Below are 72,089 nucleotides of genomic sequence, written 5' to 3'. Positions count from 1 at the left end.
TGTGCGCGCCTGGCCAACGCGACCCATTGAGTTGTGCGGGAATACTGGTCACTAAAATGACCGGTATCTGGATTTTGATCCGTTTGATCATTTTTCAACGGTTTTTGCTCGTTATTAGACGTAATGGCGCGCAAATTATCAAAGTACTTTTAATTGCTTTGCATTTGTAGTATATTTTCTTCTTTGCTAGTTTTTTGCATCATTTTGCATGCACACCATGCTTTGTGCCTTCCCCAAGCATACGTTTTGAACGTTTTTCGTAAGCGTGCCTTAAGACATTCCGTGGTAGTGCTTTACGTAAAAGCACCCATAGACAGGTTTGTCATTTTACTGTACTGACGTTATAAGTGTCCAGGTTTTCTTCTTTTTCACGTCCGAAGCAAAAGGAAGGCGTTTTCATGCAGCGTAAAAATGCAAATGGCGTTGCGTACAGCGTAAAATTGTACGGCGTAGGTGTTGCGTAAAATTTCACCTCAGCCCAAGCTTTGCGAGATCTACCTCTCGGAACTAAAAGGTAGACTATTTACTGTAGGCGTTAGCTCACGAGTCGACAGGCGCGGCGAACCTTCAAGAACAGGCACTTCTAAAATTGAAGCAAATACGGTAGTTAGTGAGCTTACTACCTTGCCGGACAATTAGGGTGTCCGTCCACCCCCTGTATAAAGAGCGACAAGACAGTGTCGCACCCATGTAGTCACGTGCCCCCAATCCTGAGACACGTGTACTCATCTTGTGGACAAAACTGCTGAGAGAGTTGCTGACTTTCTTCTCTCTCACTGGATTTGGATATATGCCTCCAGTCCTGAGACATGTATTTCTATCTTTTGGAGATCCGGTTCGAATACCGGACCCAGCTCGAATGTCGGACCCTTTTCGGTTCGAATATCGAAAACCCCTTTTTATTCTTTTTACTTTGTTAAAGTCAGGCTAAAGTTTCAATGACATATCGAGGGACTTTAGACAACAATGACATGATTGAGAGGAAATCATCCTCTTTTATTCTATTTAAAACCAATCTCTTCTCATGACTTGACATCACCCAGAATACATTTACTTGTAAAAGTATTCTACAAATGCAAAGGATCAATCTAGATTCTTTGGCGCGTTAAGACTAGGGAAAACCTTCTCTAGCCTTAATAGCTACTTGTTTTAAACACTTAGCAAACCGAGGATTGTTTCAGCATCCTTAAACGTTACTGAAAGATTCTCTAACTTTAGAGAACTTTGCAGAATGAGTCTCGAATTATTCCTTGACTACTTTGATCATCATCTATCCTAGACTCGAACAAAGTGGGGGCTAACTGTAGACATCTACTTCTGGCCTCCTGTCGCGACAGGAAATACAATGACAATAAATAAAGCCATCTTCGCGTTTGATCAAAGTGAAGAATACTTATAGATAACTAGTTAAGCCACAAAACACAAAAGACTAGCCCGAATAAAAGAACAAGACCAATACAAGGTCCAATTAACTAAACCCGATCATAATTAGGCTTAAACCCGTGCTTAAAACCCAATAATGATAGATATAGGAGCGTCTAGGTTAAAATTTAAGCTGCCGGAGAAAATGTCGCGCACATCTCACAAAGTCGCGCTTAACTGTCGCGCGCAACTTATTCCGTTGCGCGCAGCACTCCGCGCAACTTCTTGAGATGCGCTCGCGAAAGATTCAGAATATCAAAATATTGGAAAATTGAATCTTACCATAGAGCTGCGTGCAAGACAAATAACTGCGCTCATCATCCACGCGCGACTTATTCACTTACACGTGACTGCCGCGCGCAACTTATCCAGTTGCGCGTGACACCTGCTGAGGCATAATGCTCTTAACCCTAAACCTAATCATTCTCTATAAATAAGACCCTAATCCGAGGTTTAAACACATGGAAAATAACCTAAAATGCCGGCAGAATACTTGTGAACTTGTGCTTCCTAACCCTCTTGTCCTAAACACTCACCCCTTTGATACCTTGTTACTACGGTGGAGGTACCCCAACAAGAAGGAATCCATAAGTGTTCTAAACGAAGATCTAGCAAAGAGAAGTGGTAAATTCCCGAGCACTTAGTTAAATCACGTTTATTTTCTTGTTTAAAAGAACCTTAATTAATTAATTAATGTTGTTTGATCACCTTTAAAATAATTAATTAATCAATTCCATATAGCATCTTTCGTTAAATAAAGATTAGAATTGAATAAAATAATTGTTGGTTGATCACTTAAGCCAAGGCGAATATTGTTTTTTTTTCTTGTTCTTTTCACAAATTTAATTAAATAAGAATAATGACCTTACGATGTAATTCCTACGTGAATTGATGTGTGTAAATAAAATCAACTAACATAGTTTTAGGTATCATGTTGCATATATTGTTTGGTGATGAAATTGTGCAAAGGAAGAGCTAGTAGAGGCCGCACTAGGGCTAGGATCGCGATTCCCCTCTAAAGGGAACGTTATCTTAGTACCCTCGCTCCCAAACTCATTTCTAGTTTATGTAGATCAATTTAGGCATGGGTAAACTTATGATTCATGCTAAATATCCCTTGAACTCTACTTGGGAGAAAGGCATGAACGAGGTTTATAGGTTTTCCTAAAACTCATTGGCGGCTCCTACTATTTCCTTACAAAAAAGCGTGTATGATAGAATCATTTCTAATTCAAGGCCCCCCAAACAGTCAGGAATTCAAATCCTAATACACCCTAACAAGTGTAAAGTCCTAGGCTTTTAAAGGGCCATGGGCATTTAAGGAGAGTACCCCTTACGATGGGATCACCCTCCTTACAGGGCTATAATTGGTTCGCTTGTCCCCAAACATGAGTTGTAGATGGTTCTCTTATCCCCGAACGTGGGATGTACATGGTTCGCTTAACCTTGAACGTAGGTTGTAGATAAAACCTGCAAAAATAAATTTTCCAAGGGACTCGTATAGACTATGATTAAGTTGACCAACTGACTTGACCAAGCTTGACTTGACAAGACATGACATGTGTATGACTTGTGATTGTGTGTATATGTGTATTGAGTGAGTGTGTGCACAAACACGAAAATGCAAAAGCAAAAATTTTCTGTCATGTTTGTCATGAGACGAGTAGAGGGTACAAACTTTCTCCCGAAAAGAAAGACATGAAAAATGAACTTTTATTTTCAAACTGTTGGGGTTTGGTGAGTCTGACTCACCGCGGAAACATCCCCGACCCAAGGAACCACTCGTAATTAATAAAACCATAAAGCATAAATAAATAAGCACAAGAAAAGGAAGAACAAATCATACCCTTGAAGCGAGCTTTGCCCTCTCAAAACGGGCTCTTACTTGAAAGCCTTGAGCACCGCAAATGTCGTGCCTCCAACGGTATCCACCCACAAAGGACGAACACGACTTTTTAGGTCCGCTACCTTGGAGTTAGCAAGGTCTGACCAAAACCCAAGTATTAATGGAGTTTAAGAGTATTTCCCAAAATATGGAATGCTCTTTCTAACTCCCACTCAAGCACTTTACTCCAAATCCCAAGGTTGGTATTTATAGAGGAAAGTATGAAAGGGAATTTCTATCCCATTAATGTGGGATCATGAAATTCCACAAATTAATTTAAAGCTAAATTAAATTAAAATTGCAAACTAATAATAAATCTACAAGTGGCATTACCATGTGAAATGGGTTGGTGAGGACCACATGGAGAGTAGGGGACCATACTTGCTTCCCACTCAATACTCTCCTTGTGCCACATGTCCTTACCCACTTGCTCCCATATTCCTCAAGCTTCCCCATAGTGACCGGCCCTATGGCCCAGCCACGAGCCCAGCCCCGCACCAAGATGCGGGCTGCTGCTGAGGGCGCAAGCCATGCACTTGGTGCGGGCTTGCTGCTGTACGTGGCTGCTAGTGCGTGCGCTGCTAGCACGCCTAGCTTGCGGCAGCTAGCTGCTGCACGCACCACGTGCACGCGGCTGCTAGCTGCTGCTATGCGTGGCTACTAGCACGGTGCGCTAGCAGGCACCTAGCCATCCATGCTAGGCTCGGCTTGGTGCGCTTGCTAGACACCTATGCTTGGACATTTTTTCCCCTAGCATTCGCATGCTCGGGGCATTCCGATGCTAGGGGTATTTTGGGAATATGTTTGATTTATTATTATTTTGCGCGTCTCGTCTTTTTATTATTTTTTACTCAACTTCCGACGATCGGTTTCGACGCTCCAAGCTCGAATTACTGACGTCTAAATTATTTAACACTCGGGCGACGAATTAATTTCTTCCGAATTAATTCGTCGAGTCGGTTCGTATATTTTGCTTGGGTGTGACCCAAAGGGTTCAGTCAAGATTAAGCTGTAATATTAATTATATTAATATTACTTATCGGAAGCGGCCTCCACCCAGGAATTCCGATCACTTGACCTTAATGAATGTATTAGATTTCTAATAATTCTGAACCCGCTATCAGAATAATACACTTTTTCGAAGGACACCATTCCTTTCATGAACTTCCCTCGATGAGAAAATTTTGAATTTTTTTTTTGAATTTCCCTAAAAGAATAAAAATATGAAAACAGGAAGAAATTCTGAATTTCCTCGTTGAGCAAGACAAAATGAATCGTATCTATTAAATTGCTTGTCTTGAAAATAATGTATGCATGATGCATGTTATTAGGCCAAGAGGCTAAGGACAATTACATCATGTGACATGATAGATGAATAAACTAAGGTCATGGAGCTAAGCATCATATATGGTGTAAAAAAAAGATCTTGAACGTCACTTAGGTCTGGAAGCTAAGCACGTATATAGATGAAGTAATTATTGCATAGTGAACGTTGCTTAGGTCAAGGAGCTAAGCACGATGTGCTTTGTATGATCACAGATTATTGATATATAAATATTGCTCAAGACATTATGCGATGCGTGAAATAATGAACACTTCTCAGGTCAGGAAGCTAAGCAAGTATACAACGTTTCTTCTAATGAATGTTATCTTGAAAGATGATGAAGCATGCGCGGTAAGGAAACAATATTTCATGATAAAAGGTTCCTAAGGGAAAGATAATATGGCTATGTATGTGTGAAAGAAGTGTGTGAAAGTGATACTAGGTGAGGCTGCAAAGGATATGGGGAGGGAAATAGATATGAGAAGAGCCGAGATGGTGACTCTTTAGGCTAGGTAGGCTAAATGATGTGGGTTCAAGCGCTCAAGTCTAGCTCTAGATGGATAGGGTCATAGGGATAAGCATTGGATATTCTTTGACTTGGTCATGCATATGAATGTGGCCGCACCTCAATGTGAGGTTGCCTACGTATTCGTTAGGAATCAGGCCGAACGTAGCTCTAACCAAACTTTGCACAAGTCTATGTACACCTCAAAGAAGTCTTTCAAGGGTTGTAATATGGTTAATATGATGGTTTAAAGAAGAAAAGGATACAAGGCTTAAGACCCAAGAGAATCCCCAAGATGTGTAATTGTGAATTTGAAAATTTTTAATTTTGCAAGTTTATTTTCAACTTTTTAATTTGCTTTGAATTTTTGTTTTTTATTCTTTTCAATCAATGTGAACAATCTCAGGTCATGCGTTCCATTACTCACTTAGCATTCATGTTTCTCAGGCATGGTACCAAGCACTCAATGAGAGACGCAATTTGAGACGTGTTCATATCAAAGACATTGGAACACTTGCCCTTAGACATTGTTTTATTGTTGCTTTTTTTTTTACTTGCTTTTGAATGTTACAAAAATTTCATACTTTCCCATCCCAGGGCTAGGTGAATGTGGTTTGAATAAATAAGGTCAATCGTTAGACGAGGCTCAAAGTGGTTGATGAAGAAATGGATATGTGATTGAATGGTTAATGGGGAATAAATAGGTTGCAAAGGTACCTCAAATCATTGGTATACCTTGTATTCGGTTCGGCAATTGATTTTTTTTTTTTTTTTTTTTTTTTTTTTTTTTTGCTATTAACATGATCGAATGTAAGAAAGAGATGCTCATTTGTGAAGAAGGTAAGAAATGTTACATATAGACACATGGATAAGGAGAACCTGTGCCAGGATTTTGAGGGGGGAGGGTTTGAAACAACAGAAGAAGAAGAAAACATGAAATCTTGGTGAGAAGCTTGCATCGTGCTTTATCTTTATGGATGTTTATGAGTTACTTCTTGTTGGTGAGGAAAGAAGTTTGTTGTTGTTGATGCTTTGATTGGAAGGAAAGAAGGAAGGAGTGACGTTCCCCTTATTCTTCCAACTATTGCCTAGTGATTTTAGACTCAAGTACTATGTAAGGATGAAATCACTTAATGCATTCACTTAATACTCGGATTTGAAAGGAAGAGTGTATGAAACAATTTTGAAAAATGATGGGAAATATTCATTCCTATTACGACGGAAAACAACGCATGTATGGTCCTAATACACAATCATAAACAATATGGTGCATGACTCGGAGACAAAGTGTGTGAAAATCCTCAACAAATGTGATTCGGTGAGTTTATTAAGACTCGTGGTATGATCGCATGGCTAGACATGAGGACGTTGTGAAAACAAAGGACCCAATGACCAAATAGCACGGAAGACTAAAAGACAAACTAACTTGATTAATTTTGTCCAATATTAATGTTTATGCTATTTACTAGGTGAAAAAGGTCCATTGGCAATCGTTAGTCTTAAACAAGATCAGCCACAATCAAAGACAAAGAACACATGTTAAGGTTAGGACAAAATTTGATCACAAGAAACTAGGAAGAGCACTAGAATTCTAGAAGAGATAGGACTCATGGGTATAAACAAAAATTAATCATATGGTATAAGAGTTGACACGGATTAAAGGACTTGGCTAAGACTATCTTGACACGAAAAAAAATTAAAAAAAAGAAAGTTGACTCTAAAAAGACATCTAAACTGGACAAGTTGTAGTATATCGGATCGGTTATAACTTTTGATCTAGGACTCTGATTGTGATGAAACCAACGCCAAATGAAAGATAAAACTCGGGGCTACAGATTTTTAGGTAGCACATCACATAACTCTTTCTAGAACTCCGGCTATGACCAAAACAAGCTGACTCTTGTGCAATATACGGGAATGAAAAACCTGGTGATAAAAAAACAGAGAAAAGCTATGACTTGACTCTAAAATAAAAGGTTTGATAAGAGAAAAATAAATAAATAAATAAAAAGTCAAAAATAATGCACATATAAGCACATTTTTACGCGTGATGCAATGAAGTTCGCAACCTAAAGTCAAGTTCTATGTTTGATTATGGTCAAACTTATTTGAGCGTCAAAGGATACCATGGTAAAGAGTTTGGACGCATTAGCAAGGCAGCCTCCCTTGAGGGTGTATGCTAACGGGCGGCTCCGCGAGTTTGTGATGATATTGAACTTGACTCCATGGTTTGGATTGATTTTAAAACTCGGATGAACCCTTATTGTCATGAACGTTTTCGGGTTAATAGAGCTTAAATCCCCCGGGCTAGTCACATACGTAGAACACGTACTATTGTGAAAAAATAGGTGACCTAATATTGCATATGCATATGTGGCAATGCTAATTAAATCGCAGGAATACAATTCAAGAATCTTTCAAGTCTCATCAACTCATCTCAATTAAATACCAATCACTCAAATCGATAAATAACCAAGAATCCTCCCCAGTGGAGTCGCCAAATTGTAGGCATCGTTTGAAGTGCGCCTACATTAAAAGCGTGTGTGAATATGCTTGGCACTCATAGGAAGTGGGAATTGACATATACGATTAGGGACAAGGAAAGTAGGGAGCAGCCAACAAGTTTTTAATGAACTTTTAAACCGTTAATGGATCATAAAAGGCAACCAAAAATGAGGGACAACAATTGACCCGTGAAGGTTACACCCCATTCATAATCCATGAGATTACTAACTCCATCTGGTTTAGAACCACAAAAGGAGGATCGGGGATGATGGTACGAAGTGAGTCATGGAGTCACATTCGCCCGTATTGGACTCTACTCGATTCTTATTGTGAAAAGTGATTGCTGCGATCTCAAAGGCATGAAAATAAAGATTCAATTTGCTCCAAACTATTATTAGACTAAATTGGTTAATTATTAATGCAACATATATTTCTAAAATATCGTGATCACTTGATTTAAATAACAAGATTCAAAGAGAACCTAATCGGTTGTCCAAATTATCTTATTAGGCATGATTTTCAATTACATATTCCCTTTAAACATGTAATATGGTGATCAATAAATATAATAATAGAATAAACATTAATATTGGAAGCCATTTAACAATAATATCGTTAGTCAAATCAAATATAAAATTAATCATGATACTAGCAACAAGAATAAAAATAAGAGTAATTAAGTGATAAATCACTCATATTCCGCGTTTTCATAAATTGCTACATCATGAATAAACTGTTAGTAACTTCAATAAAAATAAATCAAATTTAAACAATTAAATTAAATAAAAAGTAGAGTTGACTTGGTCCATACCCTCAGTCAGTTATACCTTTCACGCCTTGATTTAAGGACGGAACGTCGGGTCGAGTATGGACTCCTTGGAGTGTTTAAGGAAAGAATGGTATAATTAAGAATATAGAGTTAAGGCTTAGAATATGAGAGAGAGAGAGAGAGAGAGAGAGAGAGAGAGAGAGAGAGAGAGAGAGAGAGAGAAGAGAATGATTTTTGGTGTAATAGAGTGGAAGAGAGAATGATTTGGTGCCCCGAACTGTGGAAAGGAGGAGGGTATTTATAGGGAAAATGAGCTGAGGGAACACACGAAACCCTAAAAAGATAAAAACCCTAAAAAAACACTGCCGCGATGATATGTCCATTTTATATAGTATTTTACCCCCGTCCCTTGGTCATAATTGGTAGTGTTTTTGGCTCTTTAGAGCCATTATTATTACTATTTGGTGTTTTCTAGTGTTTTCGTAGTTATGGATTAATTTTGTAGGAATTTGCACCTTTGGAGCATTTTCCCGGGATTTTTATGGAGCAACTATGAGCATTGGAGGAGCACGACAAGTTTTCGTAGCCCATGGCCGGTTAGAATTTTCAAACTGGTGATTAAGGGCTCAACGTTGTGATACCGAGGCATTTGGACCAAGTATTCAAGACCCGAAAGATGAAATCCGGATTTGGCCGAAGGATCGGAGCCCAATCAAGAAGTCCAACATAGCCCAAGAGCTTCGTCTGGCCAAATATGGCTCCGCCCAAAGGGGTGCCCGGCCGGGCGAGGCGATAGAAGAGTGAAGTAGCCCTTTGCGCGAGCTCGCACCCTGTCAGGCGCGAGAAACGTACCTGATGGAAAAAGGCGGGCCTGATCGGGCGATGTGGCGCCCAACCGGGCGCGTGTTTTTTAGGAGCTTATTTCGGCGATTTTCTTAGTTTTAATCAGGATTAGTTAAGTGTTTGGTATAAATACGTTTTTAGAGTTATTAGTTGGGGATCTCTTCTCTTGTAATTTCTCTCTCTACTTAGTTATTTTCTCTGTCTTAATTTCTCTGTACAACTTCACTCTTGTTCTTAACTCAACTTTTTATTTTCGTTAATTTTGGTAACGACTTCTTCTCTATTAATTTCAGAAATTTTATTTCTTTAATCTATCATGACTTCTTTTATTGCTTTCATTAGTTTAGATTTAATTATGTGTGAGTAGTTTAATTCTAGGGTTTTGGGGAATCCATAATTAGTATGAAGGGATAATTTGTTATTGTTGACTATTGATATTGCATGGTAATTTCTTACTGAATTGTTTTAACTCTTTACAACCAGATTATCAATCGAGCAGATGTGATTTGATTGTAAAAGTATAGCGATGTTGAATTAATGAATCGAGAAGATTTTAATTTGATATTAAAGGCTATTTTCAATAGGAACTTAGATCTAGTAAATTTCGAGAGCCTGTTAGATCTATGTTGATTAATAAGTTGCGAGAGCATGTTAATCATGTTATTTGTGCAATGTTAATCATGTTATTTGTGCAATGTTAATTATTGGTTGTTATGTTTTATCCCGAAATATTAATTATTGGTGAACTTGTGACCCTAGGCCTTTTATTATTGATTTATCCATACTCTTAACCTCCTTAGTTTAGTTCCTTTTAATAACAACAATTTTGGTTACTTGATAATCTAGATTATATTAATTAATTAGGAATAGAAAGACTTTTTTCCCTGTGGATTCGACCTTACTTCCCTATCTACATTAGTTAGAGGACTTAGGGTAATACTTTTGATTAGGTGATACGACATTAGCCTGTCAAAATTTGTCGCCGTTGACAGGCTATAGTCGTATCACCTAATCAAAAGTAATTCCTAAATCCTCTAACTAATGTAGATAGGGAAGTAGGGTCGAATCCACAGATAAACGAGTCTTTCTATTCCTAATTAATTAAAATAATCTAGATTATAAAGTAACCAAAATACTATAATCGAAGGAAACTAAACTACGAAGATTAAGAATAAGGAGAAAACAATGAATTAAAAGGCCTAGGGCATGGGTTTACCAATAGATAATATTCCAGGGTAAAACATAATAATCAATTATCAAAGCATACATTAATCAGATCATAAAGGGCTTTCGCTACGTATTACAATCACACAATTAATTTACCGGTATTAAATCTTATCTCTCGAATCTCGACTTAACCATTTATAAATTAACCTGCCTATTGAAACTAAACCTAAACATCAATTCTCATCTTTCGAATCTCGAATCAATTTTGTCAAACTCATGCATAAAAGATCTGTGCAAATCTAGTCACAGAGCATTAAATCAATCGATAGGAAATTAATCTAGCATTGACAATTAACAACAATAAATTACCCCTTCATATTATCTATGGATCCCCACAAACCCTAGAAATAAAACTACTCACACATAATTAAATCTAAGAAAATCAAAGTAATAAAGAAAGACATGATCAAAGGAATAAAATAAATAACTAAGATTAAGAGAAGAGAAATTGTTACCAAAGAAATCTGGAATTAAGGATAAAGTTAAGAACAAAGTATATGAGAGAGAAACTAACCTAAAAGCTAAGTAGAGAGAGAAAATCTAAGAAATAATTAAGGAAGAGTAAAAATAAGATACTAAACTCGCTTAACGGAAAAGTATTTATACTCAACGAGAATCCTAAACTAAAACAAACTTTAATGTCGATAATTAACCCCTTATAATAACACGCGCCCGATCGGGCGAGGCACCACCCGATCGGGCGCGCCTTTTTCCTTCAGATGCACTTATCGCGCCCGGCCGGGCGCGAGTTCGGGCGCCATCCTTGCTTCCCTCGCCCGGCCGGGCGCGCCTCTGGGCGCCAGCCTCTTTGGCCGGGCGGCTCTCTTGGGCTACAATTTGGACTTCGATTGGGCTTCAATTCTTCGGGCCAATCTGGGTTTCCTCTTCAGGTCTTGAATACTTGGTACAAATGCCCCGGTATCACATATACCGATCCCTTAATCACCGATTCGATGGCTCTAACCGGCCCTGGGCTATAGAAATTGGTCGTGCTTCTCCAATGCTTGTAGTTGCTCCATAATATCTCGGGAAAATGCTCCAAAAGTGAAAATCCCTACAAAAGTCAACCAAATCTACGAAAACACTAGAAAACACCAATTAGTAATAAAAGTGGCTCTAAAGAGCCAAAAACACTACTAATTATGACCAAGGGAAGAGGGTAAAATACTATATAAATTGGATATATCAGTCGTTGCCGGGGAAACGGTTTTATTTTTATTTCTGATTGTTTTCTGTAGTCTAGGTTATTTCCTCTTGTCTCAGAGAATGTTAGTTCTTTGAGGCAAGTCTCATATTTTCTTTTTAGTTCTTTGTTTATGCCCAGGTTTTCCAGATCAGGTTATATCTCATTCGATCGTGAGATTGAACGATCTTTTCTTAGACAAAAGAATATTTATAAGCAAATCCTGGCGAGTTCTGAGGATAATAATAATCACAGAGACCCTCCAACTGATTCTAGAGATTCAAAAGTTCCTTCAGATTCAAAATCAGAGATGAAGGCACCTAAGAAGCTCAGCGATTATTTGCAGCCGGCGCTGAAAGATTTTCCACACCTTACTCCCACTCCGGCTCTTGATGGAGTGCAATTCGAGATTAAACCCCAATTTATCACGATGATCGAAAGGAAGCAATTCAGTGGAGCTAAGGGTGAAGACCCAAATCTTCATATTGCAGACTACTGTCAATATTGTAATACCATCAGGCAAGCTGGGGTCACTCAGGACCTAATTAGGAAGATTCTCTTTCCTTTTTCTTTGTGTGGAAAAGCTAAATTATTGTATAATGGATTAAATAGAGCTGCACTTGGTATAAATAACTGAGATACTCTTGTTTTAAATTTCTATAATAAATATTATCCTGCAGAGAGGATAACTTTGCTAAGAAGCGCAAATCAGAACTTTGCCTAAGAGCCAGATGAAACTTTATATGAGGCTTGGGAAAGATTCAAGGATCTGCAGAGGGAGTGTCCCCACCATAATTTAGCGCAGTGGCAGTTGATCCAAGCCTTTTATAATGGGATTGGAAACTCATCTAGAACAATATTAGATTTTGCAGCTAGTGGGAGGTTTATGAACCTTAATGTTGATGATGCAGGTCAAGTTATCGAATATATGGCAATCCACAATTCCCAATATGGGAATCCTAGAGGCTTTTCTAACAAAGGGAAACATAGTGTCGACTCTGTATCCTTTTTACAAGCTTAATTAACCTCTATTTGTCAAAAATTAGATAATCTTAGTAACTGCAAATATAGCTAGTGTTTCTACAATTAATAATAGTTCTAATGAGGCTTTCAGTGAAAATTGTGGAATTGTAGGTCATTGGGAACAAGATTGCAGGAGTTCCGTGGAGCAAGTCAATGCCTTTCAAGCTTATAGTTAGAATGACCCATACTCCAACACCTAAAATCCTGGGTTCTGGAATCATCCATTCCTTTCCTACCGGAGCACCAATGTTCAAAATCTGCCACCTCCACAACAATCATAAGCGCCACAACAAGCACAGCAGAAATATAATCATCCCAATTCTGGCCAGAAGAACCAACCACAACAACCCTCCTCATCTCAAACCCTGCTTTGGCAGAAATTAGAGTGATGCTGGCTAGTACGCAAAAGCACATGGAGAGTAAAGATGCTCAAATTGATTCGTTCATAGCACATAATAAAATAATAGATAATCAAATTGCGCAAATTTCCTCTACGCTACAAGCCGTCAACATGGAGCCCTACCAGCATAGCCAACAAGGCCTACAGATCAAGCTTTTGCAATTACTCTAAGGAGTGGTTCACACTATGATGGGCCCCCAATGCCCAGAGATGATGAACCTGTTTTAATGAATAATGTTAATCTTGATTCCATTAAACCTAACAATGTTGCTAATATCCTTACAGTGCTAAAGAGTAGTACTAATATTTCTGATAATACATTGCAGGGTACAACTCCAGGGAAGGTAGAAGCTCCAGATAAGAGCAGTAATGCTCCAAAGTCAGTTATCAAACTTCCATTCCCTAATCGTCATTTAAAAACAAATTTGGATAAGCAGTTTGGTAAGTTTCTGAGGATGGTTAAAGATTTTCATGTAACGGTTCCCTTTACAGAACTAATTACACAAATTCCTTTATATGCTAAATTCGTGAAGGAAATATTGACACTAGAAAAAGGTCTATTAATGAGGTAGAGATAGTTGCTTTTACTGCAGAATGTAGTGTTGTACTACAAAATAAATCTCCACCTAAACTGAAGGATCCGGGTAGTTTTTCTATCCCTTGTCATATTGGCAATCTAATGATTGATAATGCATTATGTGATTTGGGTGCTAGCGTAAGTGTCATGCCATTGCCTGTGTGTTCCAAGCTAAATATGGGTAAATTGAAAACTACTAATATTACACTACAAATGGTGGACCGTTCTTTTAAATACCCTTTAGGTGTTTTAGAGGATGTTCCTGTTAGAGTAGGTAAATTTTATATACCTGTTAACTTTGTTGTTCTTGATATGGATGAGGATTTGCAAACTCTTTTTATTTTTGGTAGACCATTCTTGAACACTGCAGGAGCAATTATAGATGTGAAATATGGCAAACTAACACTATCAGTAGGGGATAATAAAATTACTTTCGATTTGAATAATACCCGTAAAAGCCTCATGACAGAGGAGAAGTGTTTTAGTGTTAATGTGGATGATAATTGTTCTAATAAGCCCCAAGCTCTTGTAAACGATCCCTTAGAGGCGGTATCTTGTGTTGCATCTTCTACAGATGAAATAGACAAATGGAAAAAGGAATTTTATGCAATGAAAAAATCCCTTTTATTGTGTTGGTCTTGGCTTTGAAGATGAGAAGGTGAAAACAAACAAACAAGCTACGAAAACTAAGCCTATAGTGAGTGTTCCACCAGATTGAGTTGAAATTGCTCAATCTAGTGACTACTTGAGGCAACCATCGGTCAAAAAGGGGTCTCTTGTGAGTAGTACTAAAGAACCACCAGTTCACGCCAAGGAGGATTTTCCTGATAAGGTAAATTGGCGTCCCATAGGGCATATCAAGAAGCCGCGTCGTGGTCTAAACACCGCTCGACCGGGTGAGAAACCACCTGATTAGGCGGTAGGCCAAGGGTCCTAACTTCTCATCATGTGGTAAGAGGGTGTGCGGGACCTAGATAAACCAACACTTTGCGGGAGGTAACCTGTATCTTCTTGCTTTTTAGTCTAGCCTTCTTTGTTTTTCTTGTGAGAGGAGAGAAAAAGGATTTTAATGAGTTTATTGAGTTTTGTACAGGTTAGAAGGAAAAGAGTTAGTCAATTTTGGAGAAAAGAGAAGTAAATACTCGTATTATTAGTGTTGTAGCATGCCCGACCGGGCGCAAGAGTTTCATAGAAAAATAACCATATTTTGCCCTATCGGACGAGGCGCGCCCGACCGGGCGCGAGATTTGACGAGTACGGAACCTTTTTCTCGCCCAATAAGGCGAGGGACGCCCAACCGGGCGCGAAAGTTGAAGAAAAATTTGGGTTTATTTTGCTCGATCGGGCGAAGCTCCGCCCGACCGGGCTCGAGAGTGATGATTTTTGAACAGGTTGCATTGCCCAACCAGGCGAAAGGGTGCCCGACCAGGCGCGAGAAGAGGATATTATTTATCTTCAAATCGCCCGACCGGGCGCGAGCAGCCCACCCGTATGTTCCCATCTTCCTTCATCTTCTTCCTCCTTCTTTCTTTTCTCATTTTTTCCTCTTACCTCCATTGTTTCTCTCTCTAAAAACTTAATTTTCTCTACCTTCTCTCTAAGATTTCTCCTCTATTTCTCACCCAAATTCAAATATAAATACATATTCTTACTCCTCTCTTCATCCTTTTTAATTCTATACCAAAAATTTCCAATTCAAATAAAAAATTTTCATACCCATTTTTACCAAATGGCACCAAAGAGGGCAAGATCAATTATCGGGGGAAGTTCAAGCTTGAGCCAACAATATGAACTGGACTTGCAACTTCCACAGTGGCCAACTATCCGGATAAAAACTCAATTGCAAAAGGAGCGGCTCGAAAAGCTCTATGGACGCGAGGTAATCTGTTCATGGCGGTTACACCGCCCTACTCTCGAGTTTTTAGGTTTATTTGATTATGTTAGACGATTCATGAACGATATAGGAATGAGAAAATTATTTGATATGCACTATCCTACGTATCGTGAATTCACATGTGAATTTCTTTCCTCTTTAACTGTTGTAAATAGTAAAAATGGGCCAAATTTTATTTTTAGGTTGAACAATAGGAATATTAGTTTAAGTTATGCTTAATTCTGTAAATTATTTGATTTGGAATTTGAATTACCTCACCATTGGCATGGTGATTATAAAATGAATGACATTTACCGTGTTTTGCCTAGTTTTCCGGCCGCTAAAGCCCAACATGCTAGTGCTAGACCTATCCATCACCCCGTTCCTAAATTGTGGAAAAGGTTTTCAAGTGTTTTCTTTTTAGGTAGGAACGAACAACATAACGCCCAAACCAACGAACTTGCTGTAATTGGACATTATGTGTTTGGATTTGGTAATCTGAACATGGGTAGATATATTATCCATCACCTTGGTAGACATTCCATGGCTAGTACCTCTATTAGGTTAAGAGACCTAATTACTAGGATAGCCGTAAAGAAGGCCGGTTTTGTTAAGAGTAGGCCCCACGATCTCACTAATTGTGGGTCGGACACCTATATGAACCTTAGGTACCTTGAGGACTTGGGTTGGGAGAGATTGGATGGCCAACAAATCTCCCACTGGTGTTAGGTTAGCAGTCGAGCAACCCTTGCCTATCTTTTCGTTGCCTAACCCTGACTTGACTGCTTTTCCTCCTAGGCAAGAATCTTACACTTATGAAGTGCTAGTTGCCCATGCTCGGGGGCAAGCACAGCCAGTACCACGACCCCATCGTGAGCCCTTGATAGCACCATCACCACCGTTTATGCCTCACATGCCCCCACCTCCTCCTAGGACTGACTCTGAGCCAGTTTGGGACCTACAGAGTATAAGTCAGGCCTTAGGGCGTATAGAGCATTCATAGGGTGACCTTAGGAGGATGGTAGGCTCCCTCGGCCAGCAATAAGGGTACCTTGAGAGGAATCAGGGTAGAGCCTTGTACCCCATGTACGATGATTACGCTCATCGGGGTAATATTCTCGACGATGCTATTTACCCTGATTGGTTTCAGCCCCCACCCCTAGTATACAATAGAGATCCCACCGCCCGTGGTATTTATACTGACTATTCATCTTTCCACGGGTACTGCCAGGATATACCTTTTGGGGGACCGGTTGGGGAGGTTTCAGCCTAACTATTTTGGTGGTAGCGTTTTTGGTGCAGGTGGCAGTGGTGGAGGATTAGGCTCCATGGATGAGGATGATGAGGATTAGCCATGCTGGGCTAGTTCCCGAGCCAATGAGGACATTGTCTGATCTTAGCTTGGGGGATTTTTGGATTTGGTATCTTTCTTCTTCTCTTTCTTTTATTTTTGGTGTGTTTTAGTATAGGTTTATTGCTTTTTAGTTTAGTTATATTGCTTTGATAAAAATGAAAAATACAAAAAAAATTAAAAAATCAAAAATCCAAAAATACGTTCTAATGAATTGTAAATCATGCTTCCCTGTGCCCCTTGAAAATTGTTTTGATTCTTAGTATATGATGATGAGCATTGTGGATAGGTTATCCATGATTTGAAGTTTGATTGCTTGGATGCTTTAACATGCGTCGATTTTGCCCAACTACTTGTGAATATAGTGCTTGACTAGTTGATTTGGTAAGGAATATGCGTTAGTTCCTGGTATGTCAATGAATTCGAGTATTGGTTTGCAACTTTAAGTAATGTTTATATGACTCATTATTATGCACATTGTGTAGACGAAGGCATTTGTTCTTTTAGGTGACCTCCAGATGATTGTAGATACATTTGTTCCCTTCTTGCTACCTATGTTGTTGCCTTGACTATTTATTGTTTATAAGCCACGTTAAAAGCCTATTCTACCCCAGTGGTTACTAGTCCCAAGCTTGGCTTGGAGATATTAGTGAGTGAGGTGAGGGAGTTTGTAGTGTGCTTATTATTTGCACAATTTGAGTGGGTTTTGAGAAGTTATTTTGTTCTTTATCGTGGTCTATTTTTGATGAATTTGAGAGTTTAATTTTCTTGAAAAATAAAGTATGGTGTTAAGAAAAAAAAAATAGAGAAGTTCAAGAAGAAAAAAAAATAAGTAAACTTCAAAAGAAAAAAAAAACAAAAGGAAAAAATTGTTTCAATGTTCAAATGTTCTAGTTGGAGGTTGATCAAAAGAATTAAATCAAAAATTCAAAGTTTGGAAACTAAAGTTTGTTTAACGTGACACGTGTAATTCTAGAATATTCCTGGTGATTACTTTAGTATATAGTATTGATAATCCGAACTTTGGAAGGTCTTCTTTTTCTTCAGTCCTAAGGACCGGTTACCTGTTGAGAAGCTTATTTATTTTTTTTAAAGCTACGTGTCAGCACATGATTAGTCCAAAATTAAAAAAAAAAACTTTGAAAAAAAAAACACATAAACCCACCCCCCTTCCCCCTTAACCACCGCCCCCCCCCCCCAAACCACCCCCTCCACTAGCCTTCCCGGGTGGTTTGGGTGGGGGGCTGGTGGTTTTGAGGGAGGGAATTTTTTTTTTTTGGTTTTTGATTTTTAATTTATTTTATATTTTTTAATTTAATTTATTTTTGGACCAATGACAAGCTGACACATGTCATGGTGACCTCTTATTAAAGGTTATTGACTTTTGTTGACCGGTTTGAGATTGAAGAAAAAAAAGACCCCCAAAGTTCGGATTATTCCAGAATAATCCAAAGTTGGGATCATTGTACCAAAATTGATGAAAGTTGGGATTATTATTTTTTCTAATTTTTCCTAATAATAATAACAATAATAATAATAACAATAATGTAATTAATCATCGCAACATTCAAAATGCTAAACATGCATCTAACATATCATTCATATATAATTAAGCATAAACATAAACCGAAAACATAAGTATAAGATGCATTTGACAACTAGCATGACCCCTTGAGTCTTCAAGCCTTCAACGGCCTTCATTGTAACTTTATGGCTTCGTCTTCTTAGAAACGCCATCTTCAAGACATATCCATCATTTATGCAACTACTAGTAATTACGACTAGGACTAATCTAAGTATTAAGGTATAAAAATACGCAATGGTTCGCAGACCGTATTAAGATTTACAAAAATACATAACAGATCGCAGTCCATATTTTCTATCCTAATCGGGCCCCATTAGTTGTCATTTTAATTTCCTAAAACCTGTGATAGAATATTAATTTCATTCATCCATACATTATTTGTGAATGGCCCATGCATTTTACAACGAAAATAAGTAACAATTCAATATTTTGCGTAAACTAGTAACTAACTTAGGTGATTAATCATATTAACGCGCCTAATTAAAACTAGTCAAAGTTGTTAACTAATTATGTAATTAAACGCGATAAATTGCTCAAATAAATAATGAAACTCCCACTAAATTCTGCATCCAACTTAATTAATACGATTAATTAAGCCGATATACCCAAAATTTTACCAAATAAAATTTTGCAAATGCCGCTCAAAACCAAGGACAAGCCTCCATTTTAATTAATATAATTAGAAGACAATTCAAATAATTAAATCAGCAAAAATGCAAAATACAAAATCGAGAGAACTAAAGTGTGTCGGGTTGGCCATGGCTAGCAGCCCCAGCCCTCGTACGCACGCGTGTACTGGGCACTGCCTAACAGCTCCAGTCATGCGTGCCGAGGTGCTGTTGGGCGTTGCCTGGCAGCCTGCACACCATGGCGTGCCTAGGCTGCAACAACTATGCTGCTGCCTCACCATGGCACTATCTCGCATACACCCTTTCTTCACCAAGCTTCTCCAGCCACGCATAGTCATTGCACGAACACCGCATACCCCGAGGCACCACCCTGCAACCCTTGGCAGCCACATGTGGGCTGCACAAGAAGCCCATCTAGTCAAGGGGTTTGCGTGGGTTGTGTGCTTCGGTTTGCGTGTTCTTGCCTCAGGATTTTATCCCGATTTTGTGTGACGTATATAATTAATTCTAAATTAATTTTAGAATTAATATTGGGAAAAAATGAAAAATAAAACAAATCTAACTCAAATGAATTCAATTTTAAATGCATAACAAAAAATTAATTCAAGAACCAATGTTTAAATAATTTTGGTTCAACTTGATGCCACAAAATTGAAAAGGGGTAACCTCATAATTAATTTAACCAAGCATAAATTAATAATGAGTTTTGAGAAAATTAAAAGAGGTTGGAAATAAATAGTCATCCAATGAAAAATAATTCCAACCCTAACTTGTGTTCGTTTAAAAAAAAGTTACATCTTCCAATATGAAAACTAATTACATTTCAATCACAAGTTTGAAACTTTATGATTTTAATCAACTTAAACAAAAGATTAAATCAAGAAAGTTCAATAAACAATCATGAAATTTAGTAATATAAAGTTCCAACCAACTAAAATAATTAAAGGTTAGATCTTTAATACTTAAGGGCTTCAAAACACAAAATTTTCACACTTAAAGCAATTGATTTCCAATTTTGTGAAAAATTAGCCAACCACTTAAGCAACTACTATAACTTTATAATCATGCTCATATAAATGCAGTAGGTTAAATAAAATAACCATACATACAATGAACAATAAATATGCCATTAAAAAAAATCAAGGTTTAAAGATTTAAAAAATTTCGATAAAACGAAAAATGCCTTGAAAATAGCATTTCACAGCAGATTTGTCTTCTGGACATCCCTTAAGGATTCAAAACTGTTCCAGAATATTGATTCCAGCCAAAATTCACTAGTCTTGGGTCGAAATCTGGGTTTTGGAGCAAAACTTCGATTAAAATCGAGATTAAAATAATCAAAACGAGCTTCTAATCTAATTAGCAAGAATAATAAGAATTTTAAAGCAATTTAAATCACCTTGGAAGATAGTTATAATAATTAAAATGAGCGCGACTTCAATACCGCTATTGGGTTTCGTGGTTTCTGACACCACACGGAACTAAAACCCATCCACAAGACTCGCACACAAAAAAATTTAAGCAACTAAAACATGCTTATTAATTATAAACATAATAAATAACATAATTAATTAACAAGAAAAGGGAAAGACGAAATCACCCTCGACGCGTGTGTGGACACCAAAAAATGTCTCCCCAAAACCAAACCCTATGATGAACAACCTTTCACTGCCATTATTGGTCAGGTTGAGTATTTAATATTTGGATTTCTTAAATCCATGTTTCCATTCAATACATTTCATAAATCAATCCATTTCCTAGCTCATTTCCCTACACCATAACTTGTTTTCCACTATTTGTGTTCCACATCGCAAAACCGAGAGAAACTAATTTTGTTGCCTTATAATTTTGATCCAATTATTATTTGGTTATATAGGCCTTTTAATACGTTTTCCAAAAATATATCCTAAGCTCAATTCCGATTTAAATCGAAGAAGATATGAGCCAAACACTAAACTCGACCCAAAACCAACACCCTTCTACTAAAACGGCCATATCATAAAATCTACAAATGATTTTGACCTGATTCTAATTGGGTTGGAAAGTATACTTGATAATATTTCCAATAATATATATTATATGCTTTATTCTGAGTTATGATAATTTTAAAAATGTGTTAAAAACTGGAATTACCGCGCATTAAGCAAAACTGCTGTGTCATGGCGCTTGATGACGTGGCGCGGCGCCTGATACAGTGACACGGTATTCTTAACGTGTCACGATGCTTTCCCGTGTTTTTTCCGCATTCTTTTTCTCACGCTCTTATGAACTTGGACGCAAAAAATGTCCCGCGTCACTCCATATTTTGCCGTGTCACGGTGCAGCCGCGTCACTCCATATTTTTCCGTGTCATGGTGCATATGGAGTGACACGAGAATTTCTCGGGTTTTTTCTACGTAAAACCTAAATCGCGTTTTATCATTTTAGGGATGTTAATTCCCCGCGACACACTGTTTTTCCTCGTGTGCATAGTTTGCCGTGTTGCGGCATAGTTTTTCGTGTCAAGGCATGCTTTTCCGTGTCGCGACATGATTTACCGTGTCGCGTGACAGGATAATGTCGTATAACCTAATCAAAAGTATTACCTGAGTCCTCTAACTAATGTAGATAGGGAAGTAGGGTCGAATCCACAGAGAAACAAGCCATCTATTCCTAATTAATTAATATAATCTAGATTATCAAGTAACCAAAATTGTTGTTATTAAAGGAACTAAACTAAGGAAATTAAGAGTATGGAGAAATCAATAATAAAAGGCCTAGTGTCACATGTTCACCAATTGTTTCGGGGTTTTTTGATGTGTCCTGCGGGAGAGTTACGATTCCAAGAATGCCCTTCGACGCCTGTGCCTGCAAAATCACAAAGACTCCTGGGGGTAGGAGCTCCGCCTCCGACGATCAAGTTAGTAAAGATACGAGAGGTAGAATGCACGTAATGTGGAAGTTACTTCTCGCGTAATGGGAGAATTCCGCAATTAATATTTCTCGGGGTAAGTGTGTTTCTTTTTGAGGAGTATTCAATGTGATCAACAAATGTTCCAGCCCCCATTAATGAGGGTCCTTCCACTATTTATAGTGGGGAAGGGATGGTTCCCCTTTTAGGGTTTAGAGGACACGTGTCAGCAGAGGATTGGAGCCCTGTTGACCAATGGCTGGATGCCACGTGTCACTAGGCCATTGGGCCATGTGATTAGGGTATTTTTACCCCAAACATTTGCCCCTCACTGGTGCTGACGTGGCAGAGTTCCACGTGGGGCCGGTGAAAGGTTTTTTTTTTTTTTTTTTTTTTTTGAAGGATGGAAAAGTAGAAGGCGAAGAGTCACGACTTTTCACCTTCCGGGACAAATTCTATAAATAGGAGAAGATGTCCCCCGAGCTCTCATTTACAAACTTTGCCAAATTTCTGAAGATTTGAGAGCAGCCGGCAATTTGAGAGTTGAGAGCATTCGGAGTTGAGATTCGTTGAGAGCAATCGGTCTACAGACCGTCTGGGTCGTTGCAAGCTAGCCAAAGATTTTCGAGAGGGTAATCAGAGAAACCCAGCCGGATTTTGAACCGCCTGCGTCTTCGCAAGCATCCCAGAGAATTTCCAGATTTTCTTCTAGGTACCGTCTCTATTCTTTCTAGCTTTTTCATGTATTTCCGTTTGAGTCTTTTACTCGCATTTTTGTTCATTGGTCCCATAAGTAGATGGACCCCTTATACCCATACCCGGAACCTAGCTGTGAACTCAGCCGGTTTATTAGTACGGCTGAGTCTAGAACTGGGTCTGCCGCCTCTGTTCTTTGGGACAACCCTTTTTCAACACCCATATCGACCGACTCTGTGTCTGTGCAGGACACAATGGCCAGAATCCGGTCTACTGCCAGAGATCCCAACTACAGAAGTGGGAGCTTAGATGAGCAGCCGCCTGAGGTCCCAGCTTCAGGCGGTGAAATAGAGCATGGAGAGGTAGAGCAGAGAGGCTCACCCGGGGGCGCTCCTAGCACCCCGGGTGATAGCATTTTAAACGAAGAGAGTGCTCCCCTCCAGGAGACCAGAGAGCAGGTAGGCTCTGATAAGGAGGTCTCCAACTCCCCAGCCGGCTCTGATGCCGGTCACGTTCAAAGTAGCAGTAGCAGCTACTTAACCGAATATGAGGATAGCGAGGAGGCGGAGAGGCCTTCCTGGGATAATAGGAACGATCCTCTCATGATCGCCGTCTCCTCCAAGGACCGCGAGCTCATGCGGGCTGCGCTGCCAAATTTTATCAAACGGCGGCCGCTGGGGGGTGACTATACAATAAAGGTCCCGGCTGCTCTGGGAACAATATGGTGGGAGGATGGACAACCGAACGCGAACGCTTGGTTCGGGTGCTACAAGGCGGCCTTCGTGGCCGGAGTCCGCTTCCCTCTCCACGACACAATAAGAGCCATACTTAGGGGGTATGGCCTAGGTCTCTGGCAATTAACCCCCAACTCATGGGTAAATATTTTAGGGTATATCGCCGCCTGCGAGATGCAGGGCCTCAACCCCGGCTGGGAGGCGTTTGCCCACATGCATTACTTGAGTAGGAGCCCAGGCGGCTGGAGAGCCTGGTATACCTTGACCACCCAGCCCAAATACCTTATGACCTTGGACAAGCCATCAAAATGGTCGGACTGGAAGCACCGGTTCTACTTGGTTAAGGCCCCAACTACGGCAGAGAACAGAGAATTCCGGATCTACAACCGGAAACCAGAACTCTTGGGGACCAAGTGCTGCCTGCCCCCTGTCCCGGAGGATGATAGAGAGACCATCCTTGACTCCGGGTTTTTTGAGTTAGTTCCTGACACCCTCTCATCCGGAGAGATAGTAAGGGTACCTAGAAACTGGGTGCCCAAACATGAATTTTTTAGGGACGAATGCTTCTTGTCCGCTTGTGGTCTAAGCAGCATGTTTGAAAAACGTATGTATTCAGAACTCAGCCGGTTTCTTTCGAACCGGATGCTTTTATTTCCTTGCTTATTTATTATTCTAACCATGTGCTTTCCTCTGCAGAAGAAGCCAAGAGAATGCTGCCCACCGAGAAGACACCGGCTAGGTCGGCTACTGACATCCGGAAAGCCAATCTCGAGAAAAAACTTGCTGCCCAGGCGGCGAAGAAGGTATAACCGTCTGATCCTTCTCGTTTCTGTCGATCCTTTTATCCCATAACTTATATTTTTCTCGTTTACAGGACGGGAAGCAGATGCCCCGGTCCCTTCAAAAACAGGTCAGGCCTCCGCCGACCCAACAAGAGTCTGCATCCAAGGTGCAGAAGACAGCCGACTGGCAAACTACCGGCGGCAAATCAATAAGGGTCCCAGACGGGCCTGGATCTGCGGATGTGCTTTCTGCCATCCCATTGAGGACCGCACCCGGTCCCTCTGAAGGCCGTTCGGGCTGCCAAGGTAACTTCGACCTTAAACTGCTTGATCTGCCCATGCGGGTCAAGTCTTATTCACAGTCTCGATCGCAGCCGGGGGATTCTCCAATCAGCCGGGAATCTATAGGCAGAGCATATGCGAGTTTCTCACCGTCTGTTTCTGGTGCAGATAATTCTCCCCGCTGGCCGGACGGGGCACAATATGCCCGGGCCATGCTGAAAGTCGTCCCCAGGGACGAGAAGGAGGCGATCCCTGGGATCAACTCCTTTAATGCCGACCGGGTGCTGGTCGACCTGGCCGACGTATGCTCCAACAACCATGCGGTAATTTTCTTGACGTGAATTTTAAGTATGCAGTATTAACCGGCTGTATTTTTGCAGGCTATGCTGCGCGTAGAGGGGCTCAAACGAGCTTATACCCGCAAGTCTGAGGAGGTAAGGAGAAGCAAACGGGCTGTTGATGACGCCCATAATGTTGCTGACTACTCTTTGTACATGCATGGCTTAGAATCTAAATCTATACGCATGGAACAGGCGGAGAAGACCAAAGCCCTCCAACAGCAGATTGATCAGCTGAAAAACCAAGTTGACCAACTGCAGGCGTCCCTGGATGATGCCAATAAAAAGTTGGAGGAACAGACAGAGCCCCTCCAACGGCTGAGCAAGGCGGAGACTGAAAATGGCCGCCTTGCCAAAGAGAATGAGCGCCTGCGCAAAGAGGCGGCTGCTGCCAATGAGAACTTCAAGGTCACCTTGGAGTCGGAGCAGGAGAGGCTCATTGAAGAGAATGAGCATGACTGTGCAAACCGGATGCAACGGGCGTTTTCCCTCATCCACCCGGAGGCGGACTTCGGCGTCTGGGAACTCGCCTTCAAATATTCTGATCTTGCCATTCTGGCCGAGGAGGCGAATGAGCCGGGGCCCGGACCCTATGACGCTTGGGTTAGGGAGGAGATTGCGCGACGGCAGGCGGAGGCTGCTGAAGAGGAAGAAGTCGTTCCTGAAGCCGACGCAGCCGCTCACCCTGATCCAACCCAGAACCAACCGGAATAGGACCGGCTCACTGTTCGCCTAGAGTAGCAACTACTTCCCGGCCTGCGTGCCTAGCATTATCTTGTAATAGCGCCGGATGAGATGGGCTAGGCTGTAATAATTTTTATTTTGAATATAAACATTTTCACCGGCTGAGCCGGCTTTTGAATGCTTTTTATGTTTCCGCACTCCAATATTAGAATTCTTGTTATCTTTTATAAATATTTCTGCGAGGATAACCAAAAGAACCCCGCCGGTAACACTACCGCTTGGGTCTGCGCAAACAGCAAAGAAATTTGCAAAGGTTGCCAAGAAGACCCCACCGGTAACTCTGCCGTCTGGGTCTTCACAAACTAGGCGAAGAAATTTGCAAGGGTTGCCAAGAAGACCCCACCGGTAACACTGCCGTCTGGGTCTTCGCAAACTAGGCGAAGAAATTTGCAAGGGTTGCCAAGAAGACCCCACCGGTAACACTGCCGTCTGGGTCTTCGCAAACTAGGCGAAGAAATTGGCAAGGGTTGCCAAGAAGACCCCACCGGTAACACTGCCGTCTGGGTCTTCGCAAACTAGGCGAAGAAATTTGCAAGGGTTGCCAAGAAGACCCCACCGGTAACACTGCCGTCTGGGTCTTCGCAAACTAGGCGAAGAAATTGGCAAGGGTTGCCAAGAAGACCCCACCGGTAACACTGCCGTCTGGGTCTTCGCAAACTAGGCGAAGAAATTTGCAAGGGTTCCCAAGAAGACCCCACCGGTAACACTGCCGTCTGGGTAATTGCCCCTGGATAGTGGTCTGGGTCTTTGCAAGCCAGGCGACTATCCATATGATATAGCTCGAATATACACTAAGTGCCAACATTAGATTTGGGAGCCAGTCGGTTTATACTGAATTACCGGTCGGGACTTCGCAAAAGAATTACGCCAGATTAGGGTGTCCATTCACCGGTTGGGCTTTTGCAAGCATACCCCTGAATGAATTATGGCCTAGACCAAATGTTTAGGCCTGCTCTTAGAGAGTCAGGCGGCGGTACTGAGTACCGGCTGTCCTTCCAAAAAGTGAGCCGGCTGCAAGTTTGGGGTTGCTAGCCTGCCCCTTTTTTGGTGCGTAGGATCGTCAGGCGGTTTTGTCCGCCTGTGTGATCGCTTAGAACAATTTACCACCCAAATGGGAGATGTTCTCTTCGATGAATTCACCCGTAGGGGTGTCACCGGATGATTTTAGGCCTGCTCTTAGAGAGTGAGGCGGATTTGTCCAAAAAGTGAGCCGGCTGCAAGTTTGGGGTTGCTAGCCTGCCCTTTTTTGGTGCGAAGGATCGTCAGGCGGATTTTACCGCCTGTGTGATCGCTTAGAACAATTTACCACCCAAATGGGAGATGTTCTCTTTGATGAATTCACCCGTACGGGTGTCACCGGATGAAAAAATTAGTTACTGGTGCCGCTTGTGGTAGGCACAAGACATGGCGGCTGTATACAAAATTGAATGTAATTCTCATTAATCATTTGAAAATTTTTAAAAGATGTACAATGCTTAGAAGTAGTATTTTTTGAGGTTATCTACATTCCAAGTTCTAGGCAACTTTCTTCCGTCTGGAGTTTCCAGGCGGTAAGTGCCGTCTCGTACTTCTTCAAAGATCCGGTAGGGTCCCTCCCAATTTGGGGTTAATTTGCCTTGTTCATTGGCCCTACCGGTTTCCTCCATTTTGCGAAGCACAAAATCTCCTTCTTTCAAAGGTCTTTTACGAACCCGCTTGTTGTAGGCTCTAGTCATACGCAGACGGTAGATCTCATGACGCAAGGCAGCATTCCCCCTTCGCTCTGGAAGAGCGTCTAATGCCAACCGCATGGCTTCCCAGTTAGCCTCCTCATCATATAACATAATGCGTAGAGTAGGCTCATAATGTTCAATGGGAAGAACTGCTTCAGTGCCGTATGTCATGAGAAATGGGGTCTCACCGGTTGCCCCCTTTTCGGTTGTCCGGATAGCCCAAAGGACATGAGGTAATTCCTCTGCCCATAGTCCACCGGCTCTTTCTACTTTCTTCTTTATCCCGTCTGAGATCAACTTGTTAAAAGCCTCAACTTGACCGTTTGCCTGAGGACGGCCAACGGATGCAAAACAATGGGAAATTCCTTGGTCTCCCAACCAGGTTTTCAGGACAGGCGTTTCGAACTGCGGTCCGTTGTCGAAAACCATGGACATTGGAACCCCGAACCGGGTGATGACGTTTCTCCAGATGAAAGAAATCACGTCTTTCGTTTTAATCCCTTTTACCGCCTCTGCCTCAACCCATTTGGTGAAGTAGTCTACTGCTACAAGAATGTAGCGGCGGCCGCCTGATGCAGGCGTATAAGGTCCCAAAATGTTCATGCCCCATTTAGCAAACGGAACCGGACTATGGATTGCCGTGAGTTCTGTTGCCGGTTGATGTATCAACTTAGCGAATTTTTGGCACTTGTCGCATCTCTTTACTAGATCCATGGCATCCGCTTCAAGAGTGGGCCAGAAGTACCCTTGCCGTCTGGTTCTTCTGGCCAGGGACCTGCCGCCAATATGCGAGGCACAAAACCCCGCGTGCAGATCTTCCAAAACTTCTCTCCCCCTATCCGGGGTAACACATTTCAAAAACGGCTGCAGGTATCCCTTCCGGAGGAGTTCCCCTTGATGCATAACAAAACTTGAAGCACGCTTCTTGAGCGCTGATGCTTCTGAAGGGTCATCCGGCAAGGTACCATCCGTCAAAAAGGACCGGATGGGATCCATCCAGGTAGCAGTTCTGTCCAAGACTCCAATGGGATCATTCTGAATACTTCGTTTATCAATGACTTCCCAAAAGACCGTCCTAGGAGCATCACTGGAGGCTGATGATGCCAACTTTGAGAGGGCATCCGCCTGATTGTTTTCAGACCGGGGCACCTGTCGCAGATGAAATTCATCGAAGGACCCAGCCTTCTCTTTGACCGCCTGCAAATATTTGATCATAGCCGGATGGGTGGCTTCGTAGTCACCAAGGTATTGGCTAACGATCAGCTGTGAATGTGAGCAGGCGTCGACCTTTCTTGCACCGGCTGCCTTACACATGCGCAATCCGGCTAGCAGGGCTTCATACTCTGCCTCATTGTTGGAGGCTTGGAACTTAAACCGTAGTGCATATTCAAACTTATCCCCTTCCGGGGAATGACAGATAACACATGCACCACAGCCGTTCACCGTAGAGCTGCCGTCTACAAATAACTTCCAGACCTGATCAGGGTTTTCCGGGTGCACCGGCCTAGTCATCTCGACAATAAAGTCGGCAAACGCCTGACCTTTCACTGCCCGCCTGGGTTCAAAAGTTATCTCAAGGCCTTGTATTTCAACAGCACTACCGGATGACTCTATAGCAGTCATCGTACGCTTGAGCGACTGATCTGTGTATACCACAACCGGATGTGCCAAAAAATAAGGCTTCAACCGCTTGACTGCTACGAACAAGGCCAACTTAAATTTTTCGATCATGGGGTACCGGAGCTCAGCATTTTTTAAGACATGGCTGATGAAGTACACCGGCAGCTGAATGCCGTCTCTCTCAGCGAGGAGAACGGCACTAAGGGCGTGATCAGAGACGGCTAGGTACATGTACAGAACCTCCCGGGGTAGGGGGCTCACTAGCCTTGGCAAAGAATGCAAGTGCTGCTTAAGCCTCTGGAATGCCGCCTCTGCTTCTTCACCCCATTCAAACCTTGACCTCTTCCTGATTGCCTGGAAGAAATAGAGGCACTTGTCACCTGACCGGCTGAGGAACCTCCCCAATGCCGCCAGACAACCGGTCAACTTCTGGACTTCTTTTACAGTGCGGGGAGACTTCATGTCAATTACCGCCTGTATTTTTTCCGGATTAGCTTCGATGCCTCTTTGGTCAATAAAGAATCCGAGAAACTTCCCAGACTCAACACCAAATACGCATTTCTTTGGGTTAAGCATGACCCGGTGCCGCCTGAGTGTGGTGAAGGTTTCTCGCAGATCTGCTAGGTGATCCGTCTGTAGCTTGGATTTGACTATCATGTCATCGATATACGCCTCTACATTCCTGCCAATCTGGTTGATAAAAACGGTGTTTATCATGCGCTGGAATGTAGCCGGTGCATTCTTCAACCCAAACGGCATCACCGTATAGCAGAATAACCCCTGATCAGTGACAAAAGCCGTCTTCTCCTGATCTTTCTTCCAGAGAGGTATTTGATGGAAGCCGGAATAAGCATCCATAAAGCTCATTAGCGCATGGCCGGCTGTTGAGTCGACTAGGCTGTCAATCTTTGGAAGCGGGTAGCTATCTTTTGGGCATGCTTTGTTCAGATCTGTGTAATCCACACACATCCGCCAAGTACCGTTCGGCTTCTTTACTAGAACGACATTTGCCACCCAATCCGGGTAGTAGCATTGCCTAATGAATCCAGCATCCAACAGCTTTTTGACCTCAGCCGCTGCCGCTTGAGATCTTTCTCCACCATGATCCCTCTTTTTCTGCCTAACCGGCTGCTTTTTGGGATCTACGGCTAGCTTGTGGACAGCAAGATCCGGGCTGACGCCTGGCATCTCTTCCACTTCAAAGGCAAAGATGTCTTTGAATTCCTTCAGCAGCTGGAGCAAGCCTTCTCCCAACCGTTCGAAGGCTACCGTCCCGACCTTGACTGTTCTTTCAGGACGGCTGTCATCTAGGATGACATCAAGGCAGTCACCAGCCGGCTGAGGTCGTTGGTCATCTGACCTTTCCCCGGCTAGTGATTGCTATTTCTCCTTTTTGACGGGTGCCAGTTGGTCCGCCTTTCTTTTCATACCGGCTGCCCTTGGAGCCGGGACTGCTGGATCGCAGTTATCAATATTTATGGGCTCGCCCTGGCCGGCTGCACCCACAGTTGTCTTGACGTCAGAGAGATAGCACTCTCTTGTCGTCTTCTGGTCCCCGCTTAGGGCACCGACTGTACCATCATCCTTTTGAAATTTGACCAACATGAGGGACGGGATGATGACAGCCTTAGATGCGTTGAGGGTAGGACGGCCAAATATCATGTTGTAGGCGGACAGCTCCTCCACAACTAAAAACTTGACTATCATGTGGCGTCCTTGCCCCTTTTCACCCAGCCGGATCGGAAGATCTATGCTTCCGACCGGATGCACTACTCCACCCCCAAAACCGACTAGTGGGTGAGGAGCCTGGTGCATGTTACCGGATGTGTACTTGAGCTTGGTCAAGCACTGATAACTGATTAGGTCAGACGAGCTCCCGGTGTCTATTAGGATCCGGCCAACCTTCTGGTTGGCAACCTTGCATTCGATGACGATGGGGTCATCATGAGGCCGCCTGACCTTGCCCCGGTCCTTTTCAGAAATAAGGACCTCAGGGAAGATGTCTTTCGACGCCTGGCCCTCATCCACTGAGTTGACCAGCTTCCTGATGTTGTCTTTGGTGCCCCGGATGGTGGGACCCCCTCCGGCAAAACCGCCTGCTATGGTGAAGATGGTCTCTTCATCCGTCTCGGAGTTGACTGGGCCGGTTTTTGCCGCCTGCCCTTTCTTGGCCTGGGCATTACCCTTAGCCTTGGGTAGATAGGATTTTAGGGCCCCCTCATCTGCCAGACGGTCCAATAGCCGCCTGAGGCTATAGCAGCCATTGGTGTCGTGGCCAACATCCTCATGGTATTGGCAATACTTGCTCTTGTCCCGTTTATTCACGGGGCTTTTCATTTCAGCCGGTTTGTCGAGAGACATCCGGTCTTTGATTTCCAGGAGGATGGTGGAGCAATCTTTTGTGAACTCGTATTTGGGGGCATATGGTTCTGACTTCCGCCTGATCTTCTGGGCCGGCTGTCCTGATCGGTCAGCTGCCCAGACCCCTTTTCTCTTTTCTTCCTTTCTTGCCGGTTGATGCTGTTGCCGGCTCTCTTTTTTGTCAGACTTTTTATAATCTGACGGCTGCTTGACAGCACAAAGCTCCGTCGCCTGTATATAGGCTTCAGCTTCAATTAACGCCTCTTGGAGGGTAGCAACCCTCTTCCGGACGAGGTCAAACTTAAAGGTCGACCCATCCTTCAGACCTCGAAAGAAGTCTGTATAGGCCACTTCGTCTGATAGTCCTGGAATCTGAATTCTCATCAGATTGAACCGTCTGACGTATGACCGGAGGCCCTCCCGGTCGCCCTGTTGTATTGCCCCTAGGTCGAGGCTAGTCTTTTTGGCAGGAATATTCATTGAGAAATTTGACGTAAACAAGTACGCCAAAGTTCGAAAGCTGTTGATGCAACCGGCTGGTAGGTTACCAAACCACCGCTGGGCTATGCCCTTGAGGGTAGCCGGGAAGCATCGACACCAGACGGCATCATCTAACCCCTGGAGGTACATGAGGTTAGAGTAGGCCATTAGATGGTCTTCTGGGTTGGTGGTGCCATCATAGGCCCCCACCAAAACATTCTTGATCTTAGGCGGCTGTGCCGCCTGGGTTATCTCTGGTGAGAACGCCGTTGGCTGTTCCCCCAAATTTAGCAGGCGCAGCTGCCAGTCCGTGGGTTGGAACGGCTGCTGCGCTTGCCCACCGAAAAGACCCGGTGACATGAAAGGGGATCCACCCAACCCATTCGTTGTGCCGAATAGGCCAGGCTGGATCACTTTGGGTCCAGACCGGGCAGAAGCTTCGCCCGTCTGGCTCCTAAGGTTCGTTCCCGTACGCCTGTGTGAGACGTCATGGAAACTGTCCGGGAAGGTCGACGTTGAGGCCGACGCAGACGCCTGACCTCGCTTCTCTTGGAGAAATGTGCGGGCGTCTGAGAATGTTTTCTTGGAGCCATCCGGCTGTACGTGCCGGATGGCCTTTCGCAGCTCCCCTTGAGGAAAACAGAGTCTTCTTGGATCAAACCTTAAGCCCTCCCCCTCCTTTGGCTTGGGATGAGGGGTAGGAACTCGTTCTTTGACCGCCTTCTTTCCAGAAGGCTTCTTGGCCGGCTGACCCTTCTTTGGAGTAGCTGACCGGATGAGGCTCTTGATCTCACCCTTGAAACTATTCATGAACGACATGAGTTCGTTTCTTGTAACGGGGGCTGAGCCCTCCACCGTTTGGGCAATTCCAGCCGGTTGCCCGGCTGGGTTGTTGGGAGCAGCTTGGCTGATTTCCCGTTCTCTTCTATCTTTAGCACGAGGGTGCTTCGTTCTGAAAGACCCATCCGGGGCCACATATGTTTCAATTTCGTCGCCACTTTCATGGTCCGTCTGGACCTCAGGCTCGACCTCAGGCCGTTTGCCCTGATTCGGTGACACAGTATCAGAAGTCATCTTAGAAGTACTCTCCCCACAGACGGCGCCAAATGTTTCGGGGTTTTTTTATGTGTCCTGCGGGAGAGTTACGATTCCAAGAATGCCCTTCGACGCCTGTGCCTGCAAAATCACGAAGACTCCTGGGGGTAGGAGCTCCGTCTCCGACGATCAAGTTAGTAAAGATACGAGAGGTAGAATGCACGTAATGTGGAAGTTACTTCTCGCGTAATGGGAGAATTCCGCAATTAATATTGCTCGGGGTAAGTGTGTTTCTTTTTGAGGAGTATTCAATGTGATCAACAAATGTTCCAGCCCCCATTAATGAGGGTCCTTCCACTATTTATAGTGGGGAAGGGATGGTTCCCCTTTTAGGGTTTAGAGGACACGTGTCAGCAGAGGATTGGAGCCCTGCTGACCAATGGCTGGATGCCACGTGTCACTAGGCCATTGGGCCATGTGATTAGGGTATTTTTACCCCAAACACCAATAATTAATATTTCGGGATAAAACATAACAACCAATAATTAACATTGCACAAATAACATGATTAACAGGCTCTCGCAATTTATTAATCAACATAGATCTAACAGGCTCTCGCAATTTACTACATCTAAGTTCCTATTGAAAATAGCCTTTAATATCAAATTAAAATCTTCTCGATTCATTAATTCAATATCGCTTAACTTTTACAAGCAAATCACATCTGCTCGATTGATAATCTGGTTGTAAAGCGTTAAAACAATTGAGTAAGAAATTATCATGCAATATCAATAATCAACAATAACAAATTATCCCTTCATATTAATTATAGATTCCCCAAAACCCTAAAATTAAACTACTCACACATAATTAAATCTAAGCTAATCAAAGCAATAAAAGAATTCATGATAGATTACAGAAATAAAATTGCTGAAATTAATAGAGAAGAAATCGTTACCAAAATTAACTGAAATTAAAAGTTGAGTTAAGAACAAGAGTGAAGTTGTACAGAGAAATGAAGACAGAGAAAATAACTAAAAAGAGAGAGAAAGTCTAAGAGAAGAGATGCCCAACCAATAACTCAAAACGTATTTATATCAAACACTTAACTAATCCTGATTAAAACTAAGAAAATCGCCGAAGCTCCTCAGAAACACGCGCCCTGTTGGGCGCCACATCACCCGATCGGGCCCGCCTTTTTCCATCAGGTACGTTTTTCGCGCCTGGTCGGCCGCGAGCTCGAGTGAAGGGCTACTTCATTCTTCTTTCGCCCTGCCCGGCCGGGTGCGCCTTCGGGCAGAGCCATATTTGGTCGGGCGAAGCTCTTGGGCTACCTTGGACTTCTTGATTGGGCTCCGATCCTTTGACCTAATCCGGATTTCCTCTTTCGGGTCTTGAATACTCGCTCCAAACGCCTCTGTATCATAATGTTGAGCCCTTGATCACTGGTTTGATAACTCTAACTGGCCCTGGGCTATGAAAACATGTCGTGCTCCTCCAATGCTTGTAGTTGCTCCATAAAAATCACGGGAAAATGCTTTAAAGGTGCAAATCCCTACAAAACTAAACCAAAATACAAAAACACTAGAAAACACCAATCAGTAATAAAAGTGGTTCTAAAGAGCCAAAAATACTACCAATTATGACCAAGGGACGGGGGTAATATACTATATAAAATGGATATATCAAACTCCCCCAAGCAAAACCTTTGCTTGTCCCTAAGCAAAGATCTCATCAATGAATAAATAAATACATGCCTCACCAAGGTAAAAAATAAGTAATGACCAATTATCTCCAACATAACTCAACTCCACCAAAAATTCACCAAATAATTCCAATCATATCAAACAAATCCCAACACTTACAATGTCACTCACAAAAATATAATAATATAGAACTTGAGTGATTATATTAAAAAATTTCCCACCAATTTTTTATTTTTTATTTTTTATTATTTTCCTTAGAAAATAAAAGGATAATTGATGAAAAAAATATACAGCCTTATTTCAATATATATATATATATATATATATGTATATATATATAGCCTAAATAATAGAACAATAACAACAAATTTAAATAAATAAAATATTAAAAATATACACAATCTATAAACAAATACAAACTTTTAATAATATGTAAATATAATTTTTCTTCCTGTGAATATCCGAGCGTCGCTCGGGCAAAGAACTAGTTCAAGAATAATCCAAAGTTAGGATTATTGTAACAAAATTGATGAAAATTGGGATTATTTTTTTATAATTTTTCCTTATTATTATTGTTATTATTGTCATTATTATTATTATTAATAGTATTGTCATTATTATTCTCGTTATTATTATTGTCATTATTATTCTCGTTATTATTATTATTGTTGTTGTTGTTCTCGTTATTATTATTTGGTGTTTTAGTTGTTGTCGTCGTCGTCTTGGCAAGCCACCTTCTTAAACAGGTTACCAATTTTACAAACTATTAAAAGGCTTGTGTTGAGTAGATGGATGTTAAAGGTGGGATTATTTTGAAAATTTGAAAAGGTGGGATTATTTTGGGAATTCGAAAAGGTGGAATTGTTTTGAACAAAAAACCCAAAAATGGAATTATTAGTTTCCATTTTTCCAATATGGAAATCATCAAACAATGATCAAAGATAATCATTGACCTCCAACAAGACCCTTTCATACTCATCCTATAGAGAATCCTAAAAATTAAATCAATTGTTGAGCTTGAGTCTAACATTGATAGCTATGTTTTTACCCATCAAATTGAGGTACCATGGTTTTCTTTAACTAGCATGGGTATCCTAACCAAATTTGACTGATAAATTTTCAACAAATGCTATTCAATAACATTTCATTCTTTTTGCTTATTCAACCATTGGAAAAACATTCTCTTCTTGACATTCTCTTCCTTGCCTTTTGCTCCCTCTATTACGATCCAGTATAGTCTCTTGGCTCTTGAACTCTTTTAGGACCTATTCTCTTCAGCTTAATTTTAGTTCAGTTCACTTCAGCTCCAGTGAGTTCAGTTCAGCTTCTAATTTCCTTCTCTTATAAATATTCATTTCAACACTAATCAATTCAGTTCATTTCAGCTCCAATCAATTCAATTTAGCTCAGTAAATGTTAACACACCCTTAATCTCAATCACTATGTGATCTATTTCTTCAATATCATCCCATTCCTTTTTGTTGATTCAACCGGGAAAATTGAACGGGTATTAAGTTTTAATTGAAAACAAGTTACCAACATATCTGCTACAATATAAAATTAATTAACAAAAAAAAATTCATACAACAAAAAGTAAATTAGAATTTTGAATCATTTCTGTTATCAACCAAACTATTCATAATAACAGATTAACAACACTTATGGTCACCTATCTTCTCCCCTCACTTTTTTGATACCATTCTATTATTTTGAATAATGATCATTCTATTATGGATCCTATGATCATACGAAACACACCTTTTAATGTACAAATAAAAAACATTTATAAAAAAAAAATATTAAAATAAATACTTAATTGTCAAATTCCTGCACAAGTCAATAATTTTTAACAATTAATTTATTCCAAATTCTGATACATACCTTTTACTATGACATACAACCCATTAAAGCTCTTAATACAAAAAACACAAACTTAACTAGACATCCAAAAAATTCAATATATATTAAAATTAGATACATCATTTCAGAGTCTCCAAAAGATCATGATTAAGGCAAGTATCAATCATCAAATCAATTCCTTCCTGCCCATCCTTGATCACCAACCTTAGAATATTGGGGCTTCAGCTGTTATGCGGCTGAATGTATTGTAAATTATACAAAAATTAATACTCCATCCGTTTTATAATGTTAGTCATATGGAATCATTCACATAAAATAAGAAAAGAAATATATTTGGAATCTAATATTAAAGTACAACATAATTCATAATTAATGTACCTTATTTAACTTTTTTGATTTTTTATTAGGAAAGAACAAGTCATAATTGCATAATTTAAGGTAAAGATTTCCTTAATTGGAGTCATATCATCAATCCACAACCAATAAATTCCAAACAAATCACGTTATAAATTAAATATATATTAATATGGGTAAATCTTTTTAAAACGCCCTAAATAATATATGGGACTAACATTATGAAACGGAGGGAATACAATATCAAAAGTAAAAAGCGTGCAGTTCAAATATTCATTCATCCTAAACATTTATACATTTAAATTAAGCGTAGGACGCCAAAACATACAACTTTAACAAAAACTAAATCAGCTCAGTAAGCTTAACACGCAAGCTTAACACGATATAACATGAGGGATTGTAAGTTAAGATTCAGCTTCTTCTTTAGCAGGTCAGGTTTGTCTACAACATCTGGTGGTGCCCTCGTTGGCACGTTCCTTTGGGGCGATCTGGTCTAATCAAAGTCAAGTGATAGCTTGAAATAATTTCTAAATACCTTTATCTTATGAGAAAATAAGATATATACAAGGGGACTAGAAGCACCTGTACATATTTTTTGGAGCTCTAGAGACATTGCTTCTGTGCCTCAAGTTAATGTTCTTTTTTGTTTTTTTAAACAGAAAATGAAAGAGCTCATCAACCATCTTTTATATGCAAGTACTCTGTACATTATGTATGAATCGCAAGTATGTGTTTTCGAAAATTCAGCTGTAAAGAAATTTATGCTTCAAACAAACAAATAACACATATAAAGTAGTATTGTTTCAAAAAATATGAACATTATTGAACAAAAATGTTCATACGTCATAGTAACAAAGTTAAAAATAACTCAACTTTTTGATTCATCTTTCTCATTACATGAGGCTTCGCATCTTATGAGATGAAATAAACTTAAGAAATATTCTACAATCAAGAACAGGATGGTCATCTAGTTAATCTTTAATCGACCTAAGCTCAACTCCAAGCAGGTCATGATTGTCAATTTTAATGACCTTGACCTAATGGACATATTATACACTATACAGCCATACAACGGGTGTCACCAAGTTAAAATGAAACAAATTGAAGCGCAGCATCATGATTGACGCAATGATATCTAAACAGGACAACATTTGTACTTCTACCTACAGTAGTACAGTACATATCGGAACCAGTTGCCTCGGTGCCTGTGATAGTTTTCTATTCTGGCAATCAAATTTCACCATCAGCAGGCAATATCCATAATTGTATAAATGTGGTAAATGTACAAAGCAACTCTTTAGCTGCAAAAGCAATTTTTCCTAGGAAATTTACATTGCAAACATAGGGATCGGTCCTTACTAATGCTACAAAACCCAAGGGAGATAGAATGATAGATCACAAAGAGATTGAGATTCAGGGAGTTCAAAAAATTCATTAATCGTCATACAGATTCACAGAACCAAGAGAATATACTGGATCATAAAGGAGGGACCAAAAGGCAAGGAAGATAATGTCAAGAAGATATCACAGACATCTAACCCACTCACACAAAATTACAGAGAGTAAACAAAGCATAGACAAAAGCACTATAGCTATTGTATTCATTGAATCATACAGAAGAAACCCATAAAAATAAATTTTGCTGTAAGTAGATTCAATCATGGACCATTGAAAGAAAATGTATGGTCAACATAATGAAACACCCAACTTTTTAGACTTTTATTTCAATAGGGCGACTGGGCAAGCAAGAGTTGGAAGCAAGGTATAGGCTCGATAAGTAAGAACATTTACCACATGCTCTTCTTATTAATCACGTTTGCCTAACTATGCTGTTTGTCTTCTTATGGACAGTCTAGCCAATGTAACCAATCTCATCTTCCTTATGGTCATTTGTGGAATACGTGTCGGGTAAGGGCATCTTTCAACAACATTGCACCATATTTGTTTTGCTAGATTTAAAAATATTAGATTTTTATTTTTTTTACTAAGAGCAACTTCAATGGCAAGCTAATTGTCAAATTAGCTTGTCATGTCACATAAGCTTTTAAGCTAATTGTCATTTTACCTTCAATGGTTAGCTAATCGCTTACTATTTAAATGAATCACACCTCCTTAATTTAAATTGATAAATTTCATTTTATTTATTCTAATTAGTTTTATTTTAGCAAGTTTTTTTTTCCAAGCAAATTAGCTTGACAAAGCTAATATGCTTGACCTAGCTAATTGCAATTTCTAGCTCCAATGGTTAAGCTAGTAGCTAGGGATTATTTAATATTGTAACCAAGTCCCTAGCTACAACCATTGGAGTTGATCTAAGGATCTGGCTACCCTGTAGGAGTCAACAAGGCCTTAACACTGGATGTAATTTTAAGATAATTGCAAGGGACCTAGTATGCTACGAGTCTACGACTTCACTTTACCTCATTGTAAAGATAAATGAGAAATTATGGCAAACAACAATCAAGACCCAAGGGAAACTAGATATAAACATGTCAAAAATAAATAAATAAAACAAGGAAAAAGAGTCATGTGTGCACCAATATGGTAATACCATGCCTCTCATGCACCATCTTTATCTGGTACCATGAAACAAAAATCTAGAAGCTATCATGCCTAACTACATAATCCTTAACAATAAGGTCATGCCAATTTCAATCCTCATTTCTAACATCCAATCTTGAGTCAATTGCTTTGCTAAGACATAAAATAAAATAAAAAAATGGCAGGACCATGGATTATATAAGGAAGGTAGATTCAATTCAATGCAATATCTAAAACAATAGAGAGTGAGACAGCCCTAGTTAAACTGTACCTATTCTATATCATAATGGAGTAATGAATTTATTCCCAATATCAAGAGGTTTGCTACGTGCTTGACTTAAATAGGTCATCTAAAGCTTAGGTGAGCATAGAAAGTTTCTCTAAAGTTCAATTTCGATTATTCAACTCAAATTAGTCATTGAACAGATCATTGGGCTCAATAGAAGTGCATAAAGAGCTTTAATTCTAAATGACTCAGCTAGAATCATTTTTATTAATGGTCTAAGGCAGTCAGAATAGCCTTCATCAAGCTAAGATATCCACAGAATTAGCTTGTAGATATATATTAAGCTCAAACTCCTTGATTAAATTCCAAAACTCCTCCATATACATTGATTGGCAACATATAAGCAGACTTTAGGAATATAAGTTATTTAACAACAGTCAAATTGTATGCTAGATTGACATGTAGCTAGCTATGGTATATGACTTTTCATGTCATATTGCTTCACTATAAAATAAAGCTGACCTACCAAACAGTCACACAACATATAGCTTTCCCATGCATAAAACAATAATCCAAAATATTTAATGTGTTTGTTAGTTTACGAGTATGATGGTAATAGTTTCTTTTAAACCTTACCAATCCATCATTTTAAATCAAGGACATGATGAGGACATAACATAAGCATATCCTTGGTGAGAGGACATCATTTAAATCAAATACTATGTATAAAGAGTTGCTAAAATCTACTTTACCAAAAATATATTTTACTTTAATGCTTATTTGAATTACTTTAAAGGGATGAAATTGGCTATCATTGGATCTTGATCCTATAAATACGCTTTTAGTATAAATGATAGGCTCTTACTAACTAACCAAAGCAACCGAAGTTGCTAATATATATTAATTTCGAATGAATACAAATTACTTTTAATTTACTTTTAAGGGACGAGTTTGGTTCTACATATTAGACTCGGTTCTCATTAGATCTTGGTTCTGAATATATAAGATTTAAGTAAAGACAATAGTCTCTTTCTCAACAAACCCATACCACCTAAATTGCTAATATATTGTTTTTGTTTGAAGACCAACAACTTGAGCAAGGCAAGAACAGATTCAGTGAGAATTGCATTGATTAGACTAACAAGAGTTTGATCAGATTGAACACATGAAGGATAAGATGGGTTGAGATTCATTGTTTTGCCATCATAAGAAGGGGAAAATGGAAGGGGGGCAAGAAGGAGTGGCCTAAGGTAGAGATATTTTGAATAGAGAAAGAAGGAGTGGCGATACATGCCCTAATCCATTGGATGAAAATGGATCACAAATTATAGCAATGTAGAGTATCCAAAATGATATTCTAATTGTTGGAATCATACGCTTTCTGAAAGTCCACTTTGATGGCACATCTAGGGCAGAGGGACTCCTTATGAGAATTCCTTACTAAATCCTGAGATAGCAAAATGTTGTCCATTAGACTTCCGCAAGGAACAAAGGCTGTTTGTGATTAATCAATCAAAATAAACTCACCAAGAAAACCTATTAGCTATGAGCTTAATGAACTGAGTGCCATTTGATGAGTAACTGAGACCAAAGTCGGGCTCGACAAAATAGAAAGTTTCAGGTTACGTCGTCCACGGGATTTGGGAAGTGCCTTTGCTCCCTTTCCCAATCGTTAACCGTCAACTCGTAGACGAGGCTTTGGCGCGAATTTAAAAGGGATTCCTGGTTGTCCGAAATGTAATCAAGAATTTTGTTGATTATTCTTCGTTTTTACGCAAAAGCAGTTCCAGCCTAAGGTCTTCATTCCGTAAAAAATACAAACGTTAGAGCGCAGACTCGATGACCACATACAACGAATTTGATTTTACTTCGCAAGTGAGTGCTTCACCTCATCGGGTTGACTAGGAGCCTCCTCTCCTTGCGGCAGGTGCCCCGGGGTCCGGTCGGTCGATGATGCAGCAGATTCGTTATCTGAAGGGAGGTTATTATATTGCATCCAACTTCCCGAGCCTGAGGAGGAAGCCTCATTCCTGTTTGGCCCTTGGTCTACGCTCGTTGCTTCTGAGCTTGATGCTTAAGAAGTAGACGGCAGAGTAATAAAAAAAAAAAAGGACTTCTATAAAAAGGACCACATCAATACCTGAGATCATTATCGACCTTCCTTCTGATACTAAACCATATGTTATAAACACAACGATGAGACCTAAACAACTTCAAAGGAAAGAATGGACTAGAACAGTCATTATAATAAATATAATTTCCTCCCTCAGTTTCTTATTTATTCCAACATTTGCCATTTTAGGTTGCTTCACATTACTTGCAATAAATTTTTTTCCTTTTATAGTAAGTTTTTCAAGTTGAATTTACGATGTTACCCTTATTATACTCAGATTTACGGGTGGATTCACACTAACCTATAATTAATTAATCTCCTAATATCTTATCATCATTTAATCCATCCCACCAAAAATTATCAAACCCTAACTATTGCCTATTTATTCACTCATTAGATTAATGAACAAATTTGATCATCTTCCTAACTGCTGCATTCATTGCCATCTCTCAAACCTACTTGCATTAACTCCATGGCCAAATAGGCTTGAGCCCATTTCTGGTTCCTTCGCAACCCTAATTCTTCCTCTCTTCTCTCCTATTCAGCAACCTCACCTTTTACAGAATTCCACCTTTGCAATTGACAGATGTGACCTACTTTCTTAACCAAAATGAGTTCCTCTAACCCTAACAACGCAACCCTTATTTGCTATGAGAATCTCCCACAAGAACACCAAGAAGGTCTTCCTCGATACAAAAGGTAAAATGTGAACAGGGAACTGAGAAAATGAAACCTGTTCGTCGCGCTACTCCGAGGCCTATCTCGCGGAGGCACATTCATGGTGTGAAGCTTACTGAGTACATTTCATCAGATGATGAAAGTGAGGCAAAGGCAGAGGCACATTCGTGGTGTGAAGCTTACTGAATACATTTCATCATATGATGAAAGTGAGGCAAAGACAGATTTAGACAAGAAAAACCCTAAAAAGGCAACTAAGGTGGTAGTCTGGAAGGGGAGGTTGTGGAAGTTGGGTCCAACGCTAATGGGCCAACTACGGGCCTCTTTCGATTTACTGAAAAACAAATGAACTGAATTAATTGGGGCTAAATTGAATTTATAGAGTTAAAATGAATTGTTTATGAGAGAAGGAAATTAGGAATTGAACTAAATTGATTGGAGCAGAACTGAAATTAAGCTTAAATAAAACAAGCCCAAGTCCCCTGTACCTATTGAGGCTTCTATTGGTGCCTCAAAGGTAGTACTTGAGGAAGCCAAGTCCGTCAGTGCGAAGCAGCAGAACAAGGGCTCTCTTTGTGGGATGAAAAGGGTCAGACTGCAAAATTTCGATGAAGGATATCTACGAGGGAAATTCATCCAGCATGGTTTAGTGACCTAGCAACATATAACTCTTCTAACCCTAATTTTTAAATTTGTCATTTTATTTCTTATAATGTGTTCTTTGAGTCCCTCATACTCCTTGGTTTATTAGTCCCTCCCTCATGCAAGTATGGTGAATATGAGTCCTTATTTGAGGAAAATACATGCTACCTTGTATTTGTTGCCTAATTATAAGGAATATGAGTCCTTAATTCCGAGTAAATGAGGTGAAATACATGCAACTTGTGTTAAATGTTATTTGTTGGCTTGCTATGGTTACGAATTGGACAAGGGAATAAATGATGATCAATTGCTTGTTTGACATTGTTTAAATTTAAATCTTTTACCTCGTGGATTACTCGAGTCCCTAAAATGTTCTCAATGACATTAAATTGAGAGAACAAACATGTTTGAAGCCTTGGTGAAACAGGGCATTTTTCTTTTGTTTGTGATAAAGTCATCCTATTTCATGCCCCTTGTTTGTGCTTTTTACCAAATGATGAAGGGACTCATTTGAATTAAACTTGCTAAAGGTTGATTTGCTCCATCATAGTTCATTTGAACTTAATGTGGAGGTTACATCATTACACATTGTCTTTGAAATAACCATACCCTTCCTCATGGTTTTCTTAAATGGATTTTACTATCAACTCTAAAAACAATATCCAAAAGGGTTACATTCATCTTTATGCAACATTGTTTTCACAAACAAGGACCCCCACATTTACATGACTGCCTTAAAATACATATATCAAAGCATTAAAAACATAACAATTTCAAAAAAAAAAAAAAAAAAAAAAAAAAAAAAAAAAAAAAACTAGTGATTATAATCTCCTAATGGACTGATTTAGTGAAACTTGCTAATGGTAGGATTTAGTGAACCTTTTTTTAAAAAGGTGGACCCACCACAATTTCCTCCTCTTTAAAACTTAAGCACATGCACTTAATAGGTGATTAAGCTCCCTCGGTGATTTTGACTTGGGAAATGTGCAACGCCCCTTTGTTGCAAGAAATAAGAAACAAAGGGAGTACTTTAATGAGAAAGGCTCTTTCCCATCAAAGTCGAGTATACTTCCTTTGTTTAATGATACTCCCACCATGTAAAACAATGTTCCAACTTTTGCATTTCAAAAAGAAGTTTTCATATTGAATCTTTCTACTTTAGTACAATTTTTTTTTTTTTAAATTATACTTTCATGCTCAAATTTAAATCCCATATATATCACCATATTCATTTGAAATTTTTACCTAGGTTTTACCCTTTATAACTCCTATCAACATCTCCCCTTCCTTCCCCCCCACACCCAAACCCCCAATTCAAAGCACTCAAGCACTCTTATAGATGTACATGAGGGTGCACCGGTACAAAGAGTAGAAGCATGGGACCATGGAGAGGTTAAACGAGGGAGACCAAAAATGACTTGGTTGAAAGGAGTTAGGAAGGATATGAAGTATATAGATGTACATGAGGATGAGGCATTGGATCGTAAGGAATGGAAGAGGAGGATCTTTGTTGATGATTACACGGAGTAATTAAATTTGGTTCATGTAGCCGACACCACTTACGGGATCAGAACAACTTACACACAACATATGGTTAGAATTATTTACTTTTTACACTTTTGTATAGAAATTATGCATAACTTTTTTACAACACCATGATTCCCTAAGCAATTGTTCATAAACGACTAATCTTTTATTGTTTGATCTGGATTTAAGTCAATCAGTTTCATAAATAAATTTTCAATTACAATACTTTAGTAATAATCCTTTTGCTATTTTTAGCTTTACCGACTTTTTGTTTTTGTTCTTCCTTTTCCCACATCACTTTATATCTTCAAATTAAAATTAACAAACCCAATATGGACCATAGAGGTCAATGCACGCCTCCCCCTTCAACTATACTTGCAATATTCCCTTCGGCAAAAGATTTTGATGCAAACATTAAATGGTCGCCATGGGATCCATAAAATAAAATAAAAAATACATTTCTCTTCCTCTCTAAAATAAATATTAAGATATCCTACAAAATAATTTCTCCCTCTTTTTTATTAGTCTTTGTATCAACATACTTGTGGGTAGAGAAAAAATGAATAGAGTAATACCCCCTCCGTCCCATGGACAAGTAGTTTAAGAAAACTATAAATGGGTCCATTTACAGCATTTGTTTATTATATAAAACATTTCCTTTTATATTTCTAAAATGAAAGAAAACAACAAGTGGGGTTGAGGTGGGGGTAGTGAGGAGTGCGAAAATATTATCTTATTAATGGTTCCATTTCATATTTAGTAACGTATCAAATATTGTGGGACGTATGAAAATGAGAATTATGTCAAGTATTATGGGACGCAGGGAGTAAAGAATTCTTAATACCATAAAACCAACTTTCCAACAACCTATAAATAAATCTTGTCAAACAAAAAAAAAATAAACGACCAATTAATAATGAGCAGAGGATGACAGCTTTTAAAGCAACGAGTAATTCTATATGAAATAAGATACATAAATTTCAATTTTACCACCCTTCATTATCTTACAAAAGAAGTGAATTCAATCTCACAAAGTACACAATACATACTCTATCCATCCTAAATTATTGTATGACTTTCCTTAGTAGGTCATCTCATTGCAACACTTTTAAATGTTATTAATCCAATGCATTTCATTCACTATTTTTCCCTCACTTTGGATGCAACATCCATTAATTATAACAAACAATACTAAATACAATAAAATAACCCTACCACCCACGAACAAAAAAAAAAAACCATCAAATAACATATGAAAAAATGATATCAATTGATTTGTATAAAACCTTGTATAAAACCCTACACAGGTCTAATGGGTGTGACTAATCTAAGGGAGTGAAAATCTCACATGTTGACATTGCAATATACAAGAGAAAACTAAAGAAACCCATCTATGAAAACGGTATTATTGGTAGTAAATCAGGAGATATGAATAGATGAGGGTAAAGTAACTCAAATAGCATAGTATCCCCACACAAAAGCACACAAACACAAACTCTATATAATTTCAGTACACAAAAACTTCATATTATTTCTGTAAACTCCAAACATACAAGAATAATGATTAAATTTGGAAAAAGAAAAATGAAATAATATAGACCACTTTAACAGAAAAAAGATTCGATGAGCAAAATATACCTTTCATAGGTAACAAGTTAAGCAAAGCCTTTCCCTTTCCTCATTTTCATGGATAACATCCTTTAGCGGAGTTAGATGAGTTAATTACAAAATGTTGTAGGCGATCATTCAGCTCAACTGACTGAAAATACAAATATGCATAAGGGTTTGTTAAGATATCAGCAAAAGAACACATCTATTATTACAAGTTGGTACAAAGATAATACAAAATTAACATAAGAGACGGCTAATTCCAAACAAGTACATGAATAACCAAATAGGACATTCTTTATGTAGATGGGAACGGGTTTCTTTAAAATTTATAAACTCTATAAGATAGTCCAATTTAGATAGGAAATATAAATAAAAAAATAAAAAGGAAGTATTCCATTAACAAGTGTCACTTAAAGTAGGTGTTTCTGTTGTAGAAATTACAGACCACACACGACTGAATCACCAAAACGGAATTGTGATACAATTAACTCATTTTAATCATAGGCAATTTTTAGCATAGCATAACAAGTAGATTACTCTTCTACTGATAGACAATCCTAAAAAAATGACTGATGAAAAAATATCTTTCTTATTATAATCAACATAAAGCAGAAAAAAATACTTGTATAACATAATTAATACCCAATATTGATAATGCCATTCATGGGATCAAGAAACTGTGGCTGGTGTTGCGATTGTTGTTGCTGGTGAGGTGACTGTAGGGGCGACAATTGCTGTTGCGGCATCAAACTCATCCCAGCAGCAGGTGTAGTAACCACAGCAGAAGAAGTAGGAGCTCCTTTCGCCTCAACAAATCGCCAGATATACCAAGACGCCACAGACCGATACGGGCGCCATTTCTCACAAAGCTGGTCCATTTGAGAGGGTCTAGGCAAGTCCTCTAAACCGTATAACAACTGAACCCCCTTTCTAATCCCTAAGTCATTAACAGGCAACACATCTGGTCTATGCAAAGCGAAAATCATAAACATATGAACAGACCAAGACCCAATTCCATTCACCATAGTAAGCATAGTAAACAAAGATTTATCATCCATGTTGATAATGGCGGAATCCGAGAGAATCCCATTTTGGTATTTCTTCGCTAAATCATGGAGATAACTCGTTTTCCGGCCCGAAACCCCGATTTGTCGAAGCTGTTGAGGCGTCAATGCCAAAACCGTAGCCGGAACAACACCCGATTCACCACCACAAAGAGCGACAAAACGAGAGTAGATTGAAGTTCCGGCTTTGTAAGCAAGCTGCTGGTATAAAATACTCTTTGTTAGGGCAAGAAAAGGAGTTTGATATGAATCGAATGTCGGGGGTGGATGAATGTCAATAAGCTTAGCAAGATTTGAATCCGCGGTTCTAAGATGATTAAGAGCATTCTCAATTTCACCCTCACACGACATAGAACGTTGGTGGGTTGCAGAAATTAATCGAGGTCGAGTGACAATTTTGCAGTTATTCCTGCTCTTCATCGACGATTCAGATTTTTCCGGGGATAATTTACGAAGTTTACGCGGACGAGAAGGGAGCTTTGCCGGCGGTCGTAGATTGACTACTTCAGCAGTTGGGACAACTGGAGCGGTGGCAGTAGCGGTGGCAGTGACGGAGGCGGAAGAAAGGACAGGAGTAATATCGTCTTCGGCATTTTGGTGGCTTGGATCGGCCATTGGCGAAAGAGCTTCGGCAGCGTCGTTGGTAGCGGCGGCCGATGATGGGGTTCCGGAAGAGGTGATGGATGCAGTTTTCATGATTTTATGATTCTGTGTTACAGCTAATTGAACTTAGGAGGTGTTTGAGAAGAGGGAGCCCATTTTATTAAAAAACTAGCTTTTTGCCCCATTCCACGAATGTATTGTAGCTCATTTTATTTTCCTTGAAATGTGTTGTTTATTTGTATTGTATGTGTCGGTAATTTTTTTGTAATAATTTACTTAATTTTCTTACTTATAATTTGCAAGTTTTTTTTTTTTTTGAATAGCAAAAATATTAGATTAATTAAAAGTCATACGACATCTACAATAGAGATTCGACGTTAACAAATACATAAGATATTGAATCAAATAGAATTTTCCTTCATAAAAACTACGATCGTCGAGTAGATCTTTGCAAGTTAGAAATATAAAGATTTTAACATTAAATAATTTGTTATTTTAACTTTTACATTAAAAGGTTTATAGAGAGGAGTACAACCAATTTTTTATAATGAAAATGAAACACTCTATTTTCTTACTCAAATTTGCAAGTTAGGAATGCATAAAGACTTTAGCATTCAATAACATTTTATTTTATCTTTTACTTTAAAAGGGAGTATAAAGAGGAAATATTATTAATGGATGTGTTATGTCATTATGTGGCATATGGGTGAATTAGGATGACATGTGTCATATAGGTGATTGTGGTTTGTCTTTTTAAATACTAAGCATATATAATAATAAAAATAAAATTTAAAAAATAAAAGGAAATTCTCAATGGTAACCCTCTACTTTTTTAATTAGGTCATGTTTGGCAAAAGTAGTGGTAGAGGCTACTATGTTACAAGACAACCTTTTCGATCTGGATACCCTTTGTCGGCGAAATAGTACTTACCTATCACTAATTCACAATATAAATAATATTAACATAAACTACCTAATTAATTACCTAAAGATAATATATACTATAATTTCAAAGAATTATGCACACCTTCGGGCGGTTTAGGAAACTTAAAAGCTGGAGATTCAATTGCACGAAGAAATACACAAGTATCATGCGCGGAACCTTCCCAACCCGCTGATACAAACGTGAAACACATATCAAAATCACAGGCAGCTAATACATTAAATGTAGGAATTCCTTTTCTTCCTCTATAAGGCATTTGTAGAGCCTATGGTATACATGCCTCTATATGTGTACCATCAATACATCAAATACAATCCTGAAATACAATAAATATTAGTCTTTCATATCAAAACTTTACCTAATTTTAATGACAACACTACCAAAAAAAAACCCTTAAAATAAGGCATATATCTTGCATCCATTGTTATTTTTGCCGGCACATGTGTAAAAGTTGGATCATATGGTCTTATAATATCATATGCAAGCCCCTTGAATTTTCGACAAGCAATTGAATTGAGGACATCATGAAATGCCCTACTTATAGTTTCACCAGAACGTTGAAAACGCTCACCAAGAACTCTATTTGAGGCACCTTGAGCAATTGCATATAAAAAATGCCAACTTTCTCATGAATAGACATATCACAATTAGATTTCAGACCATACTTTGATGATAGATCATTACATAATCTTAAAAATAATTGTGGCTCCATTTTAAATGCATTGACACATCGAATAGGATTGCCAATCAACATTTCTTGTACCCACATCTCTTCTGTTAGAATTGAAGTCATGCATGGTTCTTTATATATGTATTTATAAAAATATGTAGGCATCAAATATATTGTAAATGCAATTGCAATCCAAAGATTGCGCATTCTTTCCTCATCAATATCCATATTAATAACAAACCTGTCAATTATAAAAATAAGTCATGAATAAGACTATAATAAAAAGTACTGAAAAATTTCTCTAGGAAAAGCATACATAACACAAATAATCCAAATATTTCACATAGAACAAATCTACATTTTTATTTTACCACCGGAGCAAACAAAAAAAAAAACATTTTTTTTTTCTAAACTAGTCCTAATTATTACCCTTAATATATAGATATTCTAACCACTTAGCTCTGCTATCATCATCCTCCGTACTCAAAAAATCTCTCTTTTAGGTGCATCTCCAATGACAGTAGTAGCAAAGCACCAAAACTCACTATGTTTCTCCAAATACTCTTTTTCCACCATACGACTTATGGTATTTATTGCTGCAGAAATTGTGGACACATTTGATGTACTACTTTGACTAATTTGTTTAACACATTCTGTCATTTCAATAATTCCCTTAGATATAATTGCAGATCCTACTGATTGTCTTCTTGTACGTTTCACTTGACCACTATTAGACTTTAATGGAGGCTGATTTTGAATCTTATTAGAAGGACGAGTCTCATTGTTTACAGCTTCACTAGTCACTTGTGATGACCTACTACCCGAACTACCTAAGTTAGCATCATTACGTGCTTGCTCTTTAAAATGTTGAAAAAAATTCCCCTCATCATTAAGTAAATCTTGAGCATATTGGTCACTTGAAAAATAGGTATTGCCACCATTAATTTCAAAGTTCCCTTCCTCTAAATTGTCATTTTGTATGGTCAGATCTTCAATGGGGTCTACTGAGGGCACAAAAAAATTATCTCCTGTTGCATAATAATCTCCAAACAACTGTTCCCACTTTTGTTCAAGCTCCAAGTTTACACCCCTAAGTCGAAACTTTTGGAATTCTGAATTTTTCTACATTAAATTATTATAAAAATTAAAATGTTATTAAACATAATTTCATACTATAATTGTTAATATGAAGATTATATAATAAATTAATTATGAATTATACACACCTTGATTTTTCTTTGCCACCATTCATTTGTAGCGTCAATTTTTCCTGACTTTGGATCCCATCCTATACCCGTCTCTGATTGTTTTAAGCTTTTCCAATGACGCCAATCTTTTCTCATTGTATCGTATTTGTTCTTGCAAGTATTTGAATTACTTAATTCACGACCAATTTTTTGTTCGACATCTGTTTGAATTTCCTTCCACCTAAAAAATGTTCCTTCCCATTTTCCTTTATAAATGCAAGACAAACATCACATAGGGTGATTGAATCCTCGTCACTCCACTTAAAACTACCGCCCCGTGTTTCACCGCCCCGTGTTTCCTTTGTTATTATTTTTTTATTCGATGATGAGGCCATCTAACCACCAAGCACATAAAATCATCAATTCAACCAAGTATTAACAAAATAGCACATACACCACATATTTTTAGTTCAATAACAAATATTTAATACTTTCTAATTTTTGCAACTCTGATTTCAATTTATAGGTAAGGCCTAGCATATAAGAATAATAGGCATTACTTTTTTTTAAACAAAGAACCGAAACTTATATACTTCGTATTACATTATGGGAAAAAACACAAAAGATGTTCAAGAAATAGCCCAAAAAAATCTGGCATATTGCTAGTGGAGTAAAATTAGCAAATATATAGACCAACTGTTGGAAGAAAACTAAATCAACCAAACTAACTAAGCTTAGAACAAAATAAGCAAAGCAAAGAAAGTACTGAAAGTAATTAAAGCTAAAATAAAAGTCTGACTAACCCCACCATTAGGCACAATTTTAGCTACTAAGTGAGCTTGCTTTGTTTGACCATAAATTCTAAGATACGAGGTCAGAACATAGGAGTAAATCAACCATTAGAATAATCACTTCTAAAACCTTAAATAGCTTTGACCGACAAATCAATAATCACAAAGACCATATATTGAAAAAAAAATTAGCATAATCTTGAATAGTTGGTAGTGGCAAAAATCTAATAATAATTATAACACTCGAAATTATGGGAATAAATTCTATCAAAATTTCACCAAAGGCTCTAATTTATCATCTTGTGTAAATTACATAAACATATTTAATTCCAAATACCCAAAAGACGAATTAAAGAATACAAAATCATGTCATCAATTTTAAAAAAAAAATTCTCAGAATAAAAAAATAAAAATTCAAAGAAACAAGGGATATATTTTAGGAGAGAATTCTTACTTCAACAATGATAAATTGATAATTGGTGATCAAGAGAACTTTGATGATGGAGGAATTTGATAGGAGATGGAACTTTTATGATGGGGGAATTTGGATGAGAAATTTAAAAAAGTTTTTTGACATGATGCACCGCTACTTTTGTGGGATAAACGCTTCTTATCCTAACGTTTGTGAAAATCTATCCAACCACTACCTCTACCGCTACCCGCTACTTACACCGCTACCTTGCCAAACACTACTAATTATACCTACTAGTGTTTTGACCTACTCAAAACGCTACCCGCTACTCAAAACGCTACCACCAAACAAACCCTTAGTAGGTTAAATGCATGTTTAATGAACCTTTTTCTGTTAAATAGTCCTAACCCTGGTTAATTATTATAGTTAATCTAATTTCCTCCATGATAATTGACCAACTAACTAGAAACTGTCTTATTTTCATGATAATTGATTATGCTTTGCCTCCATGAAATGAAAGAAAAAGTGGCGACTACTAGCAACTAGCAATAGGACCCTAAAAGGCAAATAAAAATACTATAGTGTAGACTCCCATTTGTGTCTCCCCAAAACCAAACCCAGTGATGAGTACCTTTCTTGTCGAATCTTAATCGAATGAGGTGAAAGTGTGGAAAGTCTAGTGTTGCGGATAGTTTTTTAATTCTTTTCTTTCTCTCTGTTTTTGAAAACCTATTTTTAAGAAAACGACCAATCCAGTTTTGTTTGGTCCATGGAAAGGGTCTAATAATGGTATAGTTGGATGAGGCTTGAAAAGAGCTTTCCAACGAAATATTATAAGCCCAATTCCGATGAATAATGAGGAAGTTATGGCCAAATTACTAAACTGGGTTCGGTTTGATTTTTATATGCGGCCCAATGATCTAGAGGAGGGCCTAATATTAGTTTATCATTCCTAATGCAATTAGAATTGATTTTAGTCTTCTAGATTCTTCTAGAAGGTTCATTTCATTCCTAATTTAATTAGCATTGATAAATTGACTTTGGTTGACTTTTTAGAGTTTTAATCAGAGTAAAAGAAGAGTTTTAAGGAAAATACGATTTTGCCCTTCTGTACAGCTAAATTTTATCAAAATTAAGAAAATTCGTGAAAACGACTATTAGCGCCTGACGCCAGTTATTAGCGCCTGGCGCTAACCTTCAGCGCCTGGCGCTAATGTCCAGCGTCTGGCGCCAATCGTGTTTTATTCTCGTCGAGACTCTGATTTGTTTTTCTATCCGTCCGGCTGATTTTCTCTATAAATAGCCTCCTAAAAATTCCATTTTGAATCATCAATTTCCATCATCAACTATCAATTCTCTAGTTTTTCTTATTCTCTCTAGTTTTCAAGATTCTCTTAATCTTTTCTAAACTAGCCTTTTGCATACAAAATTCCGCATTCACAAGACCAAGAAACACCTAGCCAAATTCGAAGTTGCCTTCGCCCTAGACGTGAAAGGTTTTAATTTCTGAGGGTTTGGTCCCAAATCTCTCTTTCAATTATTATTTAATTTAGTTGTTTGATTTTATTATTTTCCTTGAAGTTACTAATGTGTGTATTTTGTTATTAGAAAGAGATACGAGACATCCAAGTAAGTACTTTAATTGATTTTATTGATATTATGATATAGAAATCATGCTTAGGTTGTTATGTTGATTCCTAGTGTCATGTTAGGGCGTTTTGATTTTCCTAGTATCATGTTTAGGGTAACAACTATAATTTCTAATATCAAATATGCTTATTATGATTCCTGTGATGCTTCCTATTCTTTTCCTAATATTCATGTTAGTATCATGTTAGGACTAAAGCTTTGATTTTTATTGTTTAGTGACATGCTAGGGTTTGTTATTAATCTTGTTAGTATCATGCCTAGGATCTTGCTATTGTTATGCTTTAACATGATTATTATTTTTATAATTGTTGTTATTTATGATGATTATTATGTTGCTTGATTATATTATTGTTATTGCTTGATCACACCTTTTATGCATGTTTAAAGGGAATGAGTACTTGTAATCATGCTTAATAAGATGATTAATAATCTTGTTTAGGGTTAATTTGATTATAATTGAAGTGATCGCCAATAATAGATTTATTTGTGCATTAATATTCATCCAACATAGATAAACAGGTTTAGGGTAAACATATTGATTGCATGTTAGTCAGAAAGCGCACATGAATACAATCAGAATAAAGTAGAGGCCTATTATTAGGGCAGGTTCAATCTCTTTTAGGTTGGATTTTTACCTTCATCCCCGAACTACCAGTCATGGTTCCAGACCTATTGGAGTTGACGATCTCCTGGATTGTTAAGGGGTGTAACTTTCACCTCGTGAACGGTTTACAAGTTCATAAAACTTGTTGGCAACTCTTTTGCTCTATCTTTTTTCCCTTTGGACGCCATCGTACTTTAGTGTATGATCACAGTGGGGTTCAAGCTAGGGATAATGCTTGAAATATTTCCTACATGTAGTATATTTAAAATTTCAATCAAGTTAGAGTAATATGTGAAAACATGCTTCCCCATATTTTTTATATACATTTTGCATTAGTATATTAAACAATAGTACTCCAACTTAAAATAGTATGAAGTAGAATATGATGTAAGACATATGATAATAATAAACTGTAAAAAAAAATGTTAATGATGATATATAGAATGTCGGGTCCACTTAAATAAATAATTTAAACTAAACTACTTAAATTAAGATTAAAGCTAAACCTAAAACTAAGATTCAAGCTTAAACACAAAAGTAGTCCAATAATAAACCGACGTAAACTAACGCAATAGTATAATGAAAACTAGTGTTCTTATTGAATGAGACACTTAACTACAACAATAAACAATGCTCTATATTGCATTCTTCTTCTTGCTTTGTGCCTTTTTCTACTTTTGTGTTGGGTTCTCTGACAAGTCAAAATATTGTGGCCAAAATGACCACAGTTACCACACCGTAAAGTCTTAGATCTTTTCCCTTTTCTCTGCTCTTCCTCACCTCTTTTTCTATTTTTCAGTGGTCTTCCAACTTCTTTTTTCATCACGGGAGGTTCAATGACTAGCACATCGGTTTGAGGCCACTGCTCTCTATCCGGCACTGATTTTATACCATTAGCATATGCCATCTTATATCTCTTTACAGAGTACCACTCGTGCACAAATCTTAAGGGGTCCAAACCTGCATGTAATATGGCCCTCATGCCATTCTTGCATGGTATTCTAGTCAATTTCCAAGCATTGCAAAGGCATGTGTGGTTGTTAAGACTCACCGAACGAGATGAATTCCCATCAACAATTTCATACTCCCCTTAGCTTGATAAGTATGCCCTACAAGTTCTTGAATCACTACAAAGTACTTGAACCCTCTTAACAATGTTTGGACATACATCACACCTATCCTATTCTTCACATATTTCTCTTCTTGTAGCCAGCCTAACCATAGTGACCCTCCTTATACCTATTCAAAAACAAAAACATACAATTTTAAGTCCAATAACATCAAGTCAACAGTAGTTTAATAAATTTACAATTTTTAATAACATACACATAGTTTCACTATTATTTACCTTCAAGTAAGGTAAGAACAGGCCTACACCTGTCAATCCCAAGAGTGGCATTGAAGCTTTCAACAAAATTCGTCTTGTTAACATCACATTTTAGTGTTGGATTGAATTTATGTTTTGTCCATCTCTCTTGGTCACCTAAATTGGCCAACCAAATTCTTGCAGCAGGTTTAACCTTCTCAATTTGTTTCATTGCCTTTTTGAAGGTGAATTCTAAATATGCACCACAAGCTAACCAGAATAGTTGCAACATCTTTGGTCCTGAGAAGGGTTTCTTTTAATTAACACTTAGATGCTTATAACAATACCTTTTTCCAACTTTTGGCCATAATTCTACACAAACCTTTTCAATGGCCTGTTTTTTTTATAAAAAAAATCAAATAATAAAATAAGTTAGTGGTACGAAAGCAAGTAGTTATAAACAATTTTCATTAATAGAGTTTAATTAATGGAGTATATAATATTACCTTGTGTCTATCAGAAATTATACACCAGTCATCACCTCTATCACCTTGATGTAGAGCTTTTTTCAAGTGCCACACAAAAAATTTCCATGTTTCCTCATCTTCTCCTGACACTATAGCCCAAGCCACAGGAAACATCTCATTATTCCCATCGAGTGCCACAGCTAAGAGAAACACACCTCCATAGTTACCTTTCAAGAATGTTCCATCAACATCAATTAGGCCCCTACATCCAGCAAACAACCCATCTAGTGTAGCCTTAAAACATATGAAGATACTAGTAAATACAAGAGGCTTTTTAGGGTGATTTGGAGGGTTCCAAGCACAGTAACTAATGAATTTGGATTAGTTTCTTTCATAAATTCACAATACTTTGGTAAGTAACTATATGAAATGTCATGCCCTCCCATGAATCTCAGTTAATGCCATAGTTCTCATTCTATAAAGTGAACTTTGTGCCATTTGAACCCTATATCTTGACCATAGAAGCTCGTTAAGGGCCTTGGCTGGAATGCCATTGTTGTCCTTAATGTCTTCTAACAACAATTTGCAGGCCCATTTTGTTGTCACCATCGGGTTCCTAGTTTCTAAGCCCATGCAAGTGTGTTTAGATCCTTTAATTGACTTAATAGCCCATGTCACACCATCAACAAGTCTTGATGCATGCAATCTCCAAAGAAACCTCTCATCACTACACCTCACATTGTACGTAAAGTTGATGGTCTTCTATTCAATCACAGAGAATCCATTTTAATTTGAATGCAATAATTCCTTACAACGTCTCTGAGGTGTTGTTTTTTTGTGTAAAGTTGCCATGGTTTAACAACAATTTTACCAAAGTCCTCTTCTTTGTAAAACTCACCATTTTTATAAAGCCTTTGGAGATAATTATCCAAGTCATCACAGTCATCTTCCCAAACAAGGCCTTCATATGGGTCAAAGTTATCATGAATCATGGGAATTAGCTTATCATCTTGTCCCTCACCTTCGTCATCATCATCTGATAGAGCACTCTCATTGTCATTGTCATTAAGTCCACTAGGAGAGTATATTTCAATATTATCCAAGTCTAAGTCCATCTCAGCTACTGTGCCAAGGCTAGCTATCAAGTCAAAAGCAACATGCCTTCTATTGTTACCTTGTTCAGCACTCCCTCTCCTCACATAAATGGTAGTGATTAAGCCCCTCCTCTTTGTTGTAGTTCTAGGAATTCTCTTATTCAGCAACGGTGAAAATTTAATATATTTTGGTGACTCTCCCACCTCAAATGCACTACTTGTTTGGGATTGTAAATTCGGAGATGGTATAATATGTGGTTGAGATTGAGGGTGGTTTCTAGGACTTCTTCTTATCTAAACTGCTTGAGTGGGGTCGGGTAAGGGTTCAACAATTGGTGTGCTAGTCACTCTTCCTATTCCTTTTCCCCTATCCCTACCCCACCCATTACTTTTCCATTTCCTCTTCCTCTCCCTCTATTAGGCTCAACTGTAGTGATCTCAATGTTGTTCCAATATTCCATGTTATCAACAATCAACTCATTTATGTTAATAGGAGAGTGAGGAGGAGCCATGTCAAATGTAAACCTCGGCTTGCCTTAAAGTTTTAGTTTCTTGGTTTTTGGTGAGGCAAGGTTCATTAGTTTGGTCTAGAGTGGGCTGAGGTTGAATATGATCACTACTTTCAGTGGAATTCATTCTTCTTGAAGCTTTAAGTGATTGTGAAATTTCAACAATTGGAGTTGATTTTTAAATCTCCCCCACCCATATGTAAATCAAATCCCTCCCAGGCAAGTCAACAAACATCTTCATTAGCACCATGTCATTTTTGAGCTCAACATGTTTCATTTTGTGAATGTAGGTAAACTCAGGATGCTTAGGCATTGGGGTTTGTTCTCGCTCACCTATTTCCCCATACTCAATAATAAGTTTTACCAAATTGACCTTGTCAACATCTTGCACAATGATGTCAGTGTCTTTACCAGAGTATTAAAACCTCAAAACTACATCATCACCCATATTTTAGGCTAAATTATCTGTAGAAACAAAGAATAAAACCAAATAAATATTTTAGCAAAGTATCAATCCATTATAGTAGAATGAAAACCAATATATTAAAGTAGCAACATAAGAAGTAGAAATCTTTTGTAATCTACTTGTTAGTTGTTAGCTTAATTAGCTTCTGTTCCATCATATATATACTTGTATTAGTTAGCTTGCCATTTGTCCATTCAATATATACATGTACAAGTTAGTTTTCCATTTGTCCGTTGATTACTCCAAACATATGACTATTTTGTATATAAGACTACACATATCAATCAGAGACTACATACATATGCCAACACATTTTTTCCTTTTCTATTCAATTGTAATTTCCATTCACTACCTTTTGTTTTATGTCAAAGTTTACTGATATTATCTAGGCTCGTCTTCTAGTGCAAATAGTCAATAACGCTACACTAGTTGGCTAGCAATGTAAATTGATTAATAACATGTCGTTAGTTCCTCAATTGGGCCCAACAAGTTATCAAATTCCAGGTATGATCACAAATTTGACCAAATGAGTACTCTACTATAAAAATTATAAATAAAAACTAATAGCTACTTACAAGAATTTTCTCATATCAATTTCTATTGTAATAATCCACCCACTAATTTTTATATATTTTAAAAAAAATTAATTTTTAGCAAAATTGACACAAATTATACAAACCCAACCTAGAATTCTACCAAAAATTTGGACACTTTAACCCAAAATTGAGAGAATGCACTTACTTGTAATATGAAACCCTAAACAATTCAAAGGTAAAAAGTTAAAAATTGTTGGAATGAAAACACCAAGACCCAAAAATATCCTTTGAATGTGTTGTGTCCCACATTTTCAATCATTTTCCACAAAGGCTTGAATTGAGAATTTGGTAGTTTTTTTACGAAGAGAATAATGTCTATAGTAGGAAATTGGTCGACGACTGTAGACACCCATTTGTGTCTCCCTAAAACCAAACCCGGTGATTAGGGGTATCAAAAAAACCCGAACCGATTTTCCGATGACCCGGCAAATACCTGATGGTAAATTTGGGGGGAAAAACTGTTTTTTCGGGACGGGTACCCGACCCGGGAAAATTGCATGTTATCCGGGTCGGGACATGGGCTGCATTTTTTAATACCCGGGTACTCGAATTCCCAAAATAAATTAATATTTAAAAAAAAAATCTCTACTAAGCCCAGCCCACAATCCCCACATGCCCCTTTTGTTTTGAAACAAAATTAGGGTTCCTTCCTCACAATCGTCGCTCGCCTCTCTCTCTCTTCCTGCCTCTCTCTCTAAGCTTCCTCTCTGTTCTTGCCTCTCTCTTTCTCTTCCTTCCTTCTTCTTCCTTGAGTTCCTTCTTTGTTCTTTATACTTCTTTATTCTCAAACTCTCAAACCTCTTCTCAACCGCTGCTTCGCCTAACTCCGTCGTCGCTGCTGAATCTCAAATTTCTTTATCTCGACCTTGCTTATAATACAATATTTACCCTTGAATTTGTGGCTCGTGGTTCTTACTCGCATCATGGGCCATTTTTGTTCGAATTATGAAGGAGGTGGGTGATTCAATTTTGTGAGGGGTTCTTCATTTTTCTGGGTTATAATCGAAGAAACATGGTGGTTGATTTTGGGACTTCAATTTCTGGGTTAGAAACTTAGAATCGTGGTGCTGTTGACGGTAGATTTTCGTCGGATTTGAGTAAGAATGGTGGGAATTGAAAGGTGAAAGAAAGACATATGTGAATGTCTGAATGATGGTTGGTGTTGATAATGATGGTTGATGTTGGTGATGATTTAAGGCTGTAAGCTACAAAATCTAGGCTTTTTTTTTCTTTTTTTTTATATAATGTTCAATACAGTAAGATCTATTTTTAGTTGTAATTGTATGTAATTTTAGTTGTACTTACTTTTTCTAATTATGTGAAGTTTGGGTAAATAAATTCTAGATTGTTTATAATTACACATTTTGGGCAAATTAATGTCATATCAAATTCGGGTACCCTATGACCCGACCCGAGAAAATCGGGTACCCGAAACCAGGTTACCCGGTCTTCTCGGGTCAGGTCACGGGTCGAGTTTCAAACTACCCGAACATCCGGGTACCCGTTGTTTTGGGTACCCGAAAACCCGGGTACACGAATTTGAACACTCCTACCGGTGATGAATACCTTTTGCGTCGAATCATAATCAAATGAAGTGAAAGTGTGGAAAGTCTAGTGTTGCGGTTAATTTTTATTAAAATCTTTCTTTCTGTTTTCGAAAACTTACTCTATTTTATGAAAATAGCCAATCAAGTTTAGTTTGGTCCATAACAAGGGTACAATAATAGTGTATTTGGATTGGGCTCGAAAAGATCTTTCCAACGATATATTATAAGCCAAATTCCGATGAATAATGAGGAAGTTATGACCAAATTACTAAACTAGGCCCGGTTTGATCTTTATATGCGGCCCAGTGATCTAGAGGAGGACCTATTATGAATTATCACTCCTAATGCAATTAGGATTGATTATAGTTTTCTAGAATCTTCTAGAAGGTTCTTTTGAATCCTAATGGGATTAGGATTGATAATTAAGTTTTATGAGTTTTGTTTGGAATAAAATAAGTGTTTTAAGTGAAATTGCGATTTTACCCCTCGTACAGACTTTTACAATTTAATTTTATTAAAAAATAGAAAACGTGTGGAAAAATCTTCTGCAGCGCCGAATGTCAAGTTGTCGCCTCGCGACAGACCCTGTCGCGCAGCGACAACGACGTGTTTTATTCCTTTTCGAACTCTGATTCTTTTTATCATATCCGGACTGTTTTCATTATAAATAGCGTCCTTAGACCTTCACCAATTATGATCAACTCTCATCAAGAATTTCTTGATTCTCTCTCTCTCTTTCTCTTTCTAGCCTAGCCTTTTACAAACAAAATTCCTCATAAATTAGCACCAGACACACCTAGCCAAGTTCAAAGTTGCCTTCGCCCTAGACGTGAAAGGTTGGATATTTCTGAGGGTTTGGTCCCAAATCTCTCTTTTAATTATTTAATTTAATTCTTTGATTATTATTTTCCTTGAAGTTACTAACGTGTGTATTTTATTATTAGAAAGAGATACGAGGCATCTAAGTAAGTACTTTAATTGTTTAATTAATATTTTCATATAGAAATCATGTTTAGGTTGTTATTTTGATTCCTAGTATCATGTTAGGATGCTTTTCTTAGTATGATGTTTAGGGTAGTTTCTAATATCAATTATGATTTCTATGATGCTTCCTATTTTCTTTCCTAATATCATGTTAGTATCATGTTAGGGCTAATTGATCTTTAATGTTTAGTAACATGCTAGGATTTGTTATTAATCTTGTTAGTATCATGCCTAGGATCTTGCTATAATTATTATGTTTTAACATGATTAGTGTTATAATTGTTATTATGATTATTATTATGATTATTGTTATTATTATGTTGCCTGATTGTATTTATTGTTATTGCTTGATCATGCCTTTTATGCATGTTTAAAGGGAATTGGTACGTGTAATCATGCTTAATAAGATAATTAATAATCTTACTTAGGGTTAATTTGATTATAATTTAATTGATCGCCAATAATATTTTTATTTGTGCATTAATATTCAACCAACATAGATTAAACAAGTTTAGGGTAAACCTATTGATTGCATGTTAGCCAGAAAGCTCACATGAATATGAGAAGAATAAAGTAGAGGCCTATTATTAGGGCAGGTTCTTTCTCTTTTAGATTGGATTTGTACCTTCATTCCCGAACTTCCAGTCTTAGTTCCAGAGCCTGTCGCAGAAGATATGGCACTGTCGCGCTGGCGACAGGGCTTATATCTTGGCGACAGACTCTATTGTCTGGCGCCGCATTCTTCCAATACCGAGCCAGAAATTTGCTTTCTTGTTTCGACTAGTTCTTGCATTGTTGGCTCGATTCTACTTCCTGATTGAGTTTTTCTCACTTTTCTGAAACCCATATGTGTTCTACATATGGACAATAACCCTCTGGGAATTCATGCTCCATCTAATTGATTGAACACTCTGAGCAACAAAGGGTACATCCTAGAATATTGAATTCACCAAACCATGGAAGCGAGTTTAACTCGCGGGGTCCCATCCACACGCGCTAACCCTTCCAAAGGTAAGGCTTCCGCGCGGTGCATCCGGACTCATAACCATGGACCCTCTTTGACTAACCCATATCCCGAACTTCAGAGAACTAGAGCCATGGTTAGGTTGCAAACTCATTGCATCATATTGTGCCTACTTGACTACTTATGCATTATTTGTTGTGCATACTCTATGTGTTTTTCCTAACCGTTTGTTTGACTTGTGTTTATGCCTAAATAAATTGATTAATGACTAAAAGGAATTTGCCTAATTAATTAATTTGAGTAATTAAAGTTTAATAAGTCCCGTAGAGTAAAAATACTGAAAGCAGTCCCAGATTAATGTTCTAGTAATGGCGCAAAAATTTGGGCTGCAGCGCCAAACGCCGCTGTGCAACGCCGTGCGAAAACTTTGTCATCTGGCGCTGCACTGCAGGGTGCGACGACAGTCCTGATGCTTTGGCGACAGTTTAGATTCTTGCTCGAGTCCTCACCACGAGTCTAATTAAACAGTTTTTTAATCAGTTTGGTTATTTTGTTAAAATCAGTAACCTTATTTAGTCCTTAATTGAGTCTAAACACTTAGTCTCATGGTCATACACAAGTCTTAACGTGTCACCTACACGCACTAGTCTTAGCACACACTTTATATATGTCACCATGTCTTAGGTTCATGAATGAGTCATTTTCCGTCATTCGAGTGGGGGGGGGGTCCAATCTATTCCCATTCTCTTCCACATTCTCTTCCATGTAGAATAGAGCTTAAGTCAAAATAAATAATAAAAAAAGAGAGAGAAAACTTACTCCTAATTTCCTTTTCCTCAACACTTGATTAAGGAGAGAAGAGCACTTAACCAAGACAACACTTTTGATAAAGCATCACTTTTCATGAAAAGGGTTATAATAATGGTCGTCGAAAAAGAATTTTTCTTAAGTAATACTAGTGAAAACTCGACAAGCTTGGAAGAGGACGTTCAGGAATTACGAAATAACGTTGTCACGCTTATGCGTGCAATAGAAGGATTAAGAGATTGGATAATGGTTATTGAAAAACGTTCTCATTATCAAAACCACAGAGGCCATGATCACACTACCGAAAGACGTTTCATCCTCAAAGATTGCGTTCAAGACCTCATTGATTCAAGTCTCCTCCATGTTCCTCCAAACAATAAGAAGGCCAAGATTAGTAACGATAACAATAGTGGCTGGAAAGGAAAGAAGAAAGGCTATCCTTCTTCTTCCGAAAACACCTACTATAGTAACAGTGTTGGTACTTTTGACCTTAATGAAATCTTAGCCATGGATAATCGAGGATCTAAGAAGAAACTAAGGTAAGACTTCACCCCCTTTGGGATGAGCTATGATGGTACATTTGATCGACTCCATACTAAGGGATTCATTACTCCTATTGGACCCATTCAAGATCCCCCACCTGAGAAGAGATTTCCTAGTTGGAACCCAAATGTACACTGCAAGTACCATCAAGGTAGGGGTCATACTACTAAGAGATGTTGGAAGCTAAAGGAAGAAATCCAATATTTAATCGACAATAACGGGCTTCCAATACCTTCAGTCGGAAAGAACATCAAGTGACGATAAGGCAAAGGACAAGAGGCAAGCTTCAACGACAATATTTCGTGATCTCTTTTCTGTTACTTCTTTTCCTTTCCCTAATAAGTCTAGCATAGACACCTTTTATTTTCCTTAGATTTAATTTGCAGATTTTTTTCTTTTTTTTAATAAAATGAGCATTTCTTTCCTTGCATATGATCATTGCATTGCATAAAAAAAAAAGAGCCAAACTAAGCACAATGTATACCAATGATTTGAGGCACCCCTTGTAGCCCATCTGTAGACACCCAAATGTGTCTCCCCGAAACCAAACCCAGTGATGAATACCTTTCATGTCATTTGATTATAGAACAAAGCGAAAGTGTGAAAAGTCTAGTGATGAGGATGTTTTTATTAAAATATCTCTTCTTTCTGTTTTTGAAAATATTTCTTTTCTTACCTTATTTATAAAAAACGTGCATTCCAGTTTAGTTTTGTCCATGATAGGGTCCAATAATAGTGTAGTTGGATAGGGATTGAAAAGACCTTTCCAACGATATATTATAAGCCCAATTCCGATGAATAATGAGGAAGTTATAACCAAATTACTAAACTAGGCTCAAACCGGATTTTACCTACGACCCAATGATCTTTCCAATTAACATTCCTAAAGCTATTAGGATTGATTATAGTATTCTAGAATATTCTAGAAGGTTATCATAAATCCTAATGGAGTTAGGATTCATAATTATGTTTTAAAGAGTTTGAAATTGAATAAAACTACTCCCTTTTAGAATCCTTGTTTTGTACGAAGTGGAATGTATTCAGATTTTATTTTCGTGCCTCATAATCTTTATCCAAATTTTATATGATTGGATAGATCTTGAAATTATCTTTCCAATGATATATTATAATATTAAATCCGAGCTATAACGAAAAAGATATGAATGAGATATGAAACTCTATCCAAAATTGATACCCTTTCACTATTTTGGCCATATCTTTTAATATACAAATATTTTAATTTTATTAAAATTGGGTTCGAAAGTAGACTTCAAGATCTTTCCAACGACATATTATATTACTTATTTGGACTTCTTAATCAAAAGATATGATAAAAATAAAATCCGCAAAAACTATTTTGCAGTGCCGGAAGCCAAACTTAGCGTCTGGCGCCAGACTTAGCTTTTGGTGCTGCACTCAGCATTTGGCGACACATGCGTGTTTGACACTGCGATCGTGTTTTATTCTTTTTGAAAATTTGATTCATTTTTTATCACATCCGGGCCATCCGGCTGATTTTCTCTATAAATAGCCTCCTAAAACCTCCGTTTTCAATCATCAACTCTCTAGTTTTCTAATTCTCTCTATCACCAACTCTCATCAAGAATCTCTTGATTATTTTCACTCTCTTTCTAAACCAACCCTTTTACAAACACAATTCCTCATACATTAGTAGTAGACACACCTATCCAAGTACGAAGTTGCCTTCGCCCTAGACGTGAAAGGTTTGATATTTCTGAGGGTTTGGTCCCAAATCTCTCTTTCAATTATTTAATTTAATTGTTTGATTATTATTTTCCTTGAAGTTACTAACGCGTGTATTTTGTTATTAGAAAGAGGTACGAGACATCCAAGTAAGTGCTTTAATAGATTTATTGATACTATGATATAGAAATCATGTCTAGGTTGTTATTATGATTCCTAGTGTCATGTTATGGTGTTTTAATCTTCCTAGTATCATGTTTAGGGTAATAATTATAATTTCTAATATCAAATATGATAATTGTGATTCCTGCGATGCTTCGTATGTTCTTTCTTAATATTCATGTTAGTATCATGTTAGGAATAAAACTTTGATTTTTATTGTTTAGTGACATGCTAGAGTTTGTTAGTAATCTTGTTCGTATCATGCCTACGATCTTGCTATTATTATGCTTTATTATTATTATTATTATTATTATTATTATTATTATTATTATTATTATTATTATTATTATTATTATTATTATTATTATTATTATTATTATTATTATTATTATTATTATTATTATTATTATTATTATTATTATTATTATTATTATTATTATTATTTATCATTATGATTATTATGTTGCTTGATTATATATTGTTATTGCTTGATCACGCCTTTTATGCATGTTTAAAGGGAATTGGTACTTGTAATCACGCTTAATAAGATAATTATTAATCTTGTTTAGGGTTAATTTGATTATAATTCAAGTGATCGCCAATAATAGTTTTATTTGTGCATTAATATTCAACCAACATAGATAAACAGGTTTAGGGTAAACCTATTGATTGCATGTTAGTCAGAAAGCGCACATGAATACGATCAGAATAAATAGAGGTCTATTATTAGGGCAGGTTCTTTCTCTTTTAGATTGGATTTGTACCTTCATCTTCGAACTACCAGTCATGGTTCCAGATTTATTAGAGTTGACGATCTCCTGGATCGTTAAGGGGTGTAACCTTCACCTCGTGAACGGTTTACAAGTTCCTTAAACTTGTTGGCGACTCTTTTGCTCTAGCTTCCTTCTCTTTTTGCGCCACCATGCTTAAGTGTATGATCACAATGGGGTTCAAGTTTGGGGTAATGCTTTAAATATTCCCTACAGTTTTTGGCGACTCCACTGGGGAGGATTTCTATTTTAATTCCTGAAATTTATTTTGGCAATGATTTAGAAGGATGAGACTCAAAAAGTTCTAAGTATTTCATGTGCGTAATTTTGATTAACATTGTTTACATATGCATAAAAAAGATCTCATTGGAAAGACCATCCGTAATGAGTTAAAAACATAGAATTTTTACACGTAGGAAATTTGAGGAATATCTTTCACAACTAGGATCGAAATAATGCTGCGCGAAACAGGAAAATTTTATTGAGCACAGATTGCTGTTGAGGCATGTAGGAACTAGCGTCAGAAAACAGAGTCTAGCGCCAAGGATTTGACTCTTGTGCTAGGCGACACTCCTTTCGCCAGGCGCCAATGCCAAATAGCGGCGCCGGTCTCTATTTGCTTGCGCCAAGTTCTTCTAATACCGAGCCAGAAATATGCGTTCTAACTTTGACCAGTTTTAGCACTGTTTGCTCGATCCTACTTCCTGATTTAGTGTTTCTCACTTTTCTGAAACCCTTATTCATTCTACATATGGACATAACCCTCTGGGAATTCATGCTCCATCTACCTGATTGAAAGCTCTGTGCAACAAAGGGTACATCCGAGAATGTTGAATTCACCAAACCATGGAAGCGAGTTTTTAATTCGCGGTGTCCCATCCACTCGCGCCAATCCTGCAAAAGGTAAGGCTTCCGCGCGGTGCATCTGGACAATTAACCATGGACCCTCTTTGACTAACCCATATCCTGAAATTTAGAGAACTAGAGTCATGGTTAGGTTGCAAACTCATTGTATCATGTTGTGACGACTTGACTACTTGTGCAAACTTATTATGTGACTAAACTAACCGTTTGGTTTGACTTGTGTTTGTAAATAAGTCTTAATAAACTAACCAATGACTAAATGGATTTTCTTAATTAATTAATTAATTAATTTGAGCTAATAAATATGTCTAAAATCGAGTCATAGTCCCTTTAAGTCAACCCGGATTTTTATTCTCGTATACTGCACAAGCGTCAACTTGTTTTGGTCATATCCGGAGTTATAAGAAGAACTACGAGTCACACAGCCTATGGATCTGCAGCCCCGAGTTTTATCTATAATTTGGCGTTGGTTTCATCCCAATCAGAGTCACAGATCAAAAGTTATGTCTAAAATATTACAACCTGTTCAGTTTAATGCATATACATGAAGTCTTAACTTAGTCTTTGCTTGAGTCTGGTCAGATAGTCTAGCCACATAGTCATGACGCGAGTCTTAACATGTCATCTACATCAACTAGTCTTAGCACACACTTTGAGTATATGTCACCATGACCATGTTTTAGGTTCATGCATGAGTCGTTTTTCCGTCATTTGAGTTGGGGGTACATTCTATTCCTAATTTTTTCATATCTCTCCCCATATCACAATATTCATTCTTCCAACCTCCTTTCATCTATTGCATGTTGAATAGAGTTTAAGTCAAATAATTAACAATGAATATACCTAATTTCCCTTTTTACAGTACTTGGTCAAGGAGAGAAGGGCGGTTAATCAAGGACAACCTCTTCGTTCAAGTCTTACTTTTTGATAAACCGATTCGTCAAAAGAGGAAAGATAAAAAGATAATGGCAACTCAGGAAGAAGTCAACGAACTAAGGAATCAATTGACTAATGTAAACGAGGTGTTGAATACTTTAACCCTTCAAATCAATGACCCTGTGAAGCAACAAAAAATGGAGCTCATGCAAAAAAGCTTGAGCAAGCTATCTAGTGACTACAAGTTTCAAGGCATTAGTTCACAAGGGGTCTTGGTGGACAAAGAGCTTCTTCCACAGAAGTTCAATGCCACTGACATCCCTAAGTTCAAGGCAACAGATAATCCTTATCTTTACTTAAGGGCCTTTGAAACTATAATGAACATTAAGGGGATCGATAGGAAACTCTTTCATTCCTTGTTTTCTTTATCTCTTGAAACTGTTTGTCAACAATGTTTCTTTTCTCTTGATAAAGAGAAAACCTCTACTTGGATGCTATTGTAAACGCTTTCATTAATAGGTATAAATGTAATATTCAAGTTGAAACCCATTATAAACAACTGGAGATGCTAAGACAAAAAGAGAACGAAGGCTTTACTTCTTTCTTCAATAAGTGGAGGGAAACTTCCGCTAAGATGATTGAGGTGCCCACTGAAAAAGAATATGTGAGGATGTTTATCAAGAATCTCCAAGAGAATTATTCGAAGAATTTAAAATATCAACACAATATAAATACTTTCAAGGCCATTTATGACATCGGAATTGTAATCGAAGATGACCTCGCAAAACAAAAAGCTACTAACAATAGTAACCATACTTGCTGGAAAGGAAAGAAGAACGACAATCCTTCTTCTTATGAAAACGCCCACTCTTGTAATAATGTTAGTACCTTATGGTGTCTTAGCCATGGATAATCAAGGATCTAAAAGGAAATCCAAAATAGAACTCACACCCATTGGAATGACCTACGATTCTGCTTTCGACCGTCTCTACGATCAAGGATTAATTAAACCTATTGGCCCTACCGAGGATCCAACGCCAGAAAATCGATCTTCGAGATGGAATCCCAACTCTTATTGCAAGTACGATCAAGGATGCGGTCATACCACTGATGAATGCTACAAAATCTCATTCAAGATCTCATAGAAGCAAATAAGATCCCATTGCCTCTAGCTAGCGAGAAGACCGGGTGATGATGAAGCTAACAACACAATACAAGAGGCGAGCTGCAACGACAAGATTTCATACCTCCTTTTCTATTTCTTTTTCATTTTTTCCTTTCCCTAATAAGTCTAGCATAGGCACCTTTCTTTTCCCTTAAATTAATTTTGTAGATTCTTTCTTTTTCTCCTTTTAATAAAATAAGCATTCATTTCCTTGCATATGATCATTGCATTGCATTGCATTAAAAAAAATCCATGTTAAATTAAGCACAAGGTATACCAATGATTTGAGGCACCCCTTGTAGCCACATCATATTGCCTTTCACCCTTCTAATTTACAATCTTTTCTTCATAAACCACTTTGAGCCTCGTCTAACGATAAACCTTTCATTTTTCAACCTACATCTACCTAACCTTGGGATGGGATAGTGTGTAACTTATGTAACTTTAAAATCTTGAGTGAATTCAATAAATAATAAAATAATAATAAATAAATAAAAGTGTACAAAAGGGCAAGTGTTCCAATGTCTTTGACATAAACATGTCTTTGATATGAACACGTCTCAAATTGCATCTCTTATCGAGTGCTCGGTACCGTGCCTAAGAAACATGAATGCCAAGTGAGTGATAGACTGCATGATCGGGATTTCCCACACTTATAAAAATAAGATAAATTCTAAAGCAAAAGAAAAAGCTAAAAAAGAGTAGAAAGCCTCAAGCATAAAAATACAAAGATTCAAAAGCAAGGTTGCACACCTTGGGGGCTTATCGAGGGTCCTAAGCCTTTTATCCCCTTCTTCTGTAACCTTTAGCCTAACCACGTTACAACCCTTAAAAAGACCTTTTTGAGGTATACACACTTGTGCGAGGTTCGGCTAGAGCTACGTTTGGCCTGATTCTTAATGGATACGTAGGCAACCTCATATTGAGGTGCGGCCGTAATAAAATTGCATTCATATTCATATTCACATTCACACACTCACACCATGATCATATCAAGGGATCTCCTATGCTCATCCCTTTTCATTTAGAGCTAGACTTGGGGACTTGATCGCTATATCATTAGCTTACCTAGCCTAAGAGTCACCATCATTTGAATCTTCTAAAAGTAATATCTTTCCACACACTTAGCCCTTGCGGCCTAACTTTAGTGTCACTTTCACACACTACACAGATACATGACCAAATATACTTCCCTTAGGAACCCTTTGTCATGAAATCTTGACACAAAGTTGAAGCATGCCTTGTCATACCAACATAACTCATCACTCAATCATCATTACATCACAAAAGTATGAAGTACTTATCCTCCGCGCCTAAGTTACCTAAATGCTTTCATTATCGAGTCAATTAGGATAGTCTAAGATGTTACAATCCTTTTACTGTGAGAGACAACGTTAACAGATTAAGCTCATTCAACATGCACCCTCAAACACTTTGATTCCTTTTTGCGTCTTTCTTTTTCGGGAGAAAGTCGGTACCCTCCACAAAAATGACGGAATATTTTTGCTTTTTTGCATTTTGAGTCAAGCACATCACAATACAATGCACACACGGGTCATGAGTCACACGTGTCAATTCACCTTGAGTCAACCTCAAGTCAATCAATCACCTTGAGTCAACCTCAAGTCAGTCAGTCAGTCACTTTGAGTCAACCTCAAGTCAGTCAGTCACCTTGGGTCAACCTCAAGTCAGTCAGTCACCTTGGGTCAACCTCAAGTCAGTCAGTCACCTTGAGTCAACCTCAAGTCAGTCAGTCACGTTAAGTCAACCTCAAGTAAGTCAGTCACGTTGAGTCAACCTCAAGTCAGTCAGTTAGTCACCTTGAGTCAACCTCAAGTCAGTCAGTCACGTTGAGTCAACCTCAAGTCAGTCAGTCACCTTGGGTCAACCTCAAGTCAGTCAGTCACCTTGAGTCAACCTCAAGTCAGTCAGTCACGTTGAGTCAACCTCAAGTCAGTCAGTCACCTTGAGTCAACCTCAAGTTAGTCAATCACCTTAGGTCAACCTCAAGTCAGTCAATCACCTTAGGTCAACCCTAAGAAAAAAACATCATGCCTTAGGTCAACCCTAAGAAAAACGCTAGCAAAGTCTTTTAGCAATCTTTTGATTTTTACAGGATACAACCATTCAGCAAAGCTCCTGTTCGCAGCCAACCGAACGATCGCAACAAATATTCAAGTATCATCAAGCTATTTTGTTCAGAGACGCATGGACATATCATCAAAGATCTTTTGTTCAGAGACACGTGGACATATCATTGTAGGGAATATTTCAAGCGTTAATCCGAACCTTTATCCCACTGTGATCATACACTAAAGTACGGTGGTGTCCAAAGGGAAAGAAGATAGAGCAAAAGAGTCGCCAACAAGTTTTTTTAGGAACTTGTAAACCGTTCACGAGGTGAAGGTTACACCCCTTAATGATCCAAGAGATCGTCAACTCCAATAGGTCTAGAACCATGACTGGTAGTTCGGGGATGAAGGTACAAATTCAACCTAAAAGAGATTGAACCTGCCCTAATAATAGGCCTCTACTTTATTCTGATCGTATTCATGTGCCCTTTCTGACTAACATGCAATCAATAGGTTAACCATAAACCTGTTTAATCTATGTTGGTTGAATATTAATGCACAAATAAATCTATTATTAGCGATCACTTGAATTATAATCATAGTAACCCTTAACAAAATTATTAATTATCTTTTTAAGCGTGATTACAAGTACCAATTCCCTTTAAACATGCATAAAAAGGAGTGATCAAACAATAACAATAATATATAATCAAGAAACATAATAAATAATCATGACAATAAAAATCATAATAAACATGTTAAAGCATAATAATAGTAAGATCCTAGGCATGATACTAATAAGATTAATAACAAACCCTAGCATGTCACTAAGCAATACAAATTAAAACTTTAACCCTAACATGATACTAACATGAATATTAGGAAGAGTAGGAAGCATCGCAGGAATCATAATTGTCATATTTGATAATAGAAATTATAGTTATTACCCTAAACATGATACAAGGACGATCAAAACGCCCTAACATGACACTAGGAATCGTAATAACAACCTAGACATGATTTCTATATCATAATAACAATAAATCAATTAAAGTACTTACTTGGATGCCTCGTATCTCTTTCTAATAACAAAATACACACGTTAGTAACTTCAAGCAAAATAATAAATAAACAATTTAATTAAATAATTGAAATAAAGATTTGGGACCAAACCCTCAGAAATTAAAATCTTTCACGTCTAGGGCGAAGGCAACTTCGAATACGGCTAAGTGTATC

At 38.2% G+C, this 72,089-nt stretch overlaps 1 protein-coding gene and 1 pseudogene across 1 annotated transcript; both read right to left on the bottom strand.

The window, feature by feature from the left end:
- Positions 1–35,990: 35,990 nt before the first annotated feature.
- LOC110711297 (DNA-3-methyladenine glycosylase 1-like) lies at positions 35,991–48,009 on the bottom strand. Its single transcript, XM_021889677.1, has 3 exons — positions 46,676–48,009; positions 46,061–46,181; positions 35,991–36,577 (listed from the first exon to the last, which is right to left on the bottom strand). Exons 1-2 carry the CDS (start codon positions 47,791–47,793, stop codon positions 46,169–46,171), a joined length of 1,131 nt encoding a protein of 376 aa, XP_021745369.1. The 5' UTR covers positions 47,794–48,009; the 3' UTR covers positions 35,991–36,577; positions 46,061–46,168.
- Positions 48,010–48,677: 668 nt separating this feature from the next.
- LOC110711326 lies at positions 48,678–54,864 on the bottom strand (annotated as a pseudogene).
- Positions 54,865–72,089: the final 17,225 nt, after the last annotated feature.

The sequence above is a fragment of the Chenopodium quinoa genome, unplaced genomic scaffold (assembly GCF_001683475.1).
Source record: "Chenopodium quinoa cultivar QQ74 unplaced genomic scaffold, ASM168347v1, whole genome shotgun sequence".
NCBI classification, from domain to species: Eukaryota; Viridiplantae; Streptophyta; class Magnoliopsida; order Caryophyllales; family Amaranthaceae; genus Chenopodium; species Chenopodium quinoa.
The sequence above is the reverse complement of the archived record's forward strand: the minus strand, read 5'-3'. Positions and strand labels throughout refer to the sequence as shown.

Bases quoted from the DNA above. Each gene is read 5' to 3' on its own strand.
- LOC110711297 (XM_021889677.1), bottom strand. From the start codon at position 47,793: ATGAAAACTGCATCCATCACCTCTTCCGGAACCCCATCATCGGCCGCC.